Genomic DNA, 68,825 nt, shown 5'->3' with positions numbered 1-68,825 from the left:
GTAGACGTCTCCGTGTGCACCTTAGAGAAGGGGGTGCCCTGTGTCCGCAGCCCCCCACCCCATCCCCTCACCCACCGCCCCCACGCCATCCCCCTGCATCACCCCCCACGCCATCCCCCACAACCCCAGACCCCCACCCCTACACTATCGGTCCCGCCCCCACCCCCACCCCACCCCCACGAGGACGCGGTGCAGCTGCCCCCTGTGGGACATGCTCAGCCTCCCCGGCCACCTTGGGGTTCTCTGGACGGCCTGCTCCCGTCAGAAGCCCGGGTGTCCCGCAGAGTCCCCAGGGGCCGCGGGGAGGTGGGGAAGGCAGGGAGCCCCCCGACAGGGGCTTGCAGGTGGGTGGAGCATAGGGTGCAGCTACCTGTGTGTGCAGCGGGCGGGGTGTGTGGGAGCCCGGGACCCCAGGGGTGACCTGCAGGGGCGCCAGGGGCGGGGCTGGGGAGACGCCAGGCATGGGTGGCTGGGCTTCCCGGGCGGGCCGCTCGGACCGTCTCCCCACGAGAACTCGGTGCTCCTCCCTGCAGGGAACCTGCTGCCCCCCGGGGCCCCCGCGGCCCTCAGAGCGCGGCCGGGTCAGGCTGACCTGTGACCCCCGGCCCGGGGGGAGCCGGCCTCCAGCAGCCCGGGCCCGGGGGCCGCGGAGCCGGGGTGCAGACTCAGGCCGCCGTGCGGGGGGCATCGGGCGGCTCCTGGCAGCGCTGAGGGGGCCGCACCCCGTACCCCCCCGTGCTCAGATAGTGACCCCAGGGGTTCGCAGCCTGTATCGGGGTCACACCTGCACGACGTTCCCTGCTCTCCTCACGGCGGCTCAGACCTGGAGCCCCGAGATGCTCTGGGATGGGCGGGCCCGGGGTGCCCCCCACAGAGTCCAGCCCAGGGACACCTGGGAAGACCTGGGGGTGCGCTCAGGGCCACGGATGCCCCGGCTGCGTGGGCTCGGGGCAGGGGTCACGTGGGGCTGGTGGTGTTCCCGGGACACGGGGCCGGGCCAGGCCAGGGCAGCGGAGGAGAGGCGTCAGGGGCTGCGGGGACCGGGGCAGGGGGAGCGCTGGCTCCCATGGGGGCGTGCGGGGGGGGGGGGCGCCGCTCCAGGGCTGGAGGCCCGGGGCGCTGGCGGCGCTGGGGGAGCCCGGAGCTGCACACCCCACGGCGGGAGCCGCTCGGAGGCGTCGGACACCCCAGGGTGCACTGAACCCCCGGCACGCTGCACGTGTGAGGTCGCCGCCTGTCCCCGTGCGCAGACCTGACCCCGGAGATCGGCCCCCGCGGAGGGGCCCCGCGGGCCGCGGGGCCTGCGGGGCCGGTGTCGGCACCTCGGCGGCCTCGCTGGGCGGGGGCTGACTGAGCAGAGCCCCCCACTGTCCCCCCTCCTAGGCAGCGAGCCCTGTTCTGCGTACTGGCAGCCTACTCGGTGTACGACACGGTGAGTGTCCCTGCCCCCGCCTCCTGCCCCGCGGGCGGCCTTGTCCTGAGTGGTGGTGACCAGCGGGACTCACAGTTATGGCCCCGGCTCCACGGCCCCCGAGATGCCGGGGAGGGTCTCTCTCCTCCGGGACGGGCAGGGGGCGGGGTGCAGACCTCCCAGGGGAGGCAGGGCCTGCGTGCCCGAGGGCCGGGGCTGCCCGGGGCCCCCGCGTGCACCGCGGCCGTCCTAGAGCTCGGGTCTGGACCCTGACAGACGGCGCTACCGACGAGAGCCCGGGCGGGGAAGGCTCCCACTCCCCCGAAGGGAACGAGGCCGAGGCGCCCAGGAGGCCGCCCCCTTCCACGGCGCATTCCAGAAGGGTCCCCGAGGACCCCAGCTCACACGCTCCCCGGCCCCGCGGGGTGTCCTGGCCCAGCTCCCCTCGTGGGACCTGCCAGGGGCCACAGTCAGGCCCCCCCGCCCCCCCGCCGACCTGCCCTCTGGGGGGTCTCCAGACCTGGCGGGTCCCCTACAGCCTGGCACAGCTCACGGAGGCCCCTCCTGCTGGCCTGAGGACGGGGGTCCTGGCACGGCGGCCGCAGGGCTCGGTAGCGGGGCCCGGGGTGCTCGCGCCCCAGCTGGTCCGGGTGGCCCTCACCTGCTCCCCCGCCCTCTGGGAGCCCCCTCCGGGAGCCCGGGCTGGGAGGGAGCCGGGGGAGCCTGACGCCCGCGGGGAGGGCTCAGAGGGGGCCTCGGGGCGCACGCCCTCCGTGGGGCTCTGGCTCTTGCAGGAGGTGGGCTACTGCCAGGGCATGAGCGAGATCGCGGCCGTCCTCCTCATGTTCCTGCCCGAGGAGGACGCCTTCTGGGCGCTGGCCCAGCTGATGGTGGGCGACCGGCACTCCATGCACGGTAGGGGCCCGCCGGGGAGCTCAGGAGGGCCTCCCTGCAGGCTGCTGCACCGGGGGGCAGGCGGGGACCCCCAGCTCGCCCCCCCACGGGCAAGGGCCCCGCCTCCCCGGTGGCCTCGGGGTCCCGGAGCCACGGCCACCCGCCCCACCGTCTGCAGGCCAGGCACGCACTCCCGTTGCTCCCCCAGCCTCCCGCCGGGCTGCCGGCTTGTCCCCCAGGCCCCCCTGCCAGCCCACGGCCACACGGGGCCCAGGGGGCAGCGTCTCCCCCTCCCGGGGGCCCCCAGCCTCACTCCCAAGCCCCACAGCAGAGGGCCGTGCACGCCCATCACCCTCCCCGTGGCCTGCACCCGCTGCCCCTCGGGGCTGGGGACCCGCCTGTCCCCGCGGCGGCCCCCGCAGGAGAGAGGGTGCTGGGTCAGCCGGGCCCGGTCCTCAGCCCCCAGCCCACGCCCCGCGGGGTCTCTGTGAGGACGAGGGTCCCCGGGCCCCGCGCCCCCGGCCTGGGAGGCAGGCCCTGCCCTCTGGGAAGAGCGGATCCAGCCAGGGCTCCGAGGGCGGTGGGCACACGGGGGTCAGGGCGTGGCGGGGAGGCCCCTGCCCCGACACCCCCCACCCCGCCTGGTGCAGGAGGAGGCCCTGACCGTGGGGGCCTGGGGCCTTCTCAGGCTTCTTCGTCCCGGGCTTCCCGAAGCTCCTCAGGTTCCAGAGACATCACGAGCGGGTCCTCCAAAGAGCTCTCCCGGACCTGAGGAAGCACATGGCGAGTGGGGGCGAGTGGGAGCTCCTGAGGCTCCGTCCCCGGAGCCCGGGGCAGGGGGTGGGGGGCATGGCCCTCCCTCCGAGCTGCCCAGAGTTGGGGTCACGTTCCTCCCCCTGGGGCCCGGGGGCGCCCTCGGGGCTGGGCTGGGCCGTGGGGAGCGCGTCCACCCGGCTCCAGGGGCCGCGGCGTGGGGCCTGAGCACCCCCTGCCCTCCCGCCAGGACGAGGAGCAGATGTCCACCGGCATCTACAGCCCCAAATGGTTTCTCCAGTGCTTCCTCGGCCGGGTGAGGCCCGCCCCCGGGACCCCCGCTCCCGGACCTGCCCCCTGCCCCCGGGGAGGGCCCAGCTCAGCCCCACCCTCCAGACGAGCCAGGCCCGACCCCGGGGTCCTGAGGCTGAGGCTGAGGCTCGCAGCCCAGCCCGTCCTGGAGAAGCCCAGAGGGTCCCTGGACGAGGTCCCGGGGGGCGGCCCGTCTCTGCCTCAGCTCCCCCGGGGGAGGCCGGGTCAGCCCGGGGTGTGGACGGGCCCTCGGCCCATCGGGCGGCCAGCCTGGGGTCCTCTCGAGGCGTGGTGTCGTCAAGTGCGGGCAGAGTCTGTGCCCCCAGGGGTGCGGGAGGTGCTGGCCGGGGTCGGAACCCGGAGCGGCCGGGAGTCCCTGATCTCCCTGGGAGGAGGGCACGCACGGGGAGGCGGGGGGCGGGGGGGGGGCGCTGCGGGGCCTTGTTGCAGGCAGCCGGGGGCCAGATGGCAGGCCTAGCCTAGCCCCAGCCGAGCCCCCCAGGGGCCCTGCTCAGGCCGCTCCTCCCACCCCGCCGTCCCCCTAGACCCCCTTCTCGCTCACCCTGAAGCTGTGGGATGCCTACGTGTTGGATGGGGAGAGGGTGCTCACGGCCATGGCCTATACCATCCTCAAGGTGCACAGGAGTAAGTGAGCCCCCGGGAGCCCAGGTGTGCCGGGGGCGGGGGGCAGGGGCGGTGACCCTGGGCTCTGAGCAGCACCCAGACCTGGGGCGGGGGGACGGCGGGGCAGGCGGGTGCAGCGGGGCTCCCCGAGTGGAGCAGCGGGCAGGGGCCACCCCGGCCAGCGCACTGCCCGCGGCGCTCCTGGGCACAGCGGGACCCCAGCCGCTGGCCTGGGGGCCCCGGGGGCCCCAGGGCGGGGCCCTCTGGGTCTGACTCTCGCCCACCGCCCAGAGCGCCTCCTGAAGCTGCCCCTGGAAGGGCTCCGGGAGTTCCTCCAGGACTCTCTGGCCCAGCCCTGGGCCCTGGAGGACGAGGCCGTGCTGAGACACCTTCGGGCCTCCATGACCCAGCTCCGCAGGATGCGGTGCGACCTGCCCCCGCCAGGTGGGCTCAGGGCCCCGGCCCCTCCCGACTCGGCCTGCTGGGGCCGCCCACAGGGGACAGAGCCCCCGGGGCCCCCGTCCTCATCTCTGGGGCTCTCCTCTTCTGCGCCAGCCTCGGGGACCCCAGGCCAGGGCTGGGCGGGCGGGTACCCACTGCAGGGCCCGGGCGGCAGTGTGGGGGGCTGAGCACAGGGTCAGGCCGGGGGGGGGGGGTCACGCGGGAGCCGTGAGGACCCCCGGGGCCCCCAGCGGGGGACACACAGCCTGCTGGAGACGCTGACCCCGTCGGCCTCTTTCCAGCGGGACCTGAGGAGTTCCCCACGAGGCCCCTGGGCCTGGAGCCAGTGTCCCCGGCGCCCGGGCCTCTCCTCCCTTCTCCGGCCTCTGAGCCACTGCCCAGGGTGGAGGAGCCGGCCTCCCCGGGCCCAGCCGCCCGGCCTGAGCCGCCCGGACCCCCTCCCGGCCAGGCCATCGTCCAACTTGCCCCCCAGCCCCGGCGGTGGAACTCCCTCCCCACCCTCCCGGGGCAACAAGGCGGTGCAGGCAGGCGGCCCCGGGACACGGCGGGCTTCAAGACAGAAAACGGGGTCTCCTTCCATTTGGCACCTGCCTGGGCCACCCCAGAGGCCCCGCGACGGACCGGGCCCTGGAGCACCCCCGGGACTCCCATCACGCGGTCCCCCCAGCCCCCTAGGGATGACGCTGTCGGGCCCAGGACACCCTTCCTGCCCCGCGGCCACTGCAGCTCGTGCCCCTCGCTGGGCAGTGACGGGCACAGCCAGGGCAGAGCCAGGGCGGCGCTGAGCCCGCTGCCCCGAGGCCCCGCACAGGCCCGGGACCCTCTGCCCCCCGCGTCCACGGGGCAGCTCGATGCTCGCGGGCCTCGGGGGCAGAGCGTGGCGGTGAGGGCGGGGGCCCGGAGGCTCCGGCCCGCCGTCACCGTGCCCTGCCTCGTCTCGCTGTGCCTCCCGGAGGGCGGCACCGCCCGCACGGGACACCAGCCCCTGACCCAGAGGGACCTGGGCTGGCCTGGCCCCGGGCTCTGTGGGGGCAGGGGCGACTCGAGCGCCTGCCCCAGGCCCAGCGCTAATGGGATCCAGCGCCCCGGGGCCCTGGCCAGGCCTGCGTTCTGGCCCCGGGCCGAACGAGCCCTCTCACAGCAGGATGTGGCCTCCTGGGCCCTGGGCGTGCCCCACAGACCCAGGTCGCTGACCTAGGGCAGCCCTGGGGATCCCGGGACACCCCAGGGCAGGGCAGCGGGGGCAGGCCCGTGGGCCCCACCCACACCCCCACCCCCACCCACACCCACACCCACACCCACACCAGGAGGCAGGCTCCTCCACGCGCTGGGGCTCCAGCAGTCAGTCACCCGGCCCCAGGGGGCCCGAGGCCGGGGTCCAGCTGCCCTGCGGGGACCCAGCGCAGGAGCCCATGGGCCGTAGGTCCACGTCAGCCCTGCCGCCCCCAGAACCGCCTCTCACCGCCCCGACCTCAGGACACGCGCCCCCACCCGGAGTCGAGTCCGCACAGGCTCCCAGGCGGGGGACGACTCCAGCACCCGCACCCCTGTGGGATTCCCGCTTTCCTCTAAGGACAGGAAGGTCTCCCAGGGGAAGGCGCGCACCCTCGGCTCTGAGCCCCTGTTTGCTGTTGCAAGTTCAATAAAGTGTTGTTGTGTGAGAGGGCACGGCCGGCTCGTTTCTGCGTCTCCCGGAGCTCTGTGCACGGGGTGCGGAGACACCCCCAGAGAGGAGGAGGGGGCGCCGCCCAGGCCCCGACCAGCCCCTGCGGGGGCGCCGCCAGGCACACACGGCTGACGTCCCCACGTGCCTTCCCGGGGCGGCCAGACGCCAGGGTCAGGACCCCGCAGACTCTACTGCGACTCAGCCTGCGCCCGCGGCCAGGACGGGCCTGGGACAGAGTGACAGCCGGGGAGCCTCAGGTCACCAGGGTCTGTGCTAAGCGCCCTGGGAGGTCTGTGCCCCCTCTGTCCAGGGGGTCTGGGCTGCCCGGGCTCCGGGGCGCTTCCTCCCCTCCCCGCCCCGGGCCTGTGCGCCTGGGGCACAGAGGGCCCGCGGGGCGGTCAGCGTGGCCCCGGAGCGGACGTCAGGACAGCAGGCCCTTGCAGCTCTCACACCTGGGCCACCCTCACCGGGCGGGCTCAGCGTGCACACCCGGTGCTGCTGGATCCCTCGCACCAGAGTGTGGAGGGCACCCTGCACGCCCTGGAGAGTAGGGGCTGGGTGAGCGCGGGGCTCGGCCTGGGGGCAGGCAGCGCAGGGGACCGAGGGACCCCGGCCCCGTCCCCACCCCGACTCCCACACACACACACACACACAGGCAGCCCCAGGGCTCCCCCCACGGGCAGCCGGCCCCTCAGGAGCTCCCCCCAGGGCGGCCCCGAGGTCTGGCTCCCCGCTGGAGAGGCATCGGGGAGAAGAGAAGCGGCCGGCGCTCGGCGGGGACCCGCTGCCACCCACGGGAATGTGGCCGAGCCGGACCTTCCAGCTCAGCTGACCCCCCGGCGGGACGGGACGGCACGGGACGGCACGGGACGGCACGAGGGGGCCCGGGTCGGCCGGGAGAACCCAGCTAGCCGCCCAGCGCCAGCACCGGAAATGATGGTGTTTCAACCGTTTCGGCGTCAGGACGACGCGGCCCGAGGATCAGATCGCGGCACGGCGACAGACAGGCACACACCCCAAACCCAACAAACGTCGGAATCCCCCGACTGTTGTCAGACAGCAGCCGGACGGTTACAGACGGGACGCTGGGGTCCCCGGTAGGACACACGGAGGACGCTCCAGACCACGGCTGCAGAGGCGCTGGAGGCCCGGGGATGCGCCTGCGGGTGCCCACGGGGAGCGCGGGGCGGCGGGAAGCACCCTACAGAGGGGGGCCCCTCCTGGGAAAGGACGCCGGGTCCCCGCGAAGGCTCCCGATGCTGACAGCTGTCCCCCTCTCCTTCAGCTTCTGGTTCCCCCCCCCCCCCCGCCCCATTTTGCTCTTCCTGATTCTCCGTCGGCCTCCGCCCTGCATCCGAGCCACTGACCACACGGGCTTCTTTAGGACGTCGGGTCCCAAAAGGAGGCCGAGCTCTGGCTCCCGGGATCGGGAAGGACCATCGCCGAGGTTTATGCTGATCCCCCCGAGCTCGTGCCTTCCCGGCTCTTCTGTCCTGCAGAACGAGGGGAGGCACGGGCCTTACGGGGAAGGAGGCCCACTCCCACTCGGGCGGGACCGTCCCTCGTGGGGGACCCCGTCATCTGGGCCCGGGAGAGCGAGCGGGGCCATCAAGAACAGGTCGCAGGCTAGACATGGTCCGCTCTGAGGTTTGTCCTGAAGCGAGCACTCCCCTTCCACGTCACGCTGTCTTAGTTCATCCATTTATTATTTGTTAAAGGTTTTACGTTTATGTCCTCTCTACACCCAACACGGAGTTCCAGCTCACAGTCCTGACATCAAGGTCCCCGACCAGGCCGGCCAGGCACCCCAGGGCCATGTTTCTCATCTCTTTGCTGGCTCGCCTATCTCTGCACCCAGCTGGGACATCGAGTCCACGACGGGGGAGCTTTAGCTACCTCCGAACCCGCAAGAACCCGGAACGTTCTCGCTGTGTCCCCATCCTAGAACGACCTTCGCCGTCGAACAGCAACTCAAATAAATCGGCAGCCAGCCCAATGACTCCTGGTCAAGGAAACGGCCAACTTGTCACGTGTGTGGGCCCCGCTCCCTGGGCTCCCGGGGCTCCCGGGGAGGCTCCGCTTTCTTTAACATCGACCAAGGTCCCAATGACTCCACCGCACCTCGACGCCGGGGCTCAGTTTCTGCCCTGACACGACACAGGCAGCACGTCGGCTTCAGTTACTCCCTGTCAATCAATCAAAGGGAGCCTGGCCGCTCTCGGGGTGGTTGGGGTGGTTGGTAAGAACACGCGACTCTTGTTCTTGGGGCGGGGAGTTCAAGCCCCATGTGGGTGTAGAGATGACAGAAAAATAAAATCTTAAAAAGAAAATCAGTCAGTCGGTCTGGGGGAGACACAGCCCCGGATCCCACAGGGGCAGGGAGCCAGCTGACGGGTCTACGCACACTATTAGAAGCAGCAGAGCACAAAGTCAGAACTTCCAGAAGTCTGCTAGAGGGGGGGACACGCCGGCCTCGACGGTGCTCGGGAGGCGAAGTGGGGGGCGGCCCCTGGAGCGACAGGGTGGGCTCAGGGTCCCCGGGGTCCCAAGGACGGTGGCGCCAACGGTTCCCAGGCCCAGGAGCGGGGACCCCGGCCGAGGGCCGCGGGACTAGGGCCAGCTGTCTGCCCTGTGTGGCCACAAACTGCAAACCCCTGTGCGGTCACGGGGCCGCGTCCCTGGGCCGGGCCAGCAAAGGCCAGAAGTGGGAGGAGACCCTCCCGGGCGGGAGGACCACGGGTCTCCCCCAGGGCAGCCCCTAAAACTTGGAGGTTTGAAACTCAGTCACTTGTCCGAGATAAAAAGAAAAAAAACAAAACAAAACAAAACTCGGACACAGGCAGGGTGAACGCAGGGTTCTGACAGACAGAAACGGTGGAGACAAGAGGGCTTGATGGCACATCAGAAACTATATGCCAATAGGACGACCTACAAGAAATGGACACCATGACACTATATATAGAAAACTACAAAAATGAACAAACAAAAAAATGTTAGAACCGGTAAATGAATTCAGTAAAGTCACAGGATACATAATTAATGCACAGAATTCTGTTGCATTCCTATACCTCAGTAAGAAGGTAAGAAAAAGAGAAACTAAGATATTAATAAAAATAAATTTAAAATGAAACAAAAAATAATATTATACTTAAGAAAAAACCTAAGGAAACAGCTATAAAAACTTACTCTGAAGACGATGATGGAAAGAAATCGATGACACAAAGAAACGGAAAGAGACACTCCACACTCGTGGACTGAAAGGGTACGAAGTGTCTTCACAACCGAGAGCAGCCCAGACATTCCTATAAACCCTATCAAAATGCCCCCAGCATTTCTCACAGAGCTAAGATAAATGATCTTCAACTTTGCATGGAACCTCAAAAGACCCCAGACAGGCGAAGCAGCCTTGCAAAAGAAAAGCAAAGTAGGAAGCTTCACATCGCTAGATTTCCAGTTATGTCACAAAACTGTTGTGATGAAGACAGTACGGTCCTGGCACGACAACGGACACACAGACCAAGAGCACAGAGCAGACCTCCCAGAAATGAACCCACAACTATGTCGTCGTTTAATCCTTGATAAAGCTGGAAAGAATATCCAGTGGGGAGAAAAATCTACAAATGGTGTTGGAAAAACTGGATAGACACAAGCCAAAGAATGAAATTTCTAGTTTTTGATTTTACTTTTGTGTGTGGCTAAATTCCTAGAAAATACATAACCTACCAAAACTGACACATAGAGAAATAGAAAATTTGAATAGACCAATTCTCAGCGAAGCTGTTGAGTAATAGAAAAAAAATTCCCAAAACGCAGAAGTCCACGACCAGATGGCTTCATGAGTGAATTCTATGAAACATTTAAAGAAGTATTAAAGCCTAGAAAGAGTATTATGCTAAGCACAATATGCCAACCCTAACCCTAACCCTGACCCTGACCCTGACCCTGACCCTGACCCTGACCCGGAAGCCTCCCCGCGGGTCCTGAGGAGGCCGGGCCCCTGTGGGCGTGGACGCGACCCCCACACGGCTGTTTCCCGTCTGTTGACTACGTGGGACTCCCAGCGCTGAGAGGGCACCTCCGTGGCTTGTTCCTGCTCTCGGGGGAGACGATTTCAGGTCGTCACCCTCGGGGATGACGTCAGCTGCGGGCCTTCCTACGCGGCCTCTCCTCTGTTGACAGACCTTTCCTAAAACCCCCTGTGCTTTTCATGCTTTGTTCTGTCAAATGCGTTTTCTGCGACTCTTGAGGGGATCGTCTCCTTTCTCTTTGTTTTTGTTGTTTTTTTAAAGATTTTATTTATATATCCTTGAGAGACACCGAGAGACGAGAGAGAGAGAGAGAGAGAGAGAGAGAGAGAGAGAGAGAGAGAGGCAGAGACACGGGCAGAGGGAGAAGAAGGCTCCGTGCAGGGAGCCCGATGTGGGACTCGATCCCGGGACTCCAGGATCACGCCCTGGGCCGAAGGGAAGGCAGGCGCTGAAGCGCTGAGCCCCGCCGCCCCCCTCCGCCCCGGGCCGCCCCATGTCCTTTCTCTGGTTAACGGGATGGATCGTGCTGAGTGATCGGAGGGGCCGCGGGGGGCAGGTGGGCAACGTGGATGAACAAATAGGGAAAGCTACAAGCGTGTGGTTCTAAATAAAGGAATCCCGGAAATTTAGAAAGTACGGCCTGGCAATAGAGTCAGGACCGTGGGGACAACTCGGTACGGGGACAGACGGTGACGCCGCTTCTCGCGGGGAGAGCTGAGCGAGGCACAGAATTGTCAAGTCGCCAGCTGTAGCCCTGAAACTACTGTCCCCTTGGGTGTCGACGGCACTTCAATAGATACCAAGGAAAAGGGGTTTCCGGTGGGAATCCCGGTGGGTCCGTGAAAGGCATTTACACGGTCGTGACGCACACGAAGGCGCCTCTGCAGAGGGGATCCAGATGCTCACGTGTCTTCATGTTAATGTTTAGAAGATGTACTTGGGAGACGGTGCGGGGGGCAGGGGCGGAGGGACAGGGGGAACCTGGAGCGGACTCCTCACCCACCGGAGACCGAGCCCCACCCGAGGCTCCACGCCACAACCTGGAGATCCTGGCTTGAGCCAAACTCAAGAGTCGACGTGGAACCGACGGACGGAACCACCCAGGAGCCCCTCAAATGCTCCTAACTGCAACCCCACGCTGTGAACCCTGGGGGGCGGAGGGGGGCATCTGTGACCCCCAGTCTGCCTTGAAGGGCGGGAGGCCTGCAGGGCCCGAGGATGGGAACTGAGGATGCGGGAGGCTGCCTGCATCGCCTTCCCGCCCGGCGTGGGGACAGGACCCTCCCCCGGGACCCTCGGCCACCAGGGTGAGGGCTGAGTGCTGATTGGACCCCGCCTGCCCACAGTGATGATGCGGGACCCCGCTCTGGGCGGAACTGTGGTGCCCCCGGGTTCCACCGCTGCCTGGTGCCCACTCTGCGTCCGCAGACCTTCGGAGGCACCGGTGCTCCGGATCTGGCTCGCAGCGACCCGACTCTCCTGCTCTCCCCAGTAGCCCAGGACTCGTCTCTCCTCAGTACCCCCACCCTCCCACTCTCCCCAGTACCCCGCTACTCCCACTCTCCCCAGTACCCCCACCCTCCCACTCTCCCCAGTACCCCCACCCTCCCACACTCCCCAGTACCCCAGTGCATAAAGAGGAGGCGCCCACACAGCGACAGGTCACAGGTGAGTGGCAGCTGATCCCTGATCCCCGCGGGCCACAGTGGGGCCTGTGGATCCGCGTGGGGGCACAGGCCTCCCGCGCTGGGGTCCACAACACCCCGACCCCCATGCGATGACCGTGAGCAGCTCCCACAGCCCTTCCACAGCCCCACGGGGTGAGAGCGGCCACCCTGCTGCCCCCGTCCAGGGAAGGAGGCTGCAGTCGGAACTCAGGCAGCTCCCCCGGGACCCCCGCTCCCCTGTAAGCCCTCTGCTGTGCAGGCACCCAAGCCATGACCTTTCCAGCCTGTCCTAGACGCATGGACCCCGACAGGGGTGACTGTCACCCCCCCATCCCGCCCTGCGCCCGCTGGGTCCCCCTGGCCCGTGAGCAGGCTTGCTCTTCAGGCTCCAAAGAACGTGGAGTCCCTCGTGCTCCCCCAGGGCCCCCCTCAGGCTATTCACACATCGCTGCCCTCAGGGTGGGGAGTTCGGTCGCACTCTTGCTGGCATCAGGTTTTAATTTTGATGAAGTCCAGTCCGTCGCTTTCTCCCCTTGGTCGTGTGCTTGTGGAATCTCGGAGAAACCTTCCATTCCCGCCCCCCCCCCCCCCCAAGCCCGCAGGGACACTCGCTGGCCGGCCCACCCACCACCATCTCTGCGCCGGCCCCGGGCTGGGAGACGTCACCCCCGAGCATCAGGTGGGCAGTTCCCCGGAGCCCCTGGGTCCCCCGCCCGTGTGCTCCTGATACCGGGGTGGGAGCGCTCTGTGACCCCAGCGTGACGGCGTGCCCTGGGACAGTGGCTGGGAAGGTGGACTGTCGGTGGGCGACGGACAGACAGGCAGCGAGGGCCCGTGTGTGATGCCTGTGCCCCTCGGGGCTACGGGGTTGTCTCCGGCTCCGGTCAGACAGAGGGGCGCCCGCCCACGGGGAGCACCCGGACGCATGTGTCCTCGGAAGGTTCTCACGCGCCGTCATCCTTGGATGTGTTTGGATTGCAGCACGATGCAGGAGGACCCGGAGACCCTGCTGGCCTTGCAAAGGGCCAATATCGTGGCCCAGTACCATCAGGTGAGGCCCAGAAGGGACCATAGACACTACACACCCACGACAGGGGGGACCGTACCTGCAAGAGCAGGTGAGGCTCAAGAGGGGATCAGAGCCAAGGATGAGCCAGGTCAGCCCAGGCAAGGACCACAGTCACCAGGAACAAGTGAGACCCTGGGGATGGTCCCGGTGTCAGTAGCAACTAAGGGTCCATCCTGGATCCTCGTCATTGGTAGCGGAGGAGCCCAGGCACCAGGTACAGGTGAGGCCCGGGTGGGGACCAGAGTCACCAGGTCCAGATGAAGACCACAGCTACCAGGTCCAGGTGAGCCCAGGTGGGGACCAGAGTCACCAGGTTCAGGTGAGGCCAAGGTGGGGACCACAGTCGCAGATCCACATGAGGCTCAGGTGGAGACCAGAGTCACCTGGGTGAAGCCCAGTTGGGGACTAGAGTCACCAGGCCTGGGTGAGGGCCAGGTAGGGATCAGAGTCACCAGGTCAAGTGAGGCCCAGGTGGGGACCACAGTCGCCGGGTCCGGGTGAGGCCCAGGGGGGGATCGTCACTGATAGACAGAAGCAGGTGAGGCTGCCAGGCTGCGCCCACTCTGGCGCCCGGCCAATCTCAGAGGGTCGGCGCTCCCTCAGGATCCAGGGGAGGGAGGAGCCCTTCTGCTCCCTCCTGTCTCTGTCCCCACTCCCCTGCTCTGATCGGTCCCCACCACGGAGCCCCCTCTGTTGCAGGCGCCCCAAGCAGGGTCTCCGCAGGACCTGTCACTGTGCAAGGTCGCCGACCACCAGGGCTTTCTGCAGTGAGTCCCCTGGACACCCCTCATCCATCCCAGGGCGGGTGGCCTTTGCAGGAACACCTCTCTGGAGGCTGACCCCCCCGCCCCCAGGTCGCGACCTGGTCCCCTGGAGCCCTCTGAGGGCCATGTCTGCGCTGGGTTGCAGCCGAGACACCCCGGAGGCCGACCCGGGACGTGGGCAGGAAGGGAGCTGGGCCCGGGGGAGGCCCCTGGACACTCAGAGGAGGGGCCCCCACGCCTGCTTTGGGCAGGCCCAGGTGTCAGCCTGCTGCATCCGGGGGTGGTGGTGGGGTGGGGTGTCCAGTCCCTTCAGCAGGGGATCCCGCCCGTGAGGGGCTCTGGGGCCGGGGCGTGCTCTCCGTAGGGGGACGGCCTGGTCTGGGCCGAGTCCGCAGGGGTGCTCTCGCCCACACCCGAAGGCTTTTGCGGGGCTGCAGGTGGATGCCGGGGACCAGGCCAGCGCAGGGAGGGGGGGGGGCCGCAGAGGGAGGCCCCGACCAGGCAGGAGGAGGCAAGAGGAGGAGGGGGCTGCCCTGGGCGGGAAGGAGGGAGGGGACAGCCCAGTGGCCTAGGTCGCAGGGGACGAGGCTGATGGGTCAACAGCCCCACGAGAACCTGACGGACGCTGGAGACCCCAGGTGGGGCCCCCTCGGCCCTGCTCACGGCCCAGTGTCTGCTGGGATGGCTCAGGGGTGGTCGTGCTCAGGGGCTCCGACAGGACGGGAGGTGAAATGGGCCAGGGTGGCAGAGGGGACAGCAGAGAGGGGAGCCCGGGGACAGCAGGGGGACGGCCAGGGGGCAGGGGGAGGCCGGCTGGACGCTGGGCAGTCAGGCCCTGGGGAGGCGGGGGGACCTCAGCGGGACGGTCACGGGGCACCCGGGCCACGCTGACAGCTCTCGGGCTGGTCCATCGAGGAGGGGGGCAGGTCACCCCCTGGGGGCGCCGAGGGGTCCCCGCCCAGCCCACCACCGGCAAACACCCTCCTCAGACCCCCCAGACGCCGCCCCCGCCCGCCCTCAGGCCGCTGGCAGCCCCTGCCCTCCCCGCGGGAGCCCTGCCCTCCCCAGGACGCTGGGTGCAGACGGGGTGTGTGTGTGTGTGTGTGGCTGTGGGGCCGGGGCCTCAGGGCTCTGCGTCTCCTGCCTTCCAGGGACAGGGAGCTGCCCGACCCCAGCCCCCGCGAGGCCAAGGTGAGAGCCCGTCCTGGGCCCCGGGCAGGACGTGGGGGGGAGCTGGGGCCAGCTGTCTGCACCGCGTCCCCCAGGACATCCCCGGGCGTCTCCCCAGTCCCCCGTCCCAGCGCTGCACGGGCCGCCGGGAACGCACCCGAGACCCGGAGCCGCGGTCCGCGGGGGGCCCTGTGCCTTCCTGGCTCCTCCGGGTCCCGCGGGGCACTGGACGCGGCCCGAGCGCCCACCTCCCGCGGCGGGAGCCTCACCTGCGGCCCCCGCCTGTCCTCTCCCAGAAACTCCGCCAGGAGACCCGGCGCGCGGACAAATGGATAAAAATGCTCAAGCGATGGGACCACTACCTCCCCAGCGAGAAGGTGGGGCGCTGGGTGCCCCCGAGGGCTCTCCGTCCTGACGGGGCTGGGGGGCCGCCCTCAGTGACCTCCTGCCCCGTCCTCGGGGGAGCCCCCTGCCTGGGGAGAGTCTGCTGGGAGCCCGGGCCGCCCTCCCCAGGCCCCGGGACGGCGGTGGGGGAGCGTCAGGTCGGGGCCAGGGTCCCTGCTCCTCGCGGGGGACGGGGTGGGGGGGGGGCCCAGATCCAGGGAGACCCAGCCGCTCTGCAGACACCCTGGAGCCGACGCCGGAACCTTCTAGATGCCTCGTGTTCCCTGGGCTCCAAGGGGCCGCCCTGGGCCCCTCTCACCAGCACTGCCTTCCTCCCCGCAGCTGCGACGCCGGGTGTACAAGGGGGTCCCGCCCCAGGTGCGGGGACAGGTGTGGCTGCGATTGCTGAACGTCGACCAGGTTAAGGCCAGCAATGCCGGGAAATACCAGGTGGGACCCGACCCGTCTACTCCCCGTGGACCCTCGGTCCCCTCCCTGCCCAGGGCTGACCCTCCGTGACCCCTCCCCACCCGGGGCTGAACTCCCGTGTCCCCTCCCCACCCGGGCTGATCCTCCACGTCCCCTCCCTGTCCAGGGCTGACCCTCAGTCCCCTCCCCGCCCACGACAGCTGGGCACAGGCCCTCACGCAGGCCCCGCGGGCACGGTGGGCACTCCCGCCGTCCCCGGCCTCCCAGGGGAAGGGTGGAGGTTCCTGCAGGACACACTCCCGTGGTGGCCCCGGGGCTCCCTGCCCAGGACGGCAGCTGCTGACAGGTCGGGGTCTGTGTCCCTGACGCCGGCTCCTCCTCCCGGGGTCTCCCCGCAGGCAATGAAGGAGGCGGCCCTGGTCTCCTCCCGGGACATCGTGCAGATCGACCTGGACGTCAACCGCACGTTCCGCAGTCACACCATGTTCTGGGAACGCTACGGGGTCGGGTGAGGCTGCTGGGCCAGCGGGGTTCGGGGGTCGGGGGCCCGGCCTGGGAGAGGCCCGGGGGCTTCTGTGCCGGGGACACGGGGTCTCCGAGGCCGGGGGGAGCGACGGCAGCAAACAACACACTGCCACGTGGTAGGGTGCTGGGGATGACCCCCGTGCCCCCAACCCCAGGGTCTCGGGGATGGGGAGGCCGCAGGACGGGGCCTCCAGGGGTCACCGTCTGAGCTGAACCCCAAGGGGGTGAGGGGCGGCCCCGTGAAGAGCAGGGGGCCGGGGTGGGGGCGTGGGGGGCACGAAGGGGACCTGGGGCCAGGGTGCATGGCCGCGGCTGGACCGGGACACGTGGACCCGACGAGGGTCGGACAGGTCAGGGTGACACCCACCCTCCGGTGCTTTATGTACTTCTGAATTCTGGGCATTTTGTTTTAGACAATTTGCACTTGGTGAGCACACACGGCATGACGCCCCCCCCCCCCCCCGCAGACGCCGCCCCGGTCCAGGCAGGCCCTGCGCGGAGCACACGGGGCCCCAGGGGCAGGGGCAGGGGTCACAGCAAACCCCAGACTGGGGTCGCCTTTATCTGTAGACGTCTCCGTGTGCACCTTAGAGAAGGGGGTGCCCTGTGTCCGCAGCCCCCCACCCCATCCCCTCACCCACCGCCCCCACGCCATCCCCCTGCATCACCCCCCACACCATCCCCCACAACCCCAGACCCCCACCCCTACACTATCGGTCCCGCCCCCACCCCCACCCCACCCCCACGAGGACGCGGTGCAGCTGCCCCCTGTGGGACATGCTCAGCCTCCCCGGCCACCTTGGGGTTCTCTGGACGGCCTGCTCCCGTCAGAAGCCCGGGTGTCCCGCAGAGTCCCCAGGGGCCGCGGGGAGGTGGGGAAGGCAGGGAGCCCCCCGACAGGGGCTTGCAGGTGGGTGGAGCATAGGGTGCAGCTACCTGTGTGTGCAGCGGGCGGGGTGTGTGGGAGCCCGGGACCCCAGGGGTGACCTGCAGGGGCGCCAGGGGCGGGGCTGGGGAGACGCCAGGCATGGGTGGCTGGGCTTCCCGGGCGGGCCGCTCGGACCGTCTCCCCACGAGAACTCGGTGCTCCTCCCTGCAGGGAACCTGCTGCCCCCCGGGGCCCCCGCGGCCCTCAGAGCGCGGCCGGGTCAGGCTGACCTGTGACCCCCGGCCCGGGGGGAGCCGGCCTCCAGCAGCCCGGGCCCGGGGGCCGCGGAGCCGGGGTGCAGACTCAGGCCGCCGTGCGGGGGGCATCGGGCGGCTCCTGGCAGCGCTGAGGGGGCCGCACCCCGTACCCCCCCGTGCTCAGATAGTGACCCCAGGGGTTCGCAGCCTGTATCGGGGTCACACCTGCACGACGTTCCCTGCTCTCCTCACGGCGGCTCAGACCTGGAGCCCCGAGATGCTCTGGGATGGGCGGGCCCGGGGTGCCCCCCACAGAGTCCAGCCCAGGGACACCTGGGAAGACCTGGGGGTGCGCTCAGGGCCACGGATGCCCCGGCTGCGTGGGCTCGGGGCAGGGGTCACGTGGGGCTGGTGGTGTTCCCGGGACACGGGGCCGGGCCAGGCCAGGGCAGCGGAGGAGAGGCGTCAGGGGCTGCGGGGACCGGGGCAGGGGGAGCGCTGGCTCCCATGGGGGCGTGCGGGGGGGGGGCCGCTCCAGGGCTGGAGGCCCGGGGCGCTGGCGGCGCTGGGGGAGCCCGGAGCTGCACACCCCACGGCGGGAGCCGCTCGGAGGCGTCGGACACCCCAGGGTGCACTGAACCCCCGGCACGCTGCACGTGTGAGGTCGCCGCCTGTCCCCGTGCGCAGACCTGACCCCGGAGATCGGCCCCCGCGGAGGGGCCCCGCGGGCCGCGGGGCCTGCGGGGCCGGTGTCGGCACCTCGGCGGCCTCGCTGGGCGGGGGCTGACTGAGCAGAGCCCCCCGCTGTCCCCCCTCCTAGGCAGCGAGCCCTGTTCTGCGTACTGGCAGCCTACTCGCTGTACGACACGGTGAGTGTCCCTGCCCCCGCCTCCTGCCCCGCGGGCGGCCTTGTCCTGAGTGGTGGTGACCAGCGGGACTCACAGTTATGGCCCCGGCTCCACGGCCCCCGAGATGCCGGGGAGGGTCTCTCTCCTCCGGGACGGGCAGGGGGCGGGGTGCAGACCTCCCAGGGGAGGCAGGGCCTGCGTGCCCGAGGGCCGGGGCTGCCCGGGGCCCCCGCGTGCACCGCGGCCGTCCTAGAGCTCGGGTCTGGACCCTGACAGACGGCGCTACCGACGAGAGCCCGGGCGGGGAAGGCTCCCACTCCCCCGAAGGGAACGAGGCCGAGGCGCCCAGGAGGCCGCCCCCTTCCACGGCGCATTCCAGAAGGGTCCCCGAGGACCCCAGCTCACACGCTCCCCGGCCCCGCGGGGTGTCCTGGCCCAGCTCCCCTCGTGGGACCTGCCAGGGGCCACAGTCAGGCCCCCCCGCCCCCCCGCCGACCTGCCCTCTGGGGGGTCTCCAGACCTGGCGGGTCCCCTACAGCCTGGCACAGCTCACGGAGGCCCCTCCTGCTGGCCTGAGGACGGGGGTCCTGGCACGGCGGCCGCAGGGCTCGGTAGCGGGGCCCGGGGTGCTCGCGCCCCAGCTGGTCCGGGTGGCCCTCACCTGCTCCCCCGCCCTCTGGGAGCCCCCTCCGGGAGCCCGGGCTGGGAGGGAGCCGGGGGAGCCTGACGCCCGCGGGGAGGGCTCAGAGGGGGCCTCGGGGCGCACGCCCTCCGTGGGGCTCTGGCTCTTGCAGGAGGTGGGCTACTGCCAGGGCATGAGCGAGATCGCGGCCGTCCTCCTCATGTTCCTGCCCGAGGAGGACGCCTTCTGGGCGCTGGCCCAGCTGATGGTGGGCGACCGGCACTCCATGCACGGTAGGGGCCCGCCGGGGAGCTCAGGAGGGCCTCCCTGCAGGCTGCTGCACCGGGGGGCAGGCGGGGACCCCCAGCTCGCCCCCCCACGGGCAAGGGCCCCGCCTCCCCGGTGGCCTCGGGGTCCCGGAGCCACGGCCACCCGCCCCACCGTCTGCAGGCCAGGCACGCACTCCCGTTGCTCCCCCAGCCTCCCGCCGGGCTGCCGGCTTGTCCCCCAGGCCCCCCTGCCAGCCCACGGCCACACGGGGCCCAGGGGGCAGCGTCTCCCCCTCCCGGGGGCCCCCAGCCTCACTCCCAAGCCCCACAGCAGAGGGCCGTGCACGCCCATCACCCTCCCCGTGGCCTGCACCCGCTGCCCCTCGGGGCTGGGGACCCGCCTGTCCCCGCGGCGGCCCCCGCAGGAGAGAGGGTGCTGGGTCAGCCGGGCCCGGTCCTCAGCCCCCAGCCCACGCCCCGCGGGGTCTCTGTGAGGACGAGGGTCCCCGGGCCCCGCGCCCCCGGCCTGGGAGGCAGGCCCTGCCCTCTGGGAAGAGCGGATCCAGCCAGGGCTCCGAGGGCGGTGGGCACACGGGGGTCAGGGCGTGGCGGGGAGGCCCCTGCCCCGACACCCCCCACCCCGCCTGGTGCAGGAGGAGGCCCTGACCGTGGGGGCCTGGGGCCTTCTCAGGCTTCTTCGTCCCGGGCTTCCCGAAGCTCCTCAGGTTCCAGAGACATCACGAGCGGGTCCTCCAAAGAGCTCTCCCGGACCTGAGGAAGCACATGGCGAGTGGGGGCGAGTGGGAGCTCCTGAGGCTCCGTCCCCGGAGCCCGGGGCAGGGGGTGGGGGGCATGGCCCTCCCTCCGAGCTGCCCAGAGTTGGGGTCACGTTCCTCCCCCTGGGGCCCGGGGGCGCCCTCGGGGCTGGGCTGGGCCGTGGGGAGCGCGTCCACCCGGCTCCAGGGGCCGCGGCGTGGGGCCTGAGCACCCCCTGCCCTCCCGCCAGGACGAGGAGCAGATGTCCACCGGCATCTACAGCCCCAAATGGTTTCTCCAGTGCTTCCTCGGCCGGGTGAGGCCCGCCCCCGGGACCCCCGCTCCCGGACCTGCCCCCTGCCCCCGGGGAGGGCCCAGCTCAGCCCCACCCTCCAGACGAGCCAGGCCCGACCCCGGGGTCCTGAGGCTGAGGCTGAGGCTCGCAGCCCAGCCCGTCCTGGAGAAGCCCAGAGGGTCCCTGGACGAGGTCCCGGGGGACGGCCCGTCTCTGCCTCAGCTCCCCCGGGGGAGGCCGGGTCAGCCCGGGGTGTGGACGGGCCCTCGGCCCATCGGGCGGCCAGCCTGGGGTCCTCTCGAGGCGTGGTGTCGTCAAGTGCGGGCAGAGTCTGTGCCCCCAGGGGTGCGGGAGGTGCTGGCCGGGGTCGGAACCCGGAGCGGCCGGGAGTCCCTGATCTCCCTGGGAGGAGGGCACGCACGGGGAGGCGGGGGGCGGGGGGGGGGCGCTGCGGGGCCTTGTTGCAGGCAGCCGGGGGCCAGATGGCAGGCCTAGCCTAGCCCCAGCCGAGCCCCCCAGGGGCCCTGCTCAGGCCGCTCCTCCCACCCCGCCGTCCCCCTAGACCCCCTTCTCGCTCACCCTGAAGCTGTGGGATGCCTACGTGTTGGATGGGGAGAGGGTGCTCACGGCCATGGCCTATACCATCCTCAAGGTGCACAGGAGTAAGTGAGCCCCCGGGAGCCCAGGTGTGCCGGGGGCGGGGGGCAGGGGCGGTGACCCTGGGCTCTGAGCAGCACCCAGACCTGGGGCGGGGGGACGGCGGGGCAGGCGGGTGCAGCGGGGCTCCCCGAGTGGAGCAGCGGGCAGGGGCCACCCCGGCCAGCGCACTGCCCGCGGCGCTCCTGGGCACAGCGGGACCCCAGCCGCTGGCCTGGGGGCCCCGGGGGCCCCAGGGCGGGGCCCTCTGGGTCTGACTCTCGCCCACCGCCCAGAGCGCCTCCTGAAGCTGCCCCTGGAAGGGCTCCGGGAGTTCCTCCAGGACTCTCTGGCCCAGCCCTGGGCCCTGGAGGACGAGGCCGTGCTGAGACACCTTCGGGCCTCCATGACCCAGCTCCGCAGGATGCGGTGCGACCTGCCCCCGCCAGGTGGGCTCAGGGCCCCGGCCCCTCCCGACTCGGCCTGCTGGGGCCGCCCACAGGGGACAGAGCCCCCGGGGCCCCCGTCCTCATCTCTGGGGCTCTCCTCTTCTGCGCCAGCCTCGGGGACCCCAGGCCAGGGCTGGGCGGGCGGGTACCCACTGCAGGGCCCGGGCGGCAGTGTGGGGGGCTGAGCACAGGGTCAGGCCGGGGGGGGGGGGGTCACGCGGGAGCCGTGAGGACCCCCGGGGCCCCCAGCGGGGGACACACAGCCTGCTGGAGACGCTGACCCCGTCGGCCTCTTTCCAGCGGGACCTGAGGAGTTCCCCACGAGGCCCCTGGGCCTGGAGCCAGTGTCCCCGGCGCCCGGGCCTCTCCTCCCTTCTCCGGCCTCTGAGCCACTGCCCAGGGTGGAGGAGCCGGCCTCCCCGGGCCCAGCCGCCCGGCCTGAGCCGCCCGGACCCCCTCCCGGCCAGGCCATCGTCCAACTTGCCCCCCAGCCCCGGCGGTGGAACTCCCTCCCCACCCTCCCGGGGCAACAAGGCGGTGCAGGCAGGCGGCCCCGGGACACGGCGGGCTTCAAGACAGAAAACGGGGTCTCCTTCCATTTGGCACCTGCCTGGGCCACCCCAGAGGCCCCGCGACGGACCGGGCCCTGGAGCACCCCCGGGACTCCCATCACGCGGTGCCCCCAGCCCCCTAGGGATGACGCTGTCGGGCCCAGGACACCCTTCCTGCCCCGCGGCCACTGCAGCTCGTGCCCCTCGCTGGGCAGTGACGGGCACAGCCAGGGCAGAGCCAGGGCGGCGCTGAGCCCGCTGCCCCGAGGCCCCGCACAGGCCCGGGACCCTCTGCCCCCCGCGTCCACGGGGCAGCTCGATGCTCGCGGGCCTCGGGGGCAGAGCGTGGCGGTGAGGGCGGGGGCCCGGAGGCTCCGGCCCGCCGTCACCGTGCCCTGCCTCGTCTCGCTGTGCCTCCCGGAGGGCGGCACCGCCCGCACGGGACACCAGCCCCTGACCCAGAGGGACCTGGGCTGGCCTGGCCCCGGGCTCTGTGGGGGCAGGGGCGACTCGAGCGCCTGCCCCAGGCCCAGCGCTAATGGGATCCAGCGCCCCGGGGCCCTGGCCAGGCCTGCGTTCTGGCCCCGGGCCGAGCGAGCCCTCTCACAGCAGGATGTGGCCTCCTGGGCCCTGGGCGTGCCCCACAGACCCAGGTCGCTGACCTAGGGCAGCCCTGGGGATCCCGGGACACCCCAGGGCAGGGCAGCGGGGGCAGGCCCGTGGGCCCCACCCACACCCCCACCCCCACCCCCACCCACACCCACACCAGGAGGCAGGCTCCTCCACGCGCTGGGGCTCCAGCAGTCAGTCACCCGGCCCCAGGGGGCCCGAGGCCGGGGTCCAGCTGCCCTGCGGGGACCCAGCGCAGGAGCCCATGGGCCGTAGGTCCACGTCAGCCCTGCCGCCCCCAGAACCGCCTCTCACCGCCCCGACCTCAGGACACGCGCCCCCACCCGGAGTCGAGTCCGCACAGGCTCCCAGGCGGGGGACGACTCCAGCACCCGCACCCCTGTGGGATTCCCGCTTTCCTCTAAGGACAGGAAGGTCTCCCAGGGGAAGGCGCGCACCCTTGGCTCTGAGCCCCTGTTTGCTGTTGCAAGTTCAATAAAGTGTTGTTGTGTGAGAGGGCACGGCCGGCTCGTTTCTGCGTCTCCCGGAGCTCTGTGCACGGGGTGCGGAGACACCCCCAGAGAGGAGGAGGGGGCGCCGCCCAGGCCCCGACCAGCCCCTGCGGGGGCGCCGCCAGGCACACACGGCTGACGTCCCCACGTGCCTTCCCGGGGCGGCCAGACGCCAGGGTCAGGACCCCGCAGACTCTACTGCGACTCAGCCTGCGCCCGCGGCCAGGACGGGCCTGGGACAGAGTGACAGCCGGGGAGCCTCAGGTCACCAGGGTCTGTGCTAAGCGCCCTGGGAGGTCTGTGCCCCCTCTGTCCAGGGGGTCTGGGCTGCCCGGGCTCCGGGGCGCTTCCTCCCCTCCCCGCCCCGGGCCTGTGCGCCTGGGGCACAGAGGGCCCGCGGGGCGGTCAGCGTGGCCCCGGAGCGGACGTCAGGACAGCAGGCCCTTGCAGCTCTCACACCTGGGCCACCCTCACCGGGCGGGCTCAGCGTGCACACCCGGTGCTGCTGGATCCCTCGCACCAGAGTGTGGAGGGCACCCTGCACGCCCTGGAGAGTAGGGGCTGGGTGAGCGCGGGGCTCGGCCTGGGGGCAGGCAGCGCAGGGGACCGAGGGACCCCGGCCCCGTCCCCACCCCGACTCCCACACACACACACACACACACACAGGCAGCCCCAGGGCTCCCCCCACGGGCAGCCGGCCCCTCAGGAGCTCCCCCCAGGGCGGCCCCGAGGTCTGGCTCCCCGCTGGAGAGGCATCGGGGAGAAGAGAAGCGGCCGGCGCTCGGCGGGGACCCGCTGCCACCCACGGGAATGTGGCCGAGCCGGACCTTCCAGCTCAGCTGACCCCCCGGCGGGACGGGACGGCACGGGACGGCACGGGACGGCACGAGGGGGCCCGGGTCGGCCGGGAGAACCCAGCTAGCCGCCCAGCGCCAGCACCGGAAATGATGGTGTTTCAACCGTTTCGGCGTCAGGACGACGCGGCCCGAGGATCAGATCGCGGCACGGCGACAGACAGGCACACACCCCAAACCCAACAAACGTCGGAATCCCCCGACTGTTGTCAGACAGCAGCCGGACGGTTACAGACGGGACGCTGGGGTCCCCGGTAGGACACACGGAGGACGCTCCAGACCACGGCTGCAGAGGCGCTGGAGGCCCGGGGATGCGCCTGCGGGTGCCCACGGGGAGCGCGGGGCGGCGGGAAGCACCCTACAGAGGGGGGCCCCTCCTGGGAAAGGACGCCGGGTCCCCGCGAAGGCTCCCGATGCTGACAGCTGTCCCCCTCTCCTTCAGCTTCTGGTTCCCCCCCCCCCCCCGCCCCATTTTGCTCTTCCTGATTCTCCGTCGGCCTCCGCCCTGCATCCGAGCCACTGACCACACGGGCTTCTTTAGGACGTCGGGTCCCAAAAGGAGGCCGAGCTCTGGCTCCCGGGATCGGGAAGGACCATCGCCGAGGTTTATGCTGATCCCCCCGAGCTCGTGCCTTCCCGGCTCTTCTGTCCTGCAGAACGAGGGGAGGCACGGGCCTTACGGGGAAGGAGGCCCACTCCCACTCGGGCGGGACCGTCCCTCGTGGGGGACCCCGTCATCTGGGCCCGGGAGAGCGAGCGGGGCCATCAAGAACAGGTCGCAGGCTAGACATGGTCCGCTCTGAGGTTTGTCCTGAAGCGAGCACTCCCCTTCCACGTCACGCTGTCTTAGTTCATCCATTTATTATTTGTTAAAGGTTTTACGTTTATGTCCTCTCTACACCCAACACGGAGTTCCAGCTCACAGTCCTGACATCAAGGTCCCCCGACCAGGCCGGCCAGGCACCCCAGGGCCATGTTTCTCATCTCTTTGCTGGCTCGCCTATCTCTGCACCCAGCTGGGACATCGAGTCCACGACGGGGGAGCTTTAGCTACCTCCGAACCCGCAAGAACCCGGAACGTTCTCGCTGTGTCCCCATCCTAGAACGACCTTCGCCGTCGAACAGCAACTCAAATAAATCGGCAGCCAGCCCAATGACTCCTGGTCAAGGAAACGGCCAACTTGTCACGTGTGTGGGCCCCGCTCCCTGGGCTCCCGGGGCTCCCGGGGAGGCTCCGCTTTCTTTAACATCGACCAAGGTCCCAATGACTCCACCGCACCTCGACGCCGGGGCTCAGTTTCTGCCCTGACACGACACAGGCAGCACGTCGGCTTCAGTTACTCCCTGTCAATCAATCAAAGGGAGCCTGGCCGCTCTCGGGGTGGTTGGGGTGGTTGGTAAGAACACGCGACTCTTGTTCTTGGGGCGGAGAGTTCAAGCCCCATGTGGGTGTAGAGATGACAGAAAAATAAAATCTTAAAAAGAAAATCAGTCAGTCGGTCTGGGGGAGACACAGCCCCGGATCCCACAGGGGCAGGGAGCCAGCTGACGGGTCTACGCACACTATTAGAAGCAGCAGAGCACAAAGTCAGAACTTCCAGAAGTCTGCTAGAGGGGGGGACACGCCGGCCTCGACGGTGCTCGGGAGGCGAAGTGGGGGGCGGCCCCTGGAGCGACAGGGTGGGCTCAGGGTCCCCGGGGTCCCAAGGACGGTGGCGCCAACGGTTCCCAGGCCCAGGAGCGGGGACCCCGGCCGAGGGCCGCGGGACTAGGGCCAGCTGTCTGCCCTGTGTGGCCACAAACTGCAAACCCCTGTGCGGTCACGGGGCCGCGTCCCTGGGCCGGGCCAGCAAAGGCCAGAAGTGGGAGGAGACCCTCCCGGGCGGGAGGACCACGGGTCTCCCCCAGGGCAGCCCCTAAAACTTGGAGGTTTGAAACTCAGTCACTTGTCCGAGATAAAAAGAAAAAAAACAAAACAAAACAAAACTCGGACACAGGCAGGGTGAACGCAGGGTTCTGACAGACAGAAACGGTGGAGACAAGAGGGCTTGATGGCACATCAGAAACTATATGCCAATAGGACGACCTACAAGAAATGGACACCATGACACTATATATAGAAAACTACAAAAATGAACAAACAAAAAAATGTTAGAACCGGTAAATGAATTCAGTAAAGTCACAGGATACATAATTAATGCACAGAATTCTGTTGCATTCCTATACCTCAGTAAGAAGGTAAGAAAAAGAGAAACTAAGACATTAATAAAAATAAATTTAAAATGAAACAAAAAATAATATTATACTTAAGAAAAAACCTAAGGAAACAGCTATAAAAACTTACTCTGAAGACGATGATGGAAAGAAATCGATGACACAAAGAAACGGAAAGAGACACTCCACACTCGTGGACTGAAAGGGTACGAAGTGTCTTCACAACCGAGAGCAGCCCAGACATTCCTATAAACCCTATCAAAATGCCCCCAGCATTTCTCACAGAGCTAAGATAAATGATCTTCAACTTTGCATGGAACCTCAAAAGACCCCAGACAGGCGAAGCAGCCTTGCAAAAGAAAAGCAAAGTAGGAAGCTTCACATCGCTAGATTTCCAGTTATGTCACAAAACTGTTGTGATGAAGACAGTACGGTCCTGGCACGACAACGGACACACAGACCAAGAGCACAGAGCAGACCTCCCAGAAATGAACCCACAACTATGTCGTCGTTTAATCCTTGATAAAGCTGGAAAGAATATCCAGTGGGGAGAAAAATCTACAAATGGTGTTGGAAAAACTGGATAGACACAAGCCAAAGAATGAAATTTCTAGTTTTTGATTTTACTTTTGTGTGTGGCTAAATTCCTAGAAAATACATAACCTACCAAAACTGACACATAGAGAAATAGAAAATTTGAATAGACCAATTCTCAGCGAAGCTGTTGAGTAATAGAAAAAAAATTCCCAAAACGCAGAAGTCCACGACCAGATGGCTTCATGAGTGAATTCTATGAAACATTTAAAGAAGTATTAAAGCCTAGAAAGAGTATTATGCTAAGCACAATATGCCAACCCTAACCCTAACCCTGACCCTGACCCTGACCCTGACCCTGACCCTGACCCGGAAGCCTCCCCGCGGGTCCTGAGGAGGCCGGGCCCCTGTGGGCGTGGACGCGACCCCCACACGGCTGTTTCCCGTCTGTTGACTACGTGGGACTCCCAGCGCTGAGAGGGCACCTCCGTGGCTTGTTCCTGCTCTCGGGGGAGACGATTTCAGGTCGTCACCCTCGGGGATGACGTCAGCTGCGGGCCTTCCTACGCGGCCTCTCCTCTGTTGACAGACCTTTCCTAAAACCCCCTGTGCTTTTCATGCTTTGTTCTGTCAAATGCGTTTTCTGCGACTCTTGAGGGGATCGTCTCCTTTCTCTTTGTTTTTGTTGTTTTTTTAAAGATTTTATTTATATATCCTTGAGAGACACCGAGAGACGAGAGAGAGAGAGAGAGAGAGAGAGAGAGAGAGAGGCAGAGACACGGGCAGAGGGAGAAGAAGGCTCCGTGCAGGGAGCCCGATGTGGGACTCGATCCCGGGACTCCAGGATCACGCCCTGGGCCGAAGGGAAGGCAGGCGCTGAAGCGCTGAGCCCCGCCGCCCCCCTCCGCCCCGGGCCGCCCCATGTCCTTTCTCTGGTTAACGGGATGGATCGTGCTGAGTGATCGGAGGGGCCGCGGGGGGCAGGTGGGCAACGTGGATGAACAAATAGGGAAAGCTACAAGCGTGTGGTTCTAAATAAAGGAATCCCGGAAATTTAGAAAGTACGGCCTGGCAATAGAGTCAGGACCGTGGGGACAACTCGGTACGGGGACAGACGGTGACGCCGCTTCTCGCGGGGAGAGCTGAGCGAGGCACAGAATTGTCAAGTCGCCAGCTGTAGCCCTGAAACTACTGTCCCCTTGGGTGTCGACGGCACTTCAATAGATACCAAGGAAAAGGGGTTTCCGGTGGGAATCCCGGTGGGTCCGTGAAAGGCATTTACACGGTCGTGACGCACACGAAGGCGCCTCTGCAGAGGGGATCCAGATGCTCACGTGTCTTCATGTTAATGTTTAGAAGATGTACTTGGGAGACGGTGCGGGGGGCAGGGGCGGAGGGACAGGGGGAACCTGGAGCGGACTCCTCACCCACCGGAGACCGAGCCCCACCCGAGGCTCCACGCCACAACCTGGAGATCCTGGCTTGAGCCAAACTCAAGAGTCGACGTGGAACCGACGGACGGAACCACCCAGGAGCCCCTCAAATGCTCCTAACTGCAACCCCACGCTGTGAACCCTGGGGGGCGGAGGGGGGCATCTGTGACCCCCAGTCTGCCTTGAAGGGCGGGAGGCCTGCAGGGCCCGAGGATGGGAACTGAGGATGCGGGAGGCTGCCTGCATCGCCTTCCCGCCCGGCGTGGGGACAGGACCCTCCCCCGGGACCCTCGGCCACCAGGGTGAGGGCTGAGTGCTGATTGGACCCCGCCTGCCCACAGTGATGATGCGGGACCCCGCTCTGGGCGGAACTGTGGTGCCCCCGGGTTCCACCGCTGCCTGGTGCCCACTCTGCGTCCGCAGACCTTCGGAGGCACCGGTGCTCCGGATCTGGCTCGCAGCGACCCGACTCTCCTGCTCTCCCCAGTAGCCCAGGACTCGTCTCTCCTCAGTACCCCCACCCTCCCACTCTCCCCAGTACCCCGCTACTCCCACTCTCCCCAGTACCCCGCTACTCCCACTCTCCCCAGTACCCCCACCCTCCCACTCTCCCCAGTACCCCCACCCTCCCACTCTCCCCAGTACCCCGCTACTCCCACTCTCCCCAGTACCCCCACCCTCCCACTCTCCCCAGTACCCCCACCCTCCCACACTCCCCAGTACCCCAGTGCATAAAGAGGAGGCGCCCACACAGCGACAGGTCACAGGTGAGTGGCAGCTGATCCCTGATCCCCGCGGGCCACAGTGGGGCCTGTGGATCCGCGTGGGGGCACAGGCCTCCCGCGCTGGGGTCCACAACACCCCGACCCCCATGCGATGACCGTGAGCAGCTCCCACAGCCCTTCCACAGCCCCACGGGGTGAGAGCGGCCACCCTGCTGCCCCCGTCCAGGGAAGGAGGCTGCAGTCGGAACTCAGGCAGCTCCCCCGGGACCCCCGCTCCCCTGTAAGCCCTCTGCTGTGCAGGCACCCAAGCCATGACCTTTCCAGCCTGTCCTAGACGCATGGACCCCGACAGGGGTGACTGTCACCCCCCCATCCCGCCCTGCGCCCGCTGGGTCCCCCTGGCCCGTGAGCAGGCTTGCTCTTCAGGCTCCAAAGAACGTGGAGTCCCTCGTGCTCCCCCAGGGCCCCCCTCAGGCTATTCACACATCGCTGCCCTCAGGGTGGGGAGTTCGGTCGCACTCTTGCTGGCATCAGGTTTTAATTTTGATGAAGTCCAGTCCGTCGCTTTCTCCCCTTGGTCGTGTGCTTGTGGAATCTCGGAGAAACCTTCCATTCCCGCCCCCCCCCCCCCCAAGCCCGCAGGGACACTCGCTGGCCGGCCCACCCACCACCATCTCTGCGCCGGCCCCGGGCTGGGAGACGTCACCCCCGAGCATCAGGTGGGCAGTTCCCCGGAGCCCCTGGGTCCCCCGCCCGTGTGCTCCTGATACCGGGGTGGGAGCGCTCTGTGACCCCAGCGTGACGGCGTGCCCTGGGACAGTGGCTGGGAAGGTGGACTGTCGGTGGGCGACGGACAGACAGGCAGCGAGGGCCCGTGTGTGATGCCTGTGCCCCTCGGGGCTACGGGGTTGTCTCCGGCTCCGGTCAGACAGAGGGGCGCCCGCCCACGGGGAGCACCCGGACGCATGTGTCCTCGGAAGGTTCTCACGCGCCGTCATCCTTGGATGTGTTTGGATTGCAGCACGATGCAGGAGGACCCGGAGACCCTGCTGGCCTTGCAAAGGGCCAATATCGTGGCCCAGTACCATCAGGTGAGGCCCAGAAGGGACCATAGACACTACACACCCACGACAGGGGGGACCGTACCTGCAAGAGCAGGTGAGGCTCAAGAGGGGATCAGAGCCAAGGATGAGCCAGGTCAGCCCAGGCAAGGACCACAGTCACCAGGAACAAGTGAGACCCTGGGGATGGTCCCGGTGTCAGTAGCAACTAAGGGTCCATCCTGGATCCTCGTCATTGGTAGCGGAGGAGCCCAGGCACCAGGTACAGGTGAGGCCCGGGTGGGGACCAGAGTCACCAGGTCCAGATGAAGACCACAGCTACCAGGTCCAGGTGAGCCCAGGTGGGGACCAGAGTCACCAGGTTCAGGTGAGGCCAAGGTGGGGACCACAGTCGCAGATCCACATGAGGCTCAGGTGGAGACCAGAGTCACCTGGGTGAAGCCCAGTTGGGGACTAGAGTCACCAGGCCTGGGTGAGGGCCAGGTAGGGATCAGAGTCACCAGGTCAAGTGAGGCCCAGGTGGGGACCACAGTCGCCGGGTCCGGGTGAGGCCCAGGGGGGGATCGTCACTGATAGACAGAAGCAGGTGAGGCTGCCAGGCTGCGCCCACTCTGGCGCCCGGCCAATCTCAGAGGGTCGGCGCTCCCTCAGGATCCAGGGGAGGGAGGAGCCCTTCTGCTCCCTCCTGTCTCTGTCCCCACTCCCCTGCTCTGATCGGTCCCCACCACGGAGCCCCCTCTGTTGCAGGCGCCCCAAGCAGGGTCTCCGCAGGACCTGTCACTGTGCAAGGTCGCCGACCACCAGGGCTTTCTGCAGTGAGTCCCCTGGACACCCCTCATCCATCCCAGGGCGGGTGGCCTTTGCAGGAACACCTCTCTGGAGGCTGACCCCCCCGCCCCCAGGTCGCGACCTGGTCCCCTGGAGCCCTCTGAGGGCCATGTCTGCGCTGGGTTGCAGCCGAGACACCCCGGAGGCCGACCCGGGACGTGGGCAGGAAGGGAGCTGGGCCCGGGGGAGGCCCCTGGACACTCAGAGGAGGGGCCCCCACGCCTGCTTTGGGCAGGCCCAGGTGTCAGCCTGCTGCATCCGGGGGTGGTGGTGGGGTGGGGTGTCCAGTCCCTTCAGCAGGGGATCCCGCCCGTGAGGGGCTCTGGGGCCGGGGCGTGCTCTCCGTAGGGGGACGGCCTGGTCTGGGCCGAGTCCGCAGGGGTGCTCTCGCCCACACCCGAAGGCTTTTGCGGGGCTGCAGGTGGATGCCGGGGACCAGGCCAGCGCAGGGAGGGGGGGGGGGCCGCAGAGGGAGGCCCCGACCAGGCAGGAGGAGGCAAGAGGAGGAGGGGGCTGCCCTGGGCGGGAAGGAGGGAGGGGACAGCCCAGTGGCCTAGGTCGCAGGGGACGAGGCTGATGGGTCAACAGCCCCACGAGAACCTGACGGACGCTGGAGACCCCAGGTGGGGCCCCCTCGGCCCTGCTCACGGCCCAGTGTCTGCTGGGATGGCTCAGGGGTGGTCGTGCTCAGGGGCTCCGACAGGACGGGAGGTGAAATGGGCCAGGGTGGCAGAGGGGACAGCAGAGAGGGGAGCCCGGGGACAGCAGGGGGACGGCCAGGGGGCAGGGGGAGGCCGGCTGGACGCTGGGCAGTCAGGCCCTGGGGAGGCGGGGGGACCTCAGCGGGACGGTCACGGGGCACCCGGGCCACGCTGACAGCTCTCGGGCTGGTCCATCGAGGAGGGGGGCAGGTCACCCCCTGGGGGCGCCGAGGGGTCCCCGCCCAGCCCACCACCGGCAAACACCCTCCTCAGACCCCCCAGACGCCGCCCCCGCCCGCCCTCAGGCCGCTGGCAGCCCCTGCCCTCCCCGCGGGAGCCCTGCCCTCCCCAGGACGCTGGGTGCAGACGGGGTGTGTGTGTGTGTGTGTGGCTGTGGGGCCGGGGCCTCAGGGCTCTGCGTCTCCTGCCTTCCAGGGACAGGGAGCTGCCCGACCCCAGCCCCCGCGAGGCCAAGGTGAGAGCCCGTCCTGGGCCCCGGGCAGGACGTGGGGGGGAGCTGGGGCCAGCTGTCTGCACCGCGTCCCCCAGGACATCCCCGGGCGTCTCCCCAGTCCCCCGTCCCAGCGCTGCACGGGCCGCCGGGAACGCACCCGAGACCCGGAGCCGCGGTCCGCGGGGGGCCCTGTGCCTTCCTGGCTCCTCCGGGTCCCGCGGGGCACTGGACGCGGCCCGAGCGCCCACCTCCCGCGGCGGGAGCCTCACCTGCGGCCCCCGCCTGTCCTCTCCCAGAAACTCCGCCAGGAGACCCGGCGCGCGGACAAATGGATAAAAATGCTCAAGCGATGGGACCACTACCTCCCCAGCGAGAAGGTGGGGCGCTGGGTGCCCCCGAGGGCTCTCCGTCCTGACGGGGCTGGGGGGCCGCCCTCAGTGACCTCCTGCCCCGTCCTCGGGGGAGCCCCCTGCCTGGGGAGAGTCTGCTGGGAGCCCGGGCCGCCCTCCCCAGGCCCCGGGACGGCGGTGGGGGAGCGTCAGGTCGGGGCCAGGGTCCCTGCTCCTCGCGGGGGACGGGGTGGGGGGGGGGCCCAGATCCAGGGAGACCCAGCCGCTCTGCAGACACCCTGGAGCCGACGCCGGAACCTTCTAGATGCCTCGTGTTCCCTGGGCTCCAAGGGGCCGCCCTGGGCCCCTCTCACCAGCACTGCCTTCCTCCCCGCAGCTGCGACGCCGGGTGTACAAGGGGGTCCCGCCCCAGGTGCGGGGACAGGTGTGGCTGCGATTGCTGAACGTCGACCAGGTTAAGGCCAGCAATGCCGGGAAATACCAGGTGGGACCCGACCCGTCTACTCCCCGTGGACCCTCGGTCCCCTCCCTGCCCAGGGCTGACCCTCCGTGACCCCTCCCCACCCGGGGCTGAACTCCCGTGTCCCCTCCCCACCCGGGCTGATCCTCCACGTCCCCTCCCTGTCCAGGGCTGACCCTCAGTCCCCTCCCCGCCCACGACAGCTGGGCACAGGCCCTCACGCAGGCCCCGCGGGCACGGTGGGCACTCCCGCCGTCCCCGGCCTCCCAGGGGAAGGGTGGAGGTTCCTGCAGGACACACTCCCGTGGTGGCCCCGGGGCTCCCTGCCCAGGACGGCAGCTGCTGACAGGTCGGGGTCTGTGTCCCTGACGCCGGCTCCTCCTCCCGGGGTCTCCCCGCAGGCAATGAAGGAGGCGGCCCTGGTCTCCTCCCGGGACATCGTGCAGATCGACCTGGACGTCAACCGCACGTTCCGCAGTCACACCATGTTCTGGGAACGCTACGGGGTCGGGTGAGGCTGCTGGGCCAGCGGGGTTCGGGGGTCGGGGGCCCGGCCTGGGAGAGGCCCGGGGGCTTCTGTGCCGGGGACACGGGGTCTCCGAGGCCGGGGGGAGCGACGGCAGCAAACAACACACTGCCACGTGGTAGGGTGCTGGGGATGACCCCCGTGCCCCCAACCCCAGGGTCTCGGGGATGGGGAGGCCGCAGGACGGGGCCTCCAGGGGTCACCGTCTGAGCTGAACCCCAAGGGGGTGAGGGGCGGCCCCGTGAAGAGCAGGGGGCCGGGGTGGGGGCGTGGGGGGCACGAAGGGGACCTGGGGCCAGGGTGCATGGCCGCGGCTGGACCGGGACACGTGGACCCGACGAGGGTCGGACAGGTCAGGGTGACACCCACCCTCCGGTGCTTTATGTACTTCTGAATTCTGGGCATTTTGTTTTAGACAATTTGCACTTGGTGAGCACACACGGCATGACGCCGCCCCCCCCCCCCCCCCCCAGACGCCGCCCCGGTCCAGGCAGGCCCTGCGCGGAGCACACGGGGCCCCAGGGGCAGGGGCAGGGGTCACAGCAAACCCCAGACTGGGGTCGCCTTTATCTGTAGACGTCTCCGTGTGCACCTTAGAGAAGGGGGTGCCCTGTGTCCGCAGCCCCCCACCCCATCCCCTCACCCACCGCCCCCACGCCATCCCCCTGCATCACCCCCCACGCCATCCCCCACAACCCCAGACCCCCACCCCTACACTATCGGTCCCGCCCCCACCCCCACCCCACCCCCACGAGGACGCGGTGCAGCTGCCCCCTGTGGGACATGCTCAGCCTCCCCGGCCACCTTGGGGTTCTCTGGACGGCCTGCTCCCGTCAGAAGCCCGGGTGTCCCGCAGAGTCCCCAGGGGCCGCGGGGAGGTGGGGAAGGCAGGGAGCCCCCCGACAGGGGCTTGCAGGTGGGTGGAGCATAGGGTGCAGCTACCTGTGTGTGCAGCGGGCGGGGTGTGTGGGAGCCCGGGACCCCAGGGGTGACCTGCAGGGGCGCCAGGGGCGGGGCTGGGGAGACGCCAGGCATGGGTGGCTGGGCTTCCCGGGCGGGCCGCTCGGACCGTCTCCCCACGAGAACTCGGTGCTCCTCCCTGCAGGGAACCTGCTGCCCCCCGGGGCCCCCGCGGCCCTCAGAGCGCGGCCGGGTCAGGCTGACCTGTGACCCCCGGCCCGGGGGGAGCCGGCCTCCAGCAGCCCGGGCCCGGGGGCCGCGGAGCCGGGGTGCAGACTCAGGCCGCCGTGCGGGGGGCATCGGGCGGCTCCTGGCAGCGCTGAGGGGGCCGCACCCCGTACCCCCCCGTGCTCAGATAGTGACCCCAGGGGTTCGCAGCCTGTATCGGGGTCACACCTGCACGACGTTCCCTGCTCTCCTCACGGCGGCTCAGACCTGGAGCCCCGAGATGCTCTGGGATGGGCGGGCCCGGGGTGCCCCCCACAGAGTCCAGCCCAGGGACACCTGGGAAGACCTGGGGGTGCGCTCAGGGCCACGGATGCCCCGGCTGCGTGGGCTCGGGGCAGGGGTCACGTGGGGCTGGTGGTGTTCCCGGGACACGGGGCCGGGCCAGGCCAGGGCAGCGGAGGAGAGGCGTCAGGGGCTGCGGGGACCGGGGCAGGGGGAGCGCTGGCTCCCATGGGGGCGTGCGGGGGGGGGGGGCGCCGCTCCAGGGCTGGAGGCCCGGGGCGCTGGCGGCGCTGGGGGAGCCCGGAGCTGCACACCCCACGGCGGGAGCCGCTCGGAGGCGTCGGACACCCCAGGGTGCACTGAACCCCCGGCACGCTGCACGTGTGAGGTCGCCGCCTGTCCCCGTGCGCAGACCTGACCCCGGAGATCGGCCCCCGCGGAGGGGCCCCGCGGGCCGCGGGGCCTGCGGGGCCGGTGTCGGCACCTCGGCGGCCTCGCTGGGCGGGGGCTGACTGAGCAGAGCCCCCCACTGTCCCCCCTCCTAGGCAGCGAGCCCTGTTCTGCGTACTGGCAGCCTACTCGGTGTACGACACGGTGAGTGTCCCTGCCCCCGCCTCCTGCCCCGCGGGCGGCCTTGTCCTGAGTGGTGGTGACCAGCGGGACTCACAGTTATGGCCCCGGCTCCACGGCCCCCGAGATGCCGGGGAGGGTCTCTCTCCTCCGGGACGGGCAGGGGGCGGGGTGCAGACCTCCCAGGGGAGGCAGGGCCTGCGTGCCCGAGGGCCGGGGCTGCCCGGGGCCCCCGCGTGCACCGCGGCCGTCCTAGAGCTCGGGTCTGGACCCTGACAGACGGCGCTACCGACGAGAGCCCGGGCGGGGAAGGCTCCCACTCCCCCGAAGGGAACGAGGCCGAGGCGCCCAGGAGGCCGCCCCCTTCCACGGCGCATTCCAGAAGGGTCCCCGAGGACCCCAGCTCACACGCTCCCCGGCCCCGTGGGGTGTCCTGGCCCAGCTCCCCTCGTGGGACCTGCCAGGGGCCACAGTCAGGCCCCCCCGCCCCCCCGCCGACCTGCCCTCTGGGGGGTCTCCAGACCTGGCGGGTCCCCTACAGCCTGGCACAGCTCACGGAGGCCCCTCCTGCTGGCCTGAGGACGGGGGTCCTGGCACGGCGGCCGCAGGGCTCGGTAGCGGGGCCCGGGGTGCTCGCGCCCCAGCTGGTCCGGGTGGCCCTCACCTGCTCCCCCGCCCTCTGGGAGCCCCCTCCGGGAGCCCGGGCTGGGAGGGAGCCGGGGGAGCCTGACGCCCGCGGGGAGGGCTCAGAGGGGGCCTCGGGGCGCACGCCCTCCGTGGGGCTCTGGCTCTTGCAGGAGGTGGGCTACTGCCAGGGCATGAGCGAGATCGCGGCCATCCTCCTCATGTTCCTGCCCGAGGAGGACGCCTTCTGGGCGCTGGCCCAGCTGATGGTGGGCGACCGGCACTCCATGCACGGTAGGGGCCCGCCGGGGAGCTCAGGAGGGCCTCCCTGCAGGCTGCTGCACCGGGGGGCAGGCGGGGACCCCCAGCTCGCCCCCCCACGGGCAAGGGCCCCGCCTCCCCGGTGGCCTCGGGGTCCCGGAGCCACGGCCACCCGCCCCACCGTCTGCAGGCCAGGCACGCACTCCCGTTGCTCCCCCAGCCTCCCGCCGGGCTGCCGGCTTGTCCCCCAGGCCCCCCTGCCAGCCCACGGCCACACGGGGCCCAGGGGGCAGCGTCTCCCCCTCCCGGGGGCCCCCAGCCTCACTCCCAAGCCCCACAGCAGAGGGCCGTGCACGCCCATCACCCTCCCCGTGGCCTGCACCCGCTGCCCCTCGGGGCTGGGGACCCGCCTGTCCCCGCGGCGGCCCCCGCAGGAGAGAGGGTGCTGGGTCAGCCGGGCCCGGTCCTCAGCCCCCAGCCCACGCCCCGCGGGGTCTCTGTGAGGACGAGGGTCCCCGGGCCCCGCGCCCCCGGCCTGGGAGGCAGGCCCTGCCCTCTGGGAAGAGCGGATCCAGCCAGGGCTCCGAGGGCGGTGGGCACACGGGGGTCAGGGCGTGGCGGGGAGGCCCCTGCCCCGACACCCCCCACCCCGCCTGGTGCAGGAGGAGGCCCTGACCGTGGGGGCCTGGGGCCTTCTCAGGCTTCTTCGTCCCGGGCTTCCCGAAGCTCCTCAGGTTCCAGAGACATCACGAGCGGGTCCTCCAAAGAGCTCTCCCGGACCTGAGGAAGCACATGGCGAGTGGGGGCGAGTGGGAGCTCCTGAGGCTCCGTCCCCGGAGCCCGGGGCAGGGGGTGGGGGGCATGGCCCTCCCTCCGAGCTGCCCAGAGTTGGGGTCACGTTCCTCCCCCTGGGGCCCGGGGGCGCCCTCGGGGCTGGGCTGGGCCGTGGGGAGCGCGTCCACCCGGCTCCAGGGGCCGCGGCGTGGGGCCTGAGCACCCCCTGCCCTCCCGCCAGGACGAGGAGCAGATGTCCACCGGCATCTACAGCCCCAAATGGTTTCTCCAGTGCTTCCTCGGCCGGGTGAGGCCCCCCGCCGGGACCCCCGCTCCCGGACCTGCCCCCTGCCCCCGGGGAGGGCCCAGCTCAGCCCCACCCTCCAGACGAGCCAGGCCCGACCCCGGGGTCCTGAGGCTGAGGCTGAGGCTCGCAGCCCAGCCCGTCCTGGAGAAGCCCAGAGGGTCCCTGGACGAGGTCCCGGGGGGCGGCCCGTCTCTGCCTCAGCTCCCCCGGGGGAGGCCGGGTCAGCCCGGGGTGTGGACGGGCCCTCGGCCCATCGGGCGGCCAGCCTGGGGTCCTCTCGAGGCGTGGTGTCGTCAAGTGCGGGCAGAGTCTGTGCCCCCAGGGGTGCGGGAGGTGCTGGCCGGGGTCGGAACCCGGAGCGGCCGGGAGTCCCTGATCTCCCTGGGAGGAGGGCACGCACGGGGAGGCGGGGGGCGGGGGGCGGGGGGCGGGGGGCGGGGGGGGGGGCGCTGCGGGGCCTTGTTGCAGGCAGCCGGGGGCCAGATGGCAGGCCTAGCCTAGCCCCAGCCGAACCCCCCAGGGGCCCTGCTCAGGCCGCTCCTCCCACCCCGCCGTCCCCCTAGACCCCCTTCTCGCTCACCCTGAAGCTGTGGGATGCCTACGTGTTGGATGGGGAGAGGGTGCTCACGGCCATGGCCTATACCATCCTCAAGGTGCACAGGAGTAAGTGAGCCCCCGGGAGCCCAGGTGTGCCGGGGGCGGGGGGCAGGGGCGGTGACCCTGGGCTCTGAGCAGCACCCAGACCTGGGGCGGGGGGACGGCGGGGCAGGCGGGTGCAGCGGGGCTCCCCGAGTGGAGCAGCGGGCAGGGGCCACCCCGGCCAGCGCACTGCCCGCGGTGCTCCTGGGCACAGCGGGACCCCAGCCGCTGGCCTGGGGGCCCCGGGGGCCCCAGGGCGGGGCCCTCTGGGTCTGACTCTCGCCCACCGCCCAGAGCGCCTCCTGAAGCTGCCCCTGGAAGGGCTCCGGGAGTTCCTCCAGGACTCTCTGGCCCAGCCCTGGGCCCTGGAGGACGAGGCCGTGCTGAGACACCTTCGGGCCTCCATGACCCAGCTCCGCAGGATGCGGTGCGACCTGCCCCCGCCAGGTGGGCTCAGGGCCCCGGCCCCTCCCGACTCGGCCTGCTGGGGCCGCCCACAGGGGACAGAGCCCCCGGGGCCCCCGTCCTCATCTCTGGGGCTCTCCTCTTCTGCGCCAGCCTCGGGGACCCCAGGCCAGGGCTGGGCGGGCGGGTACCCACTGCAGGGCCCGGGCGGCAGTGTGGGGGGCTGAGCACAGGGTCAGGCCGGGGGGGGGGGGGTCACGCGGGAGCCGTGAGGACCCCCGGGGCCCCCAGCGGGGGACACACAGCCTGCTGGAGACGCTGACCCCGTCGGCCTCTTTCCAGCGGGACCTGAGGAGTTCCCCACGAGGCCCCTGGGCCTGGAGCCAGTGTCCCCGGCGCCCGGGCCTCTCCTCCCTTCTCCGGCCTCTGAGCCACTGCCCAGGGTGGAGGAGCCGGCCTCCCCGGGCCCAGCCGCCCGGCCTGAGCCGCCCGGACCCCCTCCCGGCCAGGCCATCGTCCAACTTGCCCCCCAGCCCCGGCGGTGGAACTCCCTCCCCACCCTCCCGGGGCAACAAGGCGGTGCAGGCAGGCGGCCCCGGGACACGGCGGGCTTCAAGACAGAAAACGGGGTCTCCTTCCATTTGGCACCTGCCTGGGCCACCCCAGAGGCCCCGCGACGGACCGGGCCCTGGAGCACCCCCGGGACTCCCATCACGCGGTCCCCCCAGCCCCCTAGGGATGACGCTGTCGGGCCCAGGACACCCTTCCTGCCCCGCGGCCACTGCAGCTCGTGCCCCTCGCTGGGCAGTGACGGGCACAGCCAGGGCAGAGCCAGGGCGGCGCTGAGCCCGCTGCCCCGAGGCCCCGCACAGGCCCGGGACCCTCTGCCCCCCGCGTCCACGGGGCAGCTCGATGCTCGCGGGCCTCGGGGGCAGAGCGTGGCGGTGAGGGCGGGGGCCCGGAGGCTCCGGCCCGCCGTCACCGTGCCCTGCCTCGTCTCGCTGTGCCTCCCGGAGGGCGGCACCGCCCGCACGGGACACCAGCCCCTGACCCAGAGGGACCTGGGCTGGCCTGGCCCCGGGCTCTGTGGGGGCAGGGGCGACTCGAGCGCCTGCCCCAGGCCCAGCGCTAATGGGATCCAGCGCCCCGGGGCCCTGGCCAGGCCTGCGTTCTGGCCCCGGGCCGAGCGAGCCCTCTCACAGCAGGATGTGGCCTCCTGGGCCCTGGGCGTGCCCCACAGACCCAGGTCGCTGACCTAGGGCAGCCCTGGGGATCCCGGGACACCCCAGGGCAGGGCAGCGGGGGCAGGCCCGTGGGCCCCACCCACACCCCCACCCCCACCCACACCCACACCCACACCCACACCAGGAGGCAGGCTCCTCCACGCGCTGGGGCTCCAGCAGTCAGTCACCCGGCCCCAGGGGGCCCGAGGCCGGGGTCCAGCTGCCCTGCGGGGACCCAGCGCAGGAGCCCATGGGCCGTAGGTCCACGTCAGCCCTGCCGCCCCCAGAACCGCCTCTCACCGCCCCGACCTCAGGACACGCGCCCCCACCCGGAGTCGAGTCCGCACAGGCTCCCAGGCGGGGGACGACTCCAGCACCCGCACCCCTGTGGGATTCCCGCTTTCCTCTAAGGACAGGAAGGTCTCCCAGGGGAAGGCGCGCACCCTTGGCTCTGAGCCCCTGTTTGCTGTTGCAAGTTCAATAAAGTGTTGTTGTGTGAGAGGGCACGGCCGGCTCGTTTCTGCGTCTCCCGGAGCTCTGTGCACGGGGTGCGGAGACACGCCCAGAGAGGAGGAGGGGGCGCCGCCCAGGCCCCGACCAGCCCCTGCGGGGGCGCCGCCAGGCACACACGGCTGACGTCCCCACGTGCCTTCCCGGGGCGGCCAGACGCCAGGGTCAGGACCCCGCAGACTCTACTGCGACTCAGCCTGCGCCCGCGGCCAGGACGGGCCTGGGACAGAGTGACAGCCGGGGAGCCTCAGGTCACCAGGGTCTGTGCTAAGCGCCCTGGGAGGTCTGTGCCCCCTCTGTCCAGGGGGTCTGGGCTGCCCGGGCTCCGGGGCGCTTCCTCCCCTCCCCGCCCCGGGCCTGTGCGCCTGGGGCACAGAGGGCCCGCGGGGCGGTCAGCGTGGCCCCGGAGCGGACGTCAGGACAGCAGGCCCTTGCAGCTCTCACACCTGGGCCACCCTCACCGGGCGGGCTCAGCGTGCACACCCGGTGCTGCTGGATCCCTCGCACCAGAGTGTGGAGGGCACCCTGCACGCCCTGGAGAGTAGGGGCTGGGTGAGCGCGGGGCTCGGCCTGGGGGCAGGCAGCGCAGGGGACCGAGGGACCCCGGCCCCGTCCCCACCCCGACTCCCACACACACACACACACACAGGCAGCCCCAGGGCTCCCCCCACGGGCAGCCGGCCCCTCAGGAGCTCCCCCCAGGGCGGCCCCGAGGTCTGGCTCCCCGCTGGAGAGGCATCGGGGAGAAGAGAAGCGGCCGGCGCTCGGCGGGGACCCGCTGCCACCCACGGGAATGTGGCCGAGCCGGACCTTCCAGCTCAGCTGACCCCCCGGCGGGACGGGACGGCACGGGACGGCACGGGACGGCACGAGGGGGCCCGGGTCGGCCGGGAGAACCCAGCTAGCCGCCCAGCGCCAGCACCGGAAATGATGGTGTTTCAACCGTTTCGGCGTCAGGACGACGCGGCCCGAGGATCAGATCGCGGCACGGCGACAGACAGGCACACACCCCAAACCCAACAAACGTCGGAATCCCCCGACTGTTGTCAGACAGCAGCCGGACGGTTACAGACGGGACGCTGGGGTCCCCGGTAGGACACACGGAGGACGCTCCAGACCACGGCTGCAGAGGCGCTGGAGGCCCGGGGATGCGCCTGCGGGTGCCCACGGGGAGCGCGGGGCGGCGGGAAGCACCCTACAGAGGGGGGCCCCTCCTGGGAAAGGACGCCGGGTCCCCGCGAAGGCTCCCGATGCTGACAGCTGTCCCCCTCTCCTTCAGCTTCTGGTTCCCCCCCCCCCCCCCGCCCCATTTTGCTCTTCCTGATTCTCCGTCGGCCTCCGCCCTGCATCCGAGCCACTGACCACACGGGCTTCTTTAGGACGTCGGGTCCCAAAAGGAGGCCGAGCTCTGGCTCCCGGGATCGGGAAGGACCATCGCCGAGGTTTATGCTGATCCCCCCGAGCTCGTGCCTTCCCGGCTCTTCTGTCCTGCAGAACGAGGGGAGGCACGGGCCTTACGGGGAAGGAGGCCCACTCCCACTCGGGCGGGACCGTCCCTCGTGGGGGACCCCGTCATCTGGGCCCGGGAGAGCGAGCGGGGCCATCAAGAACAGGTCGCAGGCTAGACATGGTCCGCTCTGAGGTTTGTCCTGAAGCGAGCACTCCCCTTCCACGTCACGCTGTCTTAGTTCATCCATTTATTATTTGTTAAAGGTTTTACGTTTATGTCCTCTCTACACCCAACACGGAGTTCCAGCTCACAGTCCTGACATCAAGGTCCCCCGACCAGGCCGGCCAGGCACCCCAGGGCCATGTTTCTCATCTCTTTGCTGGCTCGCCTATCTCTGCACCCAGCTGGGACATCGAGTCCACGACGGGGGAGCTTTAGCTACCTCCGAACCCGCAAGAACCCGGAACGTTCTCGCTGTGTCCCCATCCTAGAACGACCTTCGCCGTCGAATAGCAACTCAAATAAATCGGCAGCCAGCCCAATGACTCCTGGTCAAGGAAACGGCCAACTTGTCACGTGTGTGGGCCCCGCTCCCTGGGCTCCCGGGGCTCCCGGGGAGGCTCCGCTTTCTTTAACATCGACCAAGGTCCCAATGACTCCACCGCACCTCGACGCCGGGGCTCAGTTTCTGCCCTGACACGACACAGGCAGCACGTCGGCTTCAGTTACTCCCTGTCAATCAATCAAAGGGAGCCTGGCCGCTCTCGGGGTGGTTGGGGTGGTTGGTAAGAACACGCGACTCTTGTTCTTGGGGCGGAGAGTTCAAGCCCCATGTGGGTGTAGAGATGACAGAAAAATAAAATCTTAAAAAGAAAATCAGTCAGTCGGTCTGGGGGAGACACAGCCCCGGATCCCACAGGGGCAGGGAGCCAGCTGACGGGTCTACGCACACTATTAGAAGCAGCAGAGCACAAAGTCAGAACTTCCAGAAGTCTGCTAGAGGGGGGGACACGCCGGCCTCGACGGTGCTCGGGAGGCGAAGTGGGGGGCGGCCCCTGGAGCGACAGGGTGGGCTCAGGGTCCCCGGGGTCCCAAGGACGGTGGCGCCAACGGTTCCCAGGCCCAGGAGCGGGGACCCCGGCCGAGGGCCGCGGGACTAGGGCCAGCTGTCTGCCCTGTGTGGCCACAAACTGCAAACCCCTGTGCGGTCACGGGGCCGCGTCCCTGGGCCGGGCCAGCAAAGGCCAGAAGTGGGAGGAGACCCTCCCGGGCGGGAGGACCACGGGTCTCCCCCAGGGCAGCCCCTAAAACTTGGAGGTTTGAAACTCAGTCACTTGTCCGAGATAAAAAGAAAAAAAACAAAACAAAACAAAACTCGGACACAGGCAGGGTGAACGCAGGGTTCTGACAGACAGAAACGGTGGAGACAAGAGGGCTTGATGGCACATCAGAAACTATATGCCAATAGGACGACCTACAAGAAATGGACACCATGACACTATATATAGAAAACTACAAAAATGAACAAACAAAAAAATGTTAGAACCGGTAAATGAATTCAGTAAAGTCACAGGATACATAATTAATGCACAGAATTCTGTTGCATTCCTATACCTCAGTAAGAAGGTAAGAAAAAGAGAAACTAAGACATTAATAAAAATAAATTTAAAATGAAACAAAAAATAATATTATACTTAAGAAAAAACCTAAGGAAACAGCTATAAAAACTTACTCTGAAGACGATGATGGAAAGAAATCGATGACACAAAGAAACGGAAAGAGACACTCCACACTCGTGGACTGAAAGGGTACGAAGTGTCTTCACAACCGAGAGCAGCCCAGACATTCCTATAAACCCTATCAAAATGCCCCCAGCATTTCTCACAGAGCTAAGATAAATGATCTTCAACTTTGCATGGAACCTCAAAAGACCCCAGACAGGCGAAGCAGCCTTGCAAAAGAAAAGCAAAGTAGGAAGCTTCACATCGCTAGATTTCCAGTTATGTCACAAAACTGTTGTGATGAAGACAGTACGGTCCTGGCACGACAACGGACACACAGACCAAGAGCACAGAGCAGACCTCCCAGAAATGAACCCACAACTATGTCGTCGTTTAATCCTTGATAAAGCTGGAAAGAATATCCAGTGGGGAGAAAAATCTACAAATGGTGTTGGAAAAACTGGATAGACACAAGCCAAAGAATGAAATTTCTAGTTTTTGATTTTACTTTTGTGTGTGGCTAAATTCCTAGAAAATACATAACCTACCAAAACTGACACATAGAGAAATAGAAAATTTGAATAGACCAATTCTCAGCGAAGCTGTTGAGTAATAGAAAAAAAATTCCCAAAACGCAGAAGTCCACGACCAGATGGCTTCATGAGTGAATTCTATGAAACATTTAAAGAAGTATTAAAGCCTAGAAAGAGTATTATGCTAAGCACAATATGCCAACCCTAACCCTAACCCTAACCCTGACCCTGACCCTGACCCTGACCCTGACCCGGAAGCCTCCCCGCGGGTCCTGAGGAGGCCGGGCCCCTGTGGGCGTGGACGCGACCCCCACACGGCTGTTTCCCGTCTGTTGACTACGTGGGACTCCCAGCGCTGAGAGGGCACCTCCGTGGCTTGTTCCTGCTCTCGGGGGAGACGATTTCAGGTCGTCACCCTCGGGGATGACGTCAGCTGCGGGCCTTCCTACGCGGCCTCTCCTCTGTTGACAGACCTTTCCTAAAACCCCCTGTGCTTTTCATGCTTTGTTCTGTCAAATGCGTTTTCTGCGACTCTTGAGGGGATCGTCTCCTTTCTCTTTGTTTTTGTTGTTTTTTTAAAGATTTTATTTATATATCCTTGAGAGACACCGAGAGACGAGAGAGAGAGAGAGAGAGAGAGAGAGAGAGAGAGAGAGAGGCAGAGACACGGGCAGAGGGAGAAGAAGGCTCCGTGCAGGGAGCCCGATGTGGGACTCGATCCCGGGACTCCAGGATCACGCCCTGGGCCGAAGGGAAGGCAGGCGCTGAAGCGCTGAGCCCCGCCGCCCCCCTCCGCCCCGGGCCGCCCCATGTCCTTTCTCTGGTTAACGGGATGGATCGTGCTGAGTGATCGGAGGGGCCGCGGGGGGCAGGTGGGCAACGTGGATGAACAAATAGGGAAAGCTACAAGCGTGTGGTTCTAAATAAAGGAATCCCGGAAATTTAGAAAGTACGGCCTGGCAATAGAGTCAGGACCGTGGGGACAACTCGGTACGGGGACAGACGGTGACGCCGCTTCTCGCGGGGAGAGCTGAGCGAGGCACAGAATTGTCAAGTCGCCAGCTGTAGCCCTGAAACTACTGTCCCCTTGGGTGTCGACGGCACTTCAATAGATACCAAGGAAAAGGGGTTTCCGGTGGGAATCCCGGTGGGTCCGTGAAAGGCATTTACACGGTCGTGACGCACACGAAGGCGCCTCTGCAGAGGGGATCCAGATGCTCACGTGTCTTCATGTTAATGTTTAGAAGATGTACTTGGGAGACGGTGCGGGGGGCAGGGGCGGAGGGACAGGGGGAACCTGGAGCGGACTCCTCACCCACCGCAGACCGAGCCCCACCCGAGGCTCCACGCCACAACCTGGAGATCCTGGCTTGAGCCAAACTCAAGAGTCGACGTGGAACCGACGGACGGAACCACCCAGGAGCCCCTCAAATGCTCCTAACTGCAACCCCACGCTGTGAACCCTGGGGGGCGGAGGGGGGCATCTGTGACCCCCAGTCTGCCTTGAAGGGCGGGAGGCCTGCAGGGCCCGAGGATGGGAACTGAGGATGCGGGAGGCTGCCTGCATCGCCTTCCCGCCCGGCGTGGGGACAGGACCCTCCCCCGGGACCCTCGGCCACCAGGGTGAGGGCTGAGTGCTGATTGGACCCCGCCTGCCCACAGTGATGATGCGGGACCCCGCTCTGGGCGGAACTGTGGTGCCCCCGGGTTCCACCGCTGCCTGGTGCCCACTCTGCGTCCGCAGACCTTCGGAGGCACCGGTGCTCCGGATCTGGCTCGCAGCGACCCGACTCTCCTGCTCTCCCCAGTAGCCCAGGACTCGTCTCTCCTCAGTACCCCCACCCTCCCACTCTCCCCAGTACCCCGCTACTCCCACTCTCCCCAGTACCCCGCTACTCCCACTCTCCCCAGTACCCCCACCCTCCCACTCTCCCCAGTACCCCCACCCTCCCACTCTCCCCAGTACCCCGCTACTCCCACTCTCCCCAGTACCCCCACCCTCCCACTCTCCCCAGTACCCCCACCCTCCCACACTCCCCAGTACCCCAGTGCATAAAGAGGAGGCGCCCACACAGCGACAGGTCACAGGTGAGTGGCAGCTGATCCCTGATCCCCGCGGGCCACAGTGGGGCCTGTGGATCCGCGTGGGGGCACAGGCCTCCCGCGCTGGGGTCCACAACACCCCGACCCCCATGCGATGACCGTGAGCAGCTCCCACAGCCCTTCCACAGCCCCACGGGGTGAGAGCGGCCACCCTGCTGCCCCCGTCCAGGGAAGGAGGCTGCAGTCGGAACTCAGGCAGCTCCCCCGGGACCCCCGCTCCCCTGTAAGCCCTCTGCTGTGCAGGCACCCAAGCCATGACCTTTCCAGCCTGTCCTAGACGCATGGACCCCGACAGGGGTGACTGTCACCCCCCCATCCCGCCCTGCGCCCGCTGGGTCCCCCTGGCCCGTGAGCAGGCTTGCTCTTCAGGCTCCAAAGAACGTGGAGTCCCTCGTGCTCCCCCAGGGCCCCCCTCAGGCTATTCACACATCGCTGCCCTCAGGGTGGGGAGTTCGGTCGCACTCTTGCTGGCATCAGGTTTTAATTTTGATGAAGTCCAGTCCGTCGCTTTCTCCCCTTGGTCGTGTGCTTGTGGAATCTCGGAGAAACCTTCCATTCCCGCCCCCCCGCCCCCCCAAGCCCGCAGGGACACTCGCTGGCCGGCCCACCCACCACCATCTCTGCGCCGGCCCCGGGCTGGGAGACGTCACCCCCGAGCATCAGGTGGGCAGTTCCCCGGAGCCCCTGGGTCCCCCGCCCGTGTGCTCCTGATACCGGGGTGGGAGCGCTCTGTGACCCCAGCGTGACGGCGTGCCCTGGGACAGTGGCTGGGAAGGTGGACTGTCGGTGGGCGACGGACAGACAGGCAGCGAGGGCCCGTGTGTGATGCCTGTGCCCCTCGGGGCTACGGGGTTGTCTCCGGCTCCGGTCAGACAGAGGGGCGCCCGCCCACGGGGAGCACCCGGACGCATGTGTCCTCGGAAGGTTCTCACGCGCCGTCATCCTTGGATGTGTTTGGATTGCAGCACGATGCAGGAGGACCCGGAGACCCTGCTGGCCTTGCAAAGGGCCAATATCGTGGCCCAGTACCATCAGGTGAGGCCCAGAAGGGACCATAGACACTACACACCCACGACAGGGGGGACCGTACCTGCAAGAGCAGGTGAGGCTCAAGAGGGGATCAGAGCCAAGGATGAGCCAGGTCAGCCCAGGCAAGGACCACAGTCACCAGGAACAAGTGAGACCCTGGGGATGGTCCCGGTGTCAGTAGCAACTAAGGGTCCATCCTGGATCCTCGTCATTGGTAGCGGAGGAGCCCAGGCACCAGGTACAGGTGAGGCCCGGGTGGGGACCAGAGTCACCAGGTCCAGATGAAGACCACAGCTACCAGGTCCAGGTGAGCCCAGGTGGGGACCAGAGTCACCAGGTTCAGGTGAGGCCAAGGTGGGGACCACAGTCGCAGATCCACATGAGGCTCAGGTGGAGACCAGAGTCACCTGGGTGAAGCCCAGTTGGGGACTAGAGTCACCAGGCCTGGGTGAGGGCCAGGTAGGGATCAGAGTCACCAGGTCAAGTGAGGCCCAGGTGGGGACCACAGTCGCCGGGTCCGGGTGAGGCCCAGGGGGGGATCGTCACTGATAGACAGAAGCAGGTGAGGCTGCCAGGCTGCGCCCACTCTGGCGCCCGGCCAATCTCAGAGGGTCGGCGCTCCCTCAGGATCCAGGGGAGGGAGGAGCCCTTCTGCTCCCTCCTGTCTCTGTCCCCACTCCCCTGCTCTGATCGGTCCCCACCACAGAGCCCCCTCTGTTGCAGGCGCCCCAAGCAGGGTCTCCGCAGGACCTGTCACTGTGCAAGGTCGCCGACCACCAGGGCTTTCTGCAGTGAGTCCCCTGGACACCCCTCATCCATCCCAGGGCGGGTGGCCTTTGCAGGAACACCTCTCTGGAGGCTGACCCCCCCGCCCCCAGGTCGCGACCTGGTCCCCTGGAGCCCTCTGAGGGCCATGTCTGCGCTGGGTTGCAGCTGAGACACCCCGGAGGCCGACCCGGGACGTGGGCAGGAAGGGAGCTGGGCCCGGGGGAGGCCCCTGGACACTCAGAGGAGGGGCCCCCACGCCTGCTTTGGGCAGGCCCAGGTGTCAGCCTGCTGCATCCGGGGGTGGTGGTGGGGTGGGGTGTCCAGTCCCTTCAGCAGGGGATCCCGCCCGTGAGGGGCTCTGGGGCCGGGGCGTGCTCTCCGTAGGGGGACGGCCTGGTCTGGGCCGAGTCCGCAGGGGTGCTCTCGCCCACACCCGAAGGCTTTTGCGGGGCTGCAGGTGGATGCCGGGGACCAGGCCAGCGCAGGGAGGGGGGGGGGGCCGCAGAGGGAGGCCCCGACCAGGCAGGAGGAGGCAAGAGGAGGAGGGGGCTGCCCTGGGCGGGAAGGAGGGAGGGGACAGCCCAGTGGCCTAGGTCGCAGGGGACGAGGCTGATGGGTCAACAGCCCCACGAGAACCTGACGGACGCTGGAGACCCCAGGTGGGGCCCCCTCGGCCCTGCTCACGGCCCAGTGTCTGCTGGGATGGCTCAGGGGTGGTCGTGCTCAGGGGCTCCGACAGGACGGGAGGTGAAATGGGCCAGGGTGGCAGAGGGGACAGCAGAGAGGGGAGCCCGGGGACAGCAGGGGGACGGCCAGGGGGCAGGGGGAGGCCGGCTGGACGCTGGGCAGTCAGGCCCTGGGGAGGCGGGGGGACCTCAGCGGGACGGTCACGGGGCACCCGGGCCACGCTGACAGCTCTCGGGCTGGTCCATCGAGGAGGGGGGCAGGTCACCCCCTGGGGGCGCCGAGGGGTCCCCGCCCAGCCCACCACCGGCAAACACCCTCCTCAGACCCCCCAGACGCCGCCCCCGCCCGCCCTCAGGCCGCTGGCAGCCCCTGCCCTCCCCGGGGGAGCCCTGCCCTCCCCAGGACGCTGGGTGCAGACGGGGTGTGTGTGTGTGTGTGTGTGTGTGTGTGTGTGTGTGTGTGTGTGTGTGTGTGTGTGTGTGTGTGTGGCTGTGGGGCCGGGGCCTCAGGGCTCTGCGTCTCCTGCCTTCCAGGGACAGGGAGCTGCCCGACCCCAGCCCCCGCGAGGCCAAGGTGAGAGCCCGTCCTGGGCCCCGGGCAGGACGTGGGGGGGAGCTGGGGCCAGCTGTCTGCACCGCGTCCCCCAGGACATCCCCGGGCGTCTCCCCAGTCCCCCGTCCCAGCGCTGCACGGGCCGCCGGGAACGCACCCGAGACCCGGAGCCGCGGTCCGCGGGGGGCCCTGTGCCTTCCTGGCTCCTCCGGGTCCCGCGGGGCACTGGACGCGGCCCGAGCGCCCACCTCCCGCGGCGGGAGCCTCACCTGCGGCCCCCGCCTGTCCTCTCCCAGAAACTCCGCCAGGAGACCCGGCGCGCGGACAAATGGATAAAAATGCTCAAGCGATGGGACCACTACCTCCCCAGCGAGAAGGTGGGGCGCTGGGTGCCCCCGAGGGCTCTCCGTCCTGACGGGGCTGGGGGGCCGCCCTCAGTGTCCTCCTGCCCCGTCCTCGGGGGAGCCCCCTGCCTGGGGAGAGTCTGCTGGGAGCCCGGGCCGCCCTCCCCAGGCCCCGGGACGGCGGTGGGGGAGCGTCAGGTCGGGGCCAGGGTCCCTGCTCCTCGCGGGGGACGGGGTGGGGGGGGGGCCCAGATCCAGGGAGACCCAGCCGCTCTGCAGACACCCTGGAGCCGACGCCGGAACCTTCTAGATGCCTCGTGTTCCCTGGGCTCCAAGGGGCCGCCCTGGGCCCCTCTCACCAGCACTGCCTTCCTCCCCGCAGCTGCGACGCCGGGTGTACAAGGGGGTCCCGCCCCAGGTGCGGGGACAGGTGTGGCTGCGATTGCTGAACGTCGACCAGGTTAAGGCCAGCAATGCCGGGAAATACCAGGTGGGACCCGACCCGTCTACTCCCCGTGGACCCTCGGTCCCCTCCCTGCCCAGGGCTGACCCTCCGTGACCCCTCCCCACCCGGGGCTGAACTCCCGTGTCCCCTCCCCACCCGGGCTGATCCTCCACGTCCCCTCCCTGTCCAGGGCTGACCCTCAGTCCCCTCCCCGCCCACGACAGCTGGGCACAGGCCCTCACGCAGGCCCCGCGGGCACGGTGGGCACTCCCGCCGTCCCCGGCCTCCCAGGGGAAGGGTGGAGGTTCCTGCAGGACACACTCCCGTGGTGGCCCCGGGGCTCCCTGCCCAGGACGGCAGCTGCTGACAGGTCGGGGTCTGTGTCCCTGACGCCGGCTCCTCCTCCCGGGGTCTCCCCGCAGGCAATGAAGGAGGCGGCCCTGGTCTCCTCCCGGGACATCGTGCAGATCGACCTGGACGTCAACCGCACGTTCCGCAGTCACACCATGTTCTGGGAACGCTACGGGGTCGGGTGAGGCTGCTGGGCCAGCGGGGTTCGGGGGTCGGGGGCCCGGCCTGGGAGAGGCCCGGGGGCTTCTGTGCCGGGGACACGGGGTCTCCGAGGCCGGGGGGAGCGACGGCAGCAAACAACACACTGCCACGTGGTAGGGTGCTGGGGATGACCCCCGTGCCCCCAACCCCAGGGTCTCGGGGATGGGGAGGCCGCAGGACGGGGCCTCCAGGGGTCACCGTCTGAGCTGAACCCCAAGGGGGTGAGGGGCGGCCCCGTGAAGAGCAGGGGGCCGGGGTGGGGGCGTGGGGGGCACGAAGGGGACCTGGGGCCAGGGTGCATGGCCGCGGCTGGACCGGGACACGTGGACCCGACGAGGGTCGGACAGGTCAGGGTGACACCCACCCTCCGGTGCTTTATGTACTTCTGAATTCTGGGCATTTTGTTTTAGACAATTTGCACTTGGTGAGCACACACGGCATGACGCCCCCCCCCCCCCCAGACGCCGCCCCGGTCCAGGCAGGCCCTGCGCGGAGCACACGGGGCCCCAGGGGCAGGGGCAGGGGTCACAGCAAACCCCAGACTGGGGTCGCCTTTATCTGTAGACGTCTCCGTGTGCACCTTAGAGAAGGGGGTGCCCTGTGTCCGCAGCCCCCCACCCCATCCCCTCACCCACCGCCCCCACGCCATCCCCCTGCATCACCCCCCACACCATCCCCCACAACCCCAGACCCCCACCCCTACACTATCGGTCCCGCCCCCACCCCCACCCCACCCCCACGAGGACGCGGTGCAGCTGCCCCCTGTGGGACATGCTCAGCCTCCCCGGCCACCTTGGGGTTCTCTGGACGGCCTGCTCCCGTCAGAAGCCCGGGTGTCCCGCAGAGTCCCCAGGGGCCGCGGGGAGGTGGGGAAGGCAGGGAGCCCCCCGACAGGGGCTTGCAGGTGGGTGGAGCATAGGGTGCAGCTACCTGTGTGTGCAGCGGGCGGGGTGTGTGGGAGCCCGGGACCCCAGGGGTGACCTGCAGGGGCGCCAGGGGCGGGGCTGGGGAGACGCCAGGCATGGGTGGCTGGGCTTCCCGGGCGGGCCGCTCGGACCGTCTCCCCACGAGAACTCGGTGCTCCTCCCTGCAGGGAACCTGCTGCCCCCCGGGGCCCCCGCGGCCCTCAGAGCGCGGCCGGGTCAGGCTGACCTGTGACCCCCGGCCCGGGGGGAGCCGGCCTCCAGCAGCCCGGGCCCGGGGGCCGCGGAGCCGGGGTGCAGACTCAGGCCGCCGTGCGGGGGGCATCGGGCGGCTCCTGGCAGCGCTGAGGGGGCCGCACCCCGTACCCCCCCGTGCTCAGATAGTGACCCCAGGGGTTCGCAGCCTGTATCGGGGTCACACCTGCACGACGTTCCCTGCTCTCCTCACGGCGGCTCAGACCTGGAGCCCCGAGATGCTCTGGGATGGGCGGGCCCGGGGTGCCCCCCACAGAGTCCAGCCCAGGGACACCTGGGAAGACCTGGGGGTGCGCTCAGGGCCACGGATGCCCCGGCTGCGTGGGCTCGGGGCAGGGGTCACGTGGGGCTGGTGGTGTTCCCGGGACACGGGGCCGGGCCAGGCCAGGGCAGCGGAGGAGAGGCGTCAGGGGCTGCGGGGACCGGGGCAGGGGGAGCGCTGGCTCCCATGGGGGCGTGCGGGGGGGGGGGGCGCCGCTCCAGGGCTGGAGGCCCGGGGCGCTGGCGGCGCTGGGGGAGCCCGGAGCTGCACACCCCACGGCGGGAGCCGCTCGGAGGCGTCGGACACCCCAGGGTGCACTGAACCACCGGCACGCTGCACGTGTGAGGTCGCCGCCTGTCCCCGTGCGCAGACCTGACCCCGGAGATCGGCCCCCGCGGAGGGGCCCCGCGGGCCGCGGGGCCTGCGGGGCCGGTGTCGGCACCTCGGCGGCCTCGCTGGGCGGGGGCTGACTGAGCAGAGCCCCCCGCTGTCCCCCCTCCTAGGCAGCGAGCCCTGTTCTGCGTACTGGCAGCCTACTCGCTGTACGACACGGTGAGTGTCCCTGCCCCCGCCTCCTGCCCCGCGGGCGGCCTTGTCCTGAGTGGTGGTGACCAGCGGGACTCACAGTTATGGCCCCGGCTCCACGGCCCCCGAGATGCCGGGGAGGGTCTCTCTCCTCCGGGACGGGCAGGGGGCGGGGTGCAGACCTCCCAGGGGAGGCAGGGCCTGCGTGCCCGAGGGCCGGGGCTGCCCGGGGCCCCCGCGTGCACCGCGGCCGTCCTAGAGCTCGGGTCTGGACCCTGACAGACGGCGCTACCGACGAGAGCCCGGGCGGGGAAGGCTCCCACTCCCCCGAAGGGAACGAGGCCGAGGCGCCCAGGAGGCCGCCCCCTTCCACGGCGCATTCCAGAAGGGTCCCCGAGGACCCCAGCTCACACGCTCCCCGGCCCCGCGGGGTGTCCTGGCCCAGCTCCCCTCGTGGGACCTGCCAGGGGCCACAGTCAGGCCCCCCCGCCCCCCCGCCGACCTGCCCTCTGGGGGGTCTCCAGACCTGGCGGGTCCCCTACAGCCTGGCACAGCTCACGGAGGCCCCTCCTGCTGGCCTGAGGACGGGGGTCCTGGCACGGCGGCCGCAGGGCTCGGTAGCGGGGCCCGGGGTGCTCGCGCCCCAGCTGGTCCGGGTGGCCCTCACCTGCTCCCCCGCCCTCTGGGAGCCCCCTCCGGGAGCCCGGGCTGGGAGGGAGCCGGGGGAGCCTGACGCCCGCGGGGAGGGCTCAGAGGGGGCCTCGGGGCGCACGCCCTCCGTGGGGCTCTGGCTCTTGCAGGAGGTGGGCTACTGCCAGGGCATGAGCGAGATCGCGGCCGTCCTCCTCATGTTCCTGCCCGAGGAGGACGCCTTCTGGGCGCTGGCCCAGCTGATGGTGGGCGACCGGCACTCCATGCACGGTAGGGGCCCGCCGGGGAGCTCAGGAGGGCCTCCCTGCAGGCTGCTGCACCGGGGGGCAGGCGGGGACCCCCAGCTCGCCCCCCCACGGGCAAGGGCCCCGCCTCCCCGGTGGCCTCGGGGTCCCGGAGCCACGGCCACCCGCCCCACCGTCTGCAGGCCAGGCACGCACTCCCGTTGCTCCCCCAGCCTCCCGCCGGGCTGCCGGCTTGTCCCCCAGGCCCCCCTGCCAGCCCACGGCCACACGGGGCCCAGGGGGCAGCGTCTCCCCCTCCCGGGGGCCCCCAGCCTCACTCCCAAGCCCCACAGCAGAGGGCCGTGCACGCCCATCACCCTCCCCGTGGCCTGCACCCGCTGCCCCTCGGGGCTGGGGACCCGCCTGTCCCCGCGGCGGCCCCCGCAGGAGAGAGGGTGCTGGGTCAGCCGGGCCCGGTCCTCAGCCCCCAGCCCACGCCCCGCGGGGTCTCTGTGAGGACGAGGGTCCCCGGGCCCCGCGCCCCCGGCCTGGGAGGCAGGCCCTGCCCTCTGGGAAGAGCGGATCCAGCCAGGGCTCCGAGGGCGGTGGGCACACGGGGGTCAGGGCGTGGCGGGGAGGCCCCTGCCCCGACACCCCCCACCCCGCCTGGTGCAGGAGGAGGCCCTGACCGTGGGGGCCTGGGGCCTTCTCAGGCTTCTTCGTCCCGGGCTTCCCGAAGCTCCTCAGGTTCCAGAGACATCACGAGCGGGTCCTCCAAAGAGCTCTCCCGGACCTGAGGAAGCACATGGCGAGTGGGGGCGAGTGGGAGCTCCTGAGGCTCCGTCCCCGGAGCCCGGGGCAGGGGGTGGGGGGCATGGCCCTCCCTCCGAGCTGCCCAGAGTTGGGGTCACGTTCCTCCCCCTGGGGCCCGGGGGCGCCCTCGGGGCTGGGCTGGGCCGTGGGGAGCGCGTCCACCCGGCTCCAGGGGCCGCGGCGTGGGGCCTGAGCACCCCCTGCCCTCCCGCCAGGACGAGGAGCAGATGTCCACCGGCATCTACAGCCCCAAATGGTTTCTCCAGTGCTTCCTCGGCCGGGTGAGGCCCCCCGCCGGGACCCCCGCTCCCGGACCTGCCCCCTGCCCCCGGGGAGGGCCCAGCTCAGCCCCACCCTCCAGACGAGCCAGGCCCGACCCCGGGGTCCTGAGGCTGAGGCTGAGGCTCGCAGCCCAGCCCGTCCTGGAGAAGCCCAGAGGGTCCCTGGACGAGGTCCCGGGGGGCGGCCCGTCTCTGCCTCAGCTCCCCCGGGGGAGGCCGGGTCAGCCCGGGGTGTGGACGGGCCCTCGGCCCATCGGGCGGCCAGCCTGGGGTCCTCTCGAGGCGTGGTGTCGTCAAGTGCGGGCAGAGTCTGTGCCCCCAGGGGTGCGGGAGGTGCTGGCCGGGGTCGGAACCCGGAGCGGCCGGGAGTCCCTGATCTCCCTGGGAGGAGGGCACGCACGGGGAGGCGGGGGGCGGGGGGCGGGGGGGCGGGGGGCGGGGGGGGGGGCGCTGCGGGGCCTTGTTGCAGGCAGCCGGGGGCCAGATGGCAGGCCTAGCCTAGCCCCAGCCGAGCCCCCCAGGGGCCCTGCTCAGGCCGCTCCTCCCACCCCGCCGTCCCCCTAGACCCCCTTCTCGCTCACCCTGAAGCTGTGGGATGCCTACGTGTTGGATGGGGAGAGGGTGCTCACGGCCATGGCCTATACCATCCTCAAGGTGCACAGGAGTAAGTGAGCCCCCGGGAGCCCAGGTGTGCCGGGGGCGGGGGGCAGGGGCGGTGACCCTGGGCTCTGAGCAGCACCCAGACCTGGGGCGGGGGGACGGCGGGGCAGGCGGGTGCAGCGGGGCTCCCCGAGTGGAGCAGCGGGCAGGGGCCACCCCGGCCAGCGCACTGCCCGCGGTGCTCCTGGGCACAGCGGGACCCCAGCCGCTGGCCTGGGGGCCCCGGGGGCCCCAGGGCGGGGCCCTCTGGGTCTGACTCTCGCCCACCGCCCAGAGCGCCTCCTGAAGCTGCCCCTGGAAGGGCTCCGGGAGTTCCTCCAGGACTCTCTGGCCCAGCCCTGGGCCCTGGAGGACGAGGCCGTGCTGAGACACCTTCGGGCCTCCATGACCCAGCTCCGCAGGATGCGGTGCGACCTGCCCCCGCCAGGTGGGCTCAGGGCCCCGGCCCCTCCCGACTCGGCCTGCTGGGGCCGCCCACAGGGGACAGAGCCCCCGGGGCCCCCGTCCTCATCTCTGGGGCTCTCCTCTTCTGCGCCAGCCTCGGGGACCCCAGGCCAGGGCTGGGCGGGCGGGTACCCACTGCAGGGCCCGGGCGGCAGTGTGGGGGGCTGAGCACAGGGTCAGGCCGGGGGGGGGGGGGTCACGCGGGAGCCGTGAGGACCCCCGGGGCCCCCAGCGGGGGACACACAGCCTGCTGGAGACGCTGACCCCGTCGGCCTCTTTCCAGCGGGACCTGAGGAGTTCCCCACGAGGCCCCTGGGCCTGGAGCCAGTGTCCCCGGCGCCCGGGCCTCTCCTCCCTTCTCCGGCCTCTGAGCCACCGCCCAGGGTGGAGGAGCCGGCCTCCCCGGGCCCAGCCGCCCGGCCTGAGCCGCCCGGACCCCCTCCCGGCCAGGCCATCGTCCAACTTGCCCCCCAGCCCCGGCGGTGGAACTCCCTCCCCACCCTCCCGGGGCAACAAGGCGGTGCAGGCAGGCGGCCCCGGGACACGGCGGGCTTCAAGACAGAAAACGGGGTCTCCTTCCATTTGGCACCTGCCTGGGCCACCCCAGAGGCCCCGCGACGGACCGGGCCCTGGAGCACCCCCGGGACTCCCATCACGCGGTGCCCCCAGCCCCCTAGGGATGACGCTGTCGGGCCCAGGACACCCTTCCTGCCCCGCGGCCACTGCAGCTCGTGCCCCTCGCTGGGCAGTGACGGGCACAGCCAGGGCAGAGCCAGGGCGGCGCTGAGCCCGCTGCCCCGAGGCCCCGCACAGGCCCGGGACCCTCTGCCCCCCGCGTCCACGGGGCAGCTCGATGCTCGCGGGCCTCGGGGGCAGAGCGTGGCGGTGAGGGCGGGGGCCCGGAGGCTCCGGCCCGCCGTCACCGTGCCCTGCCTCGTCTCGCTGTGCCTCCCGGAGGGCGGCACCGCCCGCACGGGACACCAGCCCCTGACCCAGAGGGACCTGGGCTGGCCTGGCCCCGGGCTCTGTGGGGGCAGGGGCGACTCGAGCGCCTGCCCCAGGCCCAGCGCTAATGGGATCCAGCGCCCCGGGGCCCTGGCCAGGCCTGCGTTCTGGCCCCGGGCCGAGCGAGCCCTCTCACAGCAGGATGTGGCCTCCTGGGCCCTGGGCGTGCCCCACAGACCCAGGTCGCTGACCTAGGGCAGCCCTGGGGATCCCGGGACACCCCAGGGCAGGGCAGCGGGGGCAGGCCCGTGGGCCCCACCCACACCCCCACCCACACCCACACCCACACCCACACCCACACCAGGAGGCAGGCTCCTCCACGCGCTGGGGCTCCAGCAGTCAGTCACCCGGCCCCAGGGGGCCCGAGGCCGGGGTCCAGCTGCCCTGCGGGGACCCAGCGCAGGAGCCCATGGGCCGCAGGTCCACGTCAGCCCTGCCGCCCCCAGAACCGCCTCTCACCGCCCCGACCTCAGGACACGCGCCCCCACCCGGAGTCGAGTCCGCACAGGCTCCCAGGCGGGGGACGACTCCAGCACCCGCACCCCTGTGGGATTCCCGCTTTCCTCTAAGGACAGGAAGGTCTCCCAGGGGAAGGCGCGCACCCTTGGCTCTGAGCCCCTGTTTGCTGTTGCAAGTTCAATAAAGTGTTGTTGTGTGAGAGGGCACGGCCGGCTCGTTTCTGCGTCTCCCGGAGCTCTGTGCACGGGGTGCGGAGACACCCCCAGAGAGGAGGAGGGGGCGCCGCCCAGGCCCCGACCAGCCCCTGCGGGGGCGCCGCCAGGCACACACGGCTGACGTCCCCACGTGCCTTCCCGGGGCGGCCAGACGCCAGGGTCAGGACCCCGCAGACTCTACTGCGACTCAGCCTGCGCCCGCGGCCAGGACGGGCCTGGGACAGAGTGACAGCCGGGGAGCCTCAGGTCACCAGGGTCTGTGCTAAGCGCCCTGGGAGGTCTGTGCCCCCTCTGTCCAGGGGGCCTGGGCTGCCCGGGCTCCGGGGCGCTTCCTCCCCTCCCCGCCCCGGGCCTGTGCGCCTGGGGCACAGAGGGCCCGCGGGGCGGTCAGCGTGGCCCCGGAGCGGACGTCAGGACAGCAGGCCCTTGCAGCTCTCACACCTGGGCCACCCTCACCGGGCGGGCTCAGCGTGCACACCCGGTGCTGCTGGATCCCTCGCACCAGAGTGTGGAGGGCACCCTGCACGCCCTGGAGAGTAGGGGCTGGGTGAGCGCGGGGCTCGGCCTGGGGGCAGGCAGCGCAGGGGACCGAGGGACCCCGGCCCCGTCCCCACCCCGACTCCCACACACACACACACAGGCAGCCCCAGGGCTCCCCCCACGGGCAGCCGGCCCCTCAGGAGCTCCCCCCAGGGCGGCCTCGAGGTCTGGCTCCCCGCTGGAGAGGCATCGGGGAGAAGAGAAGCGGCCGGCGCTCGGCGGGGACCCGCTGCCACCCACGGGAATGTGGCCGAGCCGGACCTTCCAGCTCAGCTGACCCCCCGGCGGGACGGGACGGCACGGGACGGCACGGGACGGCACGAGGGGGCCCGGGTCGGCCGGGAGAACCCAGCTAGCCGCCCAGCGCCAGCACCGGAAATGATGGTGTTTCAACCGTTTCGGCGTCAGGACGACGCGGCCCGAGGACGCGGCCCGAGGATCAGATCGCGGCACGGCGACAGACAGGCACACACCCCAAACCCAACAAACGTCGGAATCCCCCGACTGTTGTCAGACAGCAGCCGGACGGTTACAGACGTGACGCTGGGGTCCCCGGTAGGACACACGGAGGACGCTCCAGACCACGGCTGCAGAGGCGCTGGAGGCCCGGGGATGCGCCTGCGGGTGCCCACGGGGAGCGCGGGGCGGCGGGAAGCACCCTACAGAGGGGGGCCCCTCCTGGGAAAGGACGCCGGGTCCCCGCGAAGGCTCCCGATGCTGACAGCTGTCCCCCTCTCCTTCAGCTTCTGGTTCCCCTCCCCCCCCGCCCCATTTTGCTCTTCCTGATTCTCCGTCGGCCTCCGCCCTGCATCCGAGCCACTGACCACACGGGCTTCTTTAGGACGTCGGGTCCCAAAAGGAGGCCGAGCTCTGGCTCCCGGGATCGGGAAGGACCATCGCCGAGGTTTATGCTGATCCCCCCGAGCTCGTGCCTTCCCGGCTCTTCTGTCCTGCAGAACGAGGGGAGGCACGGGCCTTACGGGGAAGGAGGCCCACTCCCACTCGGGCGGGACCGTCCCTCGTGGGGGACCCCGTCATCTGGGCCCGGGAGAGCGAGCGGGGCCATCAAGAACAGGTCGCAGGCTAGACATGGTCCGCTCTGAGGTTTGTCCTGAAGCGAGCACTCCCCTTCCACGTCACGCTGTCTTAGTTCATCCATTTATTATTTGTTAAAGGTTTTACGTTTATGTCCTCTCTACACCCAACACGGAGTTCCAGCTCACAGTCCTGACATCAAGGTCCCCCGACCAGGCCGGCCAGGCACCCCAGGGCCATGTTTCTCATCTCTTTGCTGGCTCGCCTATCTCTGCACCCAGCTGGGACATCGAGTCCACGACGGGGGAGCTTTAGCTACCTCCGAACCCGCAAGAACCCGGAACGTTCTCGCTGTGTCCCCATCCTAGAACGACCTTCGCCGTCGAATAGCAACTCAAATAAATCGGCAGCCAGCCCAATGACTCCTGGTCAAGGAAACGGCCAACTTGTCACGTGTGTGGGCCCCGCTCCCTGGGCTCCCGGGGCTCCCGGGGAGGCTCCGCTTTCTTTAACATCGACCAAGGTCCCAATGACTCCACCGCACCTCGACGCCGGGGCTCAGTTTCTGCCCTGACACGACACAGGCAGCACGTCGGCTTCAGTTACTCCCTGTCAATCAATCAAAGGGAGCCTGGCCGCTCTCGGGGTGGTTGGGGTGGTTGGTAAGAACACGCGACTCTTGTTCTTGGGGCGGAGAGTTCAAGCCCCATGTGGGTGTAGAGATGACAGAAAAATAAAATCTTAAAAAGAAAATCAGTCAGTCGGTCTGGGGGAGACACAGCCCCGGATCCCACAGGGGCAGGGAGCCAGCTGACGGGTCTACGCACACTATTAGAAGCAGCAGAGCACAAAGTCAGAACTTCCAGAAGTCTGCTAGAGGGGGGGACACGCCGGCCTCGACCGTGCTCGGGAGGCGAAGTGGGGGGCGGCCCCTGGAGCGACAGGGTGGGCTCAGGGTCCCCGGGGTCCCAGGGACGGTGGCGCCAACGGTTCCCAGGCCCAGGAGCGGGGACCCCGGCCGAGAGCCGCGGGACTAGGGCCAGCTGTCTGCCCTGTGTGGCCACAAATTGCAAACCCCTGTGCGGTCACGGGGCCGAATCCCTGGGCTGGGCTAGCAAAGGCCAGAAGTGGGAGGAGACCCTCCTGGGCGGGAGGAGCACAGGTCTCCCCCAGGGCAGCCCCTAAAACTTGGAGGTGTGAAACTCAGTCACTTGTCTGAGATAAAAAGAAAAAAAACAAAAAAACAAAACTCAGACAGGCAGGGTTAATATCAGGGTCTGTAGAAGCGGTGGAGGCCCGGGGCCCGGGGGCTCCTCTGTGGAGGCCCCTGCAGACCGGGGCGCGGATGCTCAGCCCCCGGCCCAGGGGACTTGGCGCCCCCACCCACATCCCGCTCTCAGGCTCGGGGGCAGTACAGCACTGTCCGTGGGAGGCAGACCCCGCCTCTGACCCGCAGGTGCATTGCTCCGGAGGCAGGTGCATCGCCCCCGAGGCAGGTGCGCACCTGACATCAGCGCCGAGGCTCGAGGAGTAGCATGGCGCTGCCCGCGGGAGGCCAGACCCTGCCTCTGATCCGCAGGTGCATCGTCCCCGAGGCAGGTGCGCACCTGAAGTCAGTGCGGCGGCCCCGCCTCCAGACCCCGACTGGACCTCTGGCTGCTGCCAGATTGAGGTACCGCAGAGGCCGCAGAGCTCCAGCTCCGGAAGGAGAGCGGGGTCGAGCTTCCTCTGTACTTTGGGCTTGCTTTATTTTCATTTCTTTTCTTCAATTCTTTTTTATTAATTGCTTGATTTTAGTTTTTATGTATATACCTTATATATTACTTTTGTTTACTTTCATTGTACTTTGAGCTGAAAAAGGACAGCAACAAAGCCTAAAGCCTGCAGCAGAAGGGAAATAATAAAGATGAGAGCAGAAATAGACAATACAGAAACAACAAAACAGTAGAATGGAACAGCGAAACTAAGAGCCGGTTCTTCAAATACTTAATAAAATGGATCAAGCCCTAGCCAGCCTCATCAACAAGAAAAGAGAAGGGACCTTCTCTAAATAAAATCACAAATGAGAGAGGAGAGATCACAATCAACACCAGAAAAATAAGACAATTATAAGGGAATACTATGAAAGATTATATGCTAACAAACTGGGAGACCTGGAAGAAATGGACAAATCCCTAGAAATGTGCAAACGAGCAAAACTGAAATAGGAAGAAATAGAAAATGTGAACAGACCCATAACTAGCAAAGGAATTGAATCAGCAAGGCACCTGGGTGCCTCGGTGGTTGAGCAATTGCTTTGGCTCCAGTCAGGATCCCGGGGTCCTAGGGGATTGAGTCCCACATCAGGCTCCCCACATGGAGCCTGATTTTCTCTCTGCATGTGTCTCTTCCTCTCTCTGTGTCTTTCATGAAAAAATAAATACAATCTTTTTTAAAAAAAGGAAAGAGGACCCAAATAAAATCACAAATGAGAAGAGAAATAACAACAAACACCACAGAAATACCAACGATTATAAGAGAACATTATGAAAAATTATATGCCAACAACTTAGAACCTGGAAGAAATAGATCAATTCCTAGAATTGGATAACATAGCAGAAATGAAAAAGGAAGAAATAAGAAACTGGAACAGACAGATAACCAGCAAAGAAATTGAATCAGCAACCAAAAATCTCCCAAGAAACAAAGTCCAGGACCAGATGGCCTTCCCGGGGCAATTCTACCGGATATCTAAAGAAGAGTTAATATCCATTCTTCTCACATTATGCTCAAAGCAATCTATACATTTAATGTGATCCCCATCAACACAGCAATGGTATTTTTCACAGAACTGGAACAAATGATCCTAAAATTTGTATAGAACCACGGAAGATGGGCTGCCCTGGATCTCTGCCCCTCTCTCTCTCTCTCTCCCTCTCTCTCTCTCTCTCTCTCTCTCTCTGTCCCTTCTCTGTGTATTCTCATGAATAAATAAATAAAATCTTTAACAAAACAAAAACAAACCACGGAAGATTGAAAATAGCCAAAGCAGTGTTGAAACAAAACCAAAAAAAAAAAAAAAAAAAACCAAAGCTGGGGTTCCAGATTTCAAGTTATATCACCGAGCTCTAGCGATCCAAAGAGTATGGTGCGGGCACAAGAAAGAGAGCCTTAGATCAATAGAATAGAATGGAAAACCGGAACAAGACACACACCTGTAACTCTATGATCAATTAATCTTCAACAAAGCAGGAAAGAATATCCAACAGCAAAAAGTCTCTTCAACAAACGGTGTTGGGAAAACTAGGCAGTCACGTGCAGAAGAATGAAACAGGACCACTTTCTTACACCATGTATGTAAAAAATAGATTCAAAATGGATTAGGGACCTAAATGTGAGACCTAAAACCATAAAAAGAAGAAAAGATAGGCAGCAATGTCTTGGACATGGGCCATTGGATCTTCTTTCAAGACACGCCTCTGAGGCGAGGGAAACAAAAGCAAAAATAAACTATTGGGACTTCATCAAGTTGAAAAGGTTCCGCACAGTGGAGGAAACAACCGTAGTGAAAAGGCAACGTACAAAATGAGAGGAGATATTTGTAAACGACGCATCCAATAAAGAGTTAGTGTCCAAAATAGATAAAGCAAATATAAATCTCAGCATCCTAAACACAAATTACCAACCGAAAATGGGCAGAAAACATGAATGGACATTGTCTCTGACAGGACATCCAGATGGCCACCAGACACACGGAAAGTCACTCAGCATCACCCATCACCAGGGAAATGCAGACCCAAACCACAATGAGATGTCACCTGACAGCCGTCAGAATGGCTAAAATTCACAACACGAGAAACAACAGGTGTTGGTGAGGCTGGGGAGAAGGGGGAGCCCCCTTGCACTCCTGGTGGGAATGCGAACAGGTGCGGCCACTGTGGAGAACGGTGCGGAGGGACCTCAAGAAGTTAAAAGTAGAGCGACCCTACGATCCTGGAATTGCGCAGCAAGGTACTTGCCCCGAGGATACAGAAGTACAGATCCTAAGGGGGACGTGCAGCCCAGTGTCTGCAGCAGCGTCATCAACAGCAGCCGAACAGCGGACCGGGCCCAGGCGTCCACCGACAGATGAGTGGGCACAGACGATGGGGGAAATACAGTCACTGCGACGTCACTCGGTCATCAGAAGGGATGGAATGAAGCCATTGACAACGATGTGGGAGAACCGGAAAGGACTGATGCTAAATGAACTAAGTCAGTCAGAGAAAGACAAATACCATACGATTGCGTTCACGTGTGGATTTTAAGAAACCAATCAAACTGCAAAGGGGCGGGGGGCGGGGGGAGATGAGAGAAGCAAACCAAGAAACACATTTAACCATACAGAATAAAGTAATAAATACCAGAGGAATGGGGGGGGGGGGTGGATAGGGAAATGGGATGGGGATGACGGAGGGCACCTGTGACGAGTACCAGGCATTGTAGCCAATGGTTGAATCACTATGTGGTACACTGAAACTATGTTATACTGTGTTAACAAACCAAAACAAGCCTGAAAAAATATGGTCTACATCCTCTATCATTAGGAAGTTACCAATGAGAACAGCAGCGAGATAGTGCTACACACCATTTAGAGATGCTAAAGTCCAAAAAAAAGGATCCCAGTTGCTGGAGGGTTGTATATGACAGGAATGCTCCTTCATGCTGGGGATGTGCATACGGTTGCTTTGGAAGACAGTTTAGCAGTTTTTTCCAAGGCTAAATAAATCTCTCCTGAGGGCCCAACATTCATACTTCTAGTATTTAGACAATTGTTTTGAAAAAACTGTTTCCACGCAAAAACTAGCATGCGAGTATGCGCAGTAGCTCTATTCATCGTAGCTAAAACCTTAAAGAGATCAGGATGTCCTTCAGTACATGAACCCATAAGCAAACTGCGGTGCATCCAAGTGAAGGGTGCCAGGAAGGCCACACCAGCCTGCGAGAAGGGTGCACATGGGGCCGGCTGGGCCCGTGCACACAGTCCTGTATGAATCCATGCGTGTCCCCCGAGTGCCCTCACCAGTCAGGGCTGTGCTGGTCCCTGGAGCCGCCTGGGCAGAATGGGGCCAGGAGCACTCTTCCCAGGTGGGGCAGTGGAAAGAACAATACATAACCTCTGACACCCTCCACAAGCCTTGACTGGGGTTGGGTTGGATTTGAAACAGTAAGTGACCAGGTAAACACTTCATTCTTCTATTAGAGCCTCTATTAGAGGACCAAAGGGCAGAAAACCAATGCTTCAGCTCAAGTCTGGACTCACATGTGACCCTGGGCAAGTCCTGTCCACCCTGGGGGCCCAGGCAGATGGAGGAGAGGAAGAGAGCCAGTTATGTTTAAACTTAACTCTGACCCTGACCCCGACCCCAAACCCCTAACCCCAGACTTTGACCCTAAGCCCAAACCTGAATCTATACCTTATTTCCTAACTACATACCAGAACCATCTGACCTGCATTATCCTACTACGCCATAAGCTGAGCATGCAGCCCTTTGTAATAAGCTGTAATTGTGACAAGCTGCCTTACTTTCTCTGGTGTGGGAGATACCTAGTTCTTGGGTGTTGGCCTTTTTGCCCCCTTCTTTCTTTTTTTTTTTAAGATTTTATTTGTTTACTTGAAACAGGGAGCACAAGTGGACAGAGTGGGAGGCAGAGGGAGAGGGAGAGGGAGAAGCAGGCTTTCCACTGAGCACACAGGCTTTCCATGCAGGGCTCAGTCCCAGGACCCTGCGTTCATATCCTGAGCCGAAGGCAGATGCTTCACCAACTGAGTCACCCAGGTGCCCCTGCCCCCTTCTTCTTTCACTCTTCAATTCAAACCTCAAGTCATCTATATGTTCAACAGTTCTCAGGACAATAATATTTCTGGTGTTTTGAGATCTTGTATATTTCTTAGTGTTTCTTCTTCATCTTAAATGTAGGTAAAAAATTATTGCAAATTTGAACACATTTCTGAATTTATATGAGAATATTAATAATTCTACTTTTAAAATTAAATATGACATATTTCTGACACACAAAGTATAGAGCACAATTTAATAAGCACACACATTTCATCACTTTGCTTAGAGCTAAGGTTACCTTACACAAAAAAAGTAACCACTACCCTTTTGTAGGTTTATTGATTTCTATAATTGTATGATGTTTCCAATATTATAAAACATTCTACATTACATACCTGTTGCTATTTTATAAAGTTTAAAACTTATATACATGGTATCATAATCTAAACCTTACATTTAATCTTTAAAATGTTTTTTAAACATTTTAAACAATAATTTGTAAACATTTGAAAACAATAATTTAATTACAGTTCTTTGGATTGTTAACTCAGTTCAATGGGGACGATAAATGTAACTCATGTCATCGATAAGCATGTTAATCTATATTCATACAAATGACTCCTGTGGTGCAGAAGAATGCTAAAGAGTGTTCTATGATCAATGAATTTTCTTTAAGAAGAGAAAAATCTTTTTGGGGGTTTCATGAAATTTATTCTATTTTCATTTTTAATTAGAAAGAAAGAACAGATAGTTGGGTAACATGATGAAAAAAAGTTATTAAATTTCTCCAGTTGCTCCTTTTTCTTACTTGTATAAACTAAATAAACAGTAAGAAAGGTGTTGGTCCAGTAAAAGAAAACAAAGCAGCTCACCAGTATGAGAATGACGTGAGTAGCCTTGTTTTCAGGAGAGCGTGAAGACTGGATGGTACTGCGAACATTCTGAGCTGCTCTGTGATGTCTGTAAAGGATATTCACCATGTAGATGCTACTACATGTCATCAGAGAGAGAAAGGACAAATCTCGAAGGAATACCGTACTTAGAAATATTGATGATATCTGGCCATCATGTGCACTGCTTTTACAATAAGCAATCTGATACCCAAGTCTATCATCGGTGATATTCCTGTTGGCCACAGTTCGTAAAAGGACCACAGAATAGATGGCCATGTTGATCATCCAGAAGAAAAGTAAGGAGGGTTGAAGGAATGCAGGGATTTTGTATTTGAGCCAGGCCCATTTATGACTACTTGGAGTAATAGTCACTGCCTGAAATGTACTCTGGAGGGCGGTTGTGCACAGAGAAATGCTCCGGGTAACTCTCTGAATATAGAGCACTGTTTTACATCCAGTATCGCCCATCTCCACTCTAATTCCAAAAGATGTAATTATATTTGGAATCCCTCTGAATATGAGCGTCGGAGCATTAGCCAAAGTTAAGTGGGCAAGAATCATATCTACAGGCTTCTTCTTATGAGGAAAAATTAAACATGTGTACATATATAATGTAAATAACAAAGAATTCCCCATGAAACCAATACAAGTTTGAAAGATAAAGAAAATCCCCCAAATTATGTCACTGGAAATCATTGTCTTTCAGTCTCTCTTAGATCTTCAAACCAAGTCCAGTACATCCTATAGACAAATAATTTAATTATGAATATAAATAGTAAAGGTAATTGAGACTGAGGGCTAAGCTATCAAGTTTCAGGGAGTCTTCCTGCAGAATTGGCAACTACGTAGCTATACGAGGGATCATCCAGGTTCTTAAAGAACAGAACTGTCAAGGAACAGAATTCAATTTTTATGAAGACAGAGTATCATATGTTCTGTGCCAATTAATAAAAGTAAAAGCTCATGCTTTCTCTAAAATAAATTAAAATTTTTTAAAAAGAAATGTGTTGTTCAATTTATTTATTAAGTTTTTATTTAAATTCCAGTTAGTTAATATAGAGTGTAGTATTAGTTTCAGGTATACAACACAGTAACCCAACACTTCCATACATCATCCAGTGCACAACATGACAAGTGCACTCCCTAATATTTATTCTGTATTTTACCCATCCTCCTCACCCACCTCTGATAACCATCACTTTGTTCTCTATAGTTAAGAGTTTGTTTCTTGATTTACCTACCTCTCTCCCTTTTTTCCCTTTAGCTTGTTTGTTTTGTTTCTTAAATTCCACATATGAGTGAAATTATATGGTATTTGTCTTTCTCTGACTTATCTCACTTAGCATAATACTCTCTAGCTCCATCCAGGGCATTGCAACTGGCAAGATTTCATTCTTTTTCTATAACTGAGAAATACATAAATATGAATATGAATGTGAATATATATGCCACTTCTTTATCCATTCATGAGTCAATGAACACTTGGGCTGTTATAAACAATGCTGCTGGAAGCATCAGGGTGCATTGTGTCCCTTTGAATCAGTATTTTTGTATCCTTTGGGCAAATACCTAGTAGTGCAATTGCTTGATCGTAGGCAGTTTCATTTTTAACTTTTTGAGGGAACACAACTGGCTCCACAGGTTTGTATTCTCACCAAAATACAAGAGGTTCCCCTTATCTTCACATCCTCACCTATTGTTTCTTGTGTTCTTGATTTTAGACATTCAGACAGATGTGAGATAATGTCTCGTAGTTTTTTTTTTTTTAATTTTTATTTACTTATGATAGGGACACAGTAAGAGAGAGAGAGAGAGAGGCAGAGACACAGGCAGAGGGAGAAGCAGGCTCCATGCACTGGGAGCCCGACGCGGGACTCGATCCTGGGTCTCCAGGATCGCGCCCTGGGCCAAAGGCAGGCGCCAAACCGCTGCGCCACCCAGGGATCCCTGTCTCGTAGTTTTGATATGAATTTCCCTGATGATCAGTGACATTGAGCATCTTTTCATGTGTCATGTTGATGAATTCATTTATCAGTTCTAACTCTGAGCATTTTCTGAATTTTATCTTTGGCCTATTGGTTGTTTTATAATATATTGTTTATTTTGCTTAAAATTTGAAATTTATCACTGTAAATGTTCATATTTAAAAGGAAGATAGAACACAACACAATGATATCGTTTTATATATAAAGACACTAGAAAAAGAGGAGCAAATTTACCCTAAGTAGCAGAAGGAAAATGATAATAAAGATTAGGACAGAGAAACAAAACAGAGAGTAAGAATACAATAAATTCTGTAAAACAAAATGTTTGTTCCTTTCAAAGATTGACAAAATTGACTAATCTTAGATGGATTAAGAAAAAAAGAAGATTCAAAGCACTAAAATCAGAAAAGTGGGCACATGACTAACAATATTACAGAAAAAAAATATTATGTAAGAATATTATGAAGTTTTATATCAGCAAACTAGATAACTTAGATGAAATTGACAAATTCCTAAAAACATAAAATTTACCAAACCTACTCAAGAAAATATAGAAAATATGGATTCCTGGGTGGCTCAGCAGTTTGGCGCCTGCCTTTGGCCCAGGGTGCCATCCTGGAGTCCCAGGATCGAGTCCCACGTCAGGCTTCCGGCATGGAGCCTGCCTCTCCCTCTGCCTGTGTCTCTGCCTCTCTCTCTCCCTATGTCTATCATAAATAAATAAAATCTTTAAAAAAAGAAAACATAGAAAATAAATCTAAACAGCCCTAAACAAATATAGAGCTTAAATTAGTAGTCAAGAACCTTTCCCTTCAAAAGAGCTCAGGATCACGTGGCTTAACTAGTGAATTTCCAATAAAAAATTTATCCTAATGCCTCTCAAATTCTTCCAAAGAATAGGAGGGAACAGTGCCTAACATATTCCATGAAGTCAGCATTATACTGATATCATAGCCAGACAAAGGCATCACAAGGAAAATAAAAGGGGGGGAACAAAATCCCTTATGAACATAAATGCATAATTCCCCAACAAAATACTAGCAAACTAAATCCAGTATCATATTAAAAGGAGGACATACTATGATCAAGTGAAATTTATCCTAGGAATGCAACGGTGGTTCAACATATAAAATCAAATACTGTAATACAGCACATTAATGGAATAAGGGGAAAATCCATACCATCATTTCAGTGCATTTGGGAGGAAAAAAAAGCATCCTTTCATGATAAAAAAAAAAACTCAATATTCTAGGAATAGAGGGTAACTTCCTCAACATGAGAAAGGGCATATATGAAAACCCCAAAAGTAGCACCATACTAAATGGTGCCTGAAAGACTGAAAGCTCCCCTCCTAAGATCAAGCACAAGACAAAGATGCCTGCTTTCACTGCTTCCCTTCGGTATTATCCTGGAATTTTCAATCATAGCAATTAGTTTAAAAAAAAAAAAATCCTCAAAATGGGCAGGAAAAAGTAAAATTATCATATGGTTTCACTCACATGCCAAATATAAGAAATAGTGCAAGGGACTGTATGGGAAGAAGGGGAAACTGAATGGGGAAAAATTAGAGAGGAAGACAAACCATGAGAGACTCATGTCTGGGAAACAAACCGAGGGTTGCTAGAGGTGGGTGGTGAAGGGGTAACTGGGTGATGGGCATTAAGGATACCCGTGATGGAATGAGCACTGGGTGTTATACACAACTGATGAATTATTGAAAACTCCATCTGAAACTAATGATATACTATATGTCAGGAAATTGAATTTAAATTAAAAAAATAAATTAGTAAAAAAAAATCAAATAACTCAATAAAATTAACTATATTCACAACTTAAACTATGACTACCTCAATACTTGTATCAAAATTCCTTGATAAAATTCAAAGTGCATTCAAAATTAAAACAAATGGTAGGAAACCAAGAACAAAATGGTACATGCTTAACTTAGGAAAATAATTATTATCTGGGCCTGTGATC

At 65.3% G+C, this 68,825-nt stretch overlaps 2 protein-coding genes across 2 annotated transcripts; one reads left to right on the top strand and one right to left on the bottom strand.

The window, feature by feature from the left end:
* The first annotated feature begins 18,107 nt into the window (after positions 1–18,107).
* LOC140597355 (uncharacterized) lies at positions 18,108–59,703 on the top strand. Its single transcript, XM_072745598.1, has 13 exons — positions 18,108–18,152; positions 18,926–19,046; positions 19,714–19,808; positions 20,029–20,094; positions 20,636–20,739; positions 51,821–51,869; positions 52,643–52,763; positions 53,431–53,525; positions 53,746–53,811; positions 54,376–54,475; positions 54,746–54,898; positions 55,199–55,574; positions 59,646–59,703. The coding sequence occupies exons 2-13, from the start codon at positions 18,947–18,949 to the stop codon at positions 59,701–59,703; spliced, it is 1,383 nt and encodes a 460-aa protein (XP_072601699.1). The 5' UTR covers positions 18,108–18,152; positions 18,926–18,946.
* A 4,805-nt stretch (positions 59,704–64,508) lies between these two features.
* LOC140597358 (vomeronasal type-1 receptor 1-like) lies at positions 64,509–65,784 on the bottom strand. The gene has a single exon (XM_072745601.1). It carries the CDS (start codon positions 65,557–65,559, stop codon positions 64,642–64,644), a length of 918 nt encoding a protein of 305 aa, XP_072601702.1. The 5' UTR covers positions 65,560–65,784; the 3' UTR covers positions 64,509–64,641.
* Between the last annotated feature and the right edge of the window lie 3,041 nt (positions 65,785–68,825).

Source organism: Vulpes vulpes, unplaced genomic scaffold (assembly GCF_048418805.1).
Source record: "Vulpes vulpes isolate BD-2025 unplaced genomic scaffold, VulVul3 u000000710, whole genome shotgun sequence".
NCBI lineage: Eukaryota > Metazoa > Chordata > Mammalia > Carnivora > Canidae > Vulpes > Vulpes vulpes.
Note: the sequence above shows the minus strand (reverse complement) of the source record. Positions and strands in the feature narration are given on the sequence as shown.

Coding starts and splice junctions, on each gene's coding strand:
- LOC140597358 (XM_072745601.1), bottom strand. CDS start 65,559: ATGATTTCCAGTGACATAATTTGGGGGATTTTCTTTATCTTTCAAACT.
- LOC140597355 (XM_072745598.1), top strand. CDS start 18,947: ATGAGCGAGATCGCGGCCGTCCTCCTCATGTTCCTGCCCGAGGAGGAC. Junction 19,809..20,028: donor CGGACCTGAGGAAGCACATG/GCGAGTGGGGGC, acceptor CCCTCCCGCCAG/GACGAGGAGCAGATGTCCAC. Junction 55,575..59,645: donor CCCGGGACTCCCATCACGCG/GTGCCCCCAGCC, acceptor CTCCGGAGGCAG/GTGCATCGCCCCCGAGGCAG.